Source organism: Barbatula barbatula (genome assembly GCF_947034865.1).
Source record: "Barbatula barbatula genome assembly, chromosome: 9".
Lineage (NCBI taxonomy): Eukaryota > Metazoa > Chordata > Actinopteri > Cypriniformes > Nemacheilidae > Barbatula > Barbatula barbatula.
The window spans coordinates 21,305,835-21,376,525 of NC_136772.1; the positions used below are offsets into that span (position 1 = coordinate 21,305,835).

Below are 70,691 nucleotides of genomic sequence, written 5' to 3' on the forward strand. Positions count from 1 at the left end.
AGCTGTTCTTCTGAAATCTTGTATTTCCAAATTTTGTTTCTTATTTATTTTTGTCATATATTATTGTATATGTTTTTCACCAGATATAGCAAATATCTAACCAATAAAACATATTTAAAAGTCTTTGTCCACTTTGACAACACAGTATTCATTTTAAAAGTAAAGTGTTAAAATAAAATTCTGTAAAACAGTAAATGTGGATACCCGAGGTTTCGTAAGGACAACAACAATAAGCAATAGCTGCATAAAACATGAAAAAGAAAACAGCAACAGGGCGACGTGTTATTTTGTCCAGAAGCTTGTGATCTCGGTATAAGTGCAAAATTTGCAAACATTCAGTCAAAGCATTAACAAATACAGCGCAGGTAAAGGAAATGGAAACCACAATCTCATTGAAGAGTACAAAAGTGCACGAGTAACGTGTATTTAACAGTGTGACTTGAAAGGTCTGATGCATGTCTTTAGATTTTGAGAATAGCATGTGCCGAGATGGCTTGGTCATACATGAGGAATACTGCACCTTTTATGACCCTTTTCATAGTTTTAATTCTGCATGTGTGCATTTATGCACAAGGTGAGTTTTCTTTATATTTTTAAGCGTGTGTGATCTCAAAGAATAGACTGTTGATTCTGTGATTTTTAGTAACAAATTCTATACTGTAAAATCAAAACTTGATTACTTAAACTCAAAAAATCTTTATAATTTGGGGTATAATCTTAAGAATATATCATTTAATAATTATATTACTGTGAGTGTGTTAAAATGCATTAGAATAATCATATTAAGTGCAAAAGGTAAATTACTTAACTAAAAATTATTATATAAAAAATATATAATTAAATATTTATATTAAAACTAAGGTGCAAATTTTTGGTTTGCAATGAAATTTTAGTGGGTCTGTGTAGTACTGATAAAATACTGCTTTAGATATTTTTATATTTTTTGTCGAATTTGATGGATAACTGAGTGAAAAGAGGAGGGGCTAATTAACCATAACAAGAATTGATAATGATATTAACAAATAAAACAAGTGAAACAATTAATGGAGCAGACAATTAATTTAATCTTGACTAATTATTATAATTCGATTTTCCGATATGCTGATTAATATATATCACCAAAAAACATGTTAAAACTACTGTTTAAGTTTCTTTGTATTGTTGGACTTTTTCTGAATATAATTTTCACAGTTTTAACTGTTTACTGCTATTTTCATCTAAATATGGTATAATGTTATGTTTTAGGTCAAGGCCAGTATGGACAATGTCCAGTGGTTAAAGTTGTCCGAGGGACTGTGCATAAAGTCTGTTTGAACAAACCTCTGAAGATCTCCTGCAGTCTGAAGTATTGTGATGATCAGACAATCTCTATTATATGGACTCAATCTGATGACTTTGGCAAATGGATTCCAGTAAATAACAGCGATCAAATTTCATCATCACAGAAGCATTTTGATTTACAGAACTTAACTTCATATTTAACTTTTTCAAATATATCAAAGCATCACGAAGGCTCCTACAGATGTGAATTCAAGCTTCCACACATAAAATCCGCCAGCCATCAAATAAATGTCTCTGTCACAGGTATTTGCACCTTTTTTTAGGTGAAAATTAGGAATAATTTTTAGCAGATTAAGAAAAAATGTATCCAACAATTTTATCTAATCAACTATAGTGATGAATGTGAAGATTAAATACTTTAGAAATATATAATATTAACAGTTTACAAACTATTTTGAACTCTCACAGATGACTGGAGAGGAACCGACATATCTTATATTGAAAGTAAGCAGATTCAAAATAACTACTGATTTGTCAAATACATTTTTACTTTTATATTGATGAAGGCCATGTCGTAATGAAATAAATGGAAATCAAACTTTGATGCTTGTCATCTCAGAATTGAATTTAATAATAATATCATGGTTTTCACAGATTGGGTCACATATTACAATATTTGTCATTCGAAGAGAATGTTTCCTTAATTTCCGACAATTTCATTTTCTTTGCTTATAGTGCCACAAGCCGGCGTTTCGTGTCCTTATTTAATGATCTTTGTAGGTGTAGTGATTCTGCTTCTCATTGGATTGCTTATGGCTATCCTGTGTGGATTGAAATGTAAGTAGTTTCTTCTTTTTCTATTACGCTGAGAAACATTTTCAAATTTGAATATCATAATCGGTGATACACAAGAAACAATGACATTTTGTGACAATTGTCATTGAACCATTTACACATGAATTAAAAAAAAAGACAACAATCATCAAATGTATTATATTTTTGTTTATCCTTCACATAAGTCTATCAAATGACTTCCGAAGATCGTATTGCTTTACAAAGTTTTGGCAAACCCTGGTCACAATTCACTTTTATAGAAAAAAGACCTGCTAATTCTTAGTGTTCCACGGAGAAAATCATATAGGATATAACAAATAGACTTATGTAGTTTACTTACATTTTAAAAGATATTTAGCTTCATACTAATTCTACAAAATAAAACACTGTATAATCGTACCTGTTGTTAGTCTTTGTGTGTCGGGTGAAGACCTTTAATGTTAAGGAAGAATGGCTTGATTTGAGACTTGAATGAAGTGTTTTGATTTTAGTACATCTTGAATGTGAAATGAACTGCTGCAGTGCAAAGTTGAAAGTTGTTCAGGAGAACTGTGTGAGGAGTTAAAAAATGACTACTGAGACTACATCTGTACAAAACTGTTGCATGATCCCTACTAAGACTTATTAATGGTTATAATTAGGTTTAGGAAAAAGAGAAGCCAAGAAAGCACAGGTACAGTTAATAAATTCTTTATTTTTAATATTAAAAATTAATTTTACTTTTCTTATACTAATTACACTACCAATTGCCTCATTGTGTTCACAGTATAGAGCCAAAGTCAAGTTGATGAAACCTGTTCCAGATGTTCTGAAACGTAAAGAATATGTCTGTGTGCAGTACTCATCTGTCCAAGTTTAAAATGTGATTCAACGCCGATTGTTTTGTTAAGCTTAACACTTTTTATTAGTTGTTGTTTGTTCCTTTTTATTCAAACTTTTAACAGTTTGTCGTCATTTGCGATCATGGTTATTCCTTTGATTTGCACAGGTGTTTGGTTTCCCTTCATTTGCTTTTGTATTTAGTTGCTCTAGCCTTTATCTGTCCGGTATTGCTTGTGTTATTCACGCTGTTTTGCATTTCCAGTGCTTTCTTAAATATAGTTTTAAAATAAAACCGTTTTGGTTTTAATCTTTGTGGAATTCGTCCTCAGACCCTGAGCGTAACGGTTTTAATTCAACTTATACAACAGTTCTTTCTGGTTCTTGAATTTGCCATTAACTGAACTAGTTGGTGGCCTTATAAACAGAGAGAGGGAGAACTTGCTTGTGTAAACAAGCCCATGTTTACATAAAAACAATAGAAACTGCAGCACAAGGGAAATAACGCATTCTTGGTGAGTGTCCTTACAATCTTTCTTTCATTCCCACACACGTTACGCATGCCTCGCAATTTCTCACTAATAACTTCACTGAAGCCGTACAGCGCAGTTTTAAAAGACGGGACTTTTGAAATTAGTAACAGAAGTTTGTTTAACTGTTATGCTTAGCTGGAATTCGTGTCATAAGAAAGTAGTTCACCCCTAAACCTCATCACCACTGGCGCAAAAGACAGCAGTTTTATAACGCCGAATGAGATCATGTGAATTAGTCATCTCAAAAAATAATTTTGAATTGCTTGTTGTCTTGCTGTCTAAGTGTCTTCAGCCGTCAGTGGTTTTAATGTTATGGTTGATCAGTGAATAAGGAAAACACCAGTAGATGGAGCCTAAATCACTTTAGCCTGTCAAGCAGCATAATCCAGTTTGCAATGCAATTATTGAATAGGCCTACTCTAGAAAATGAGCTATACAGAATTAAGTGACTCGCTTCATTCACAATACCCCATTACTACATCCTTTTTTTCTCAACTTTGATCTTTTAATATAGCTCTGGTTCCCTATCAAAAGCTACTCTTGATGCTGCGTTTCAAACGCTATGGGAGAACATTCTTTGTTCGACCGGTTGTGAAGCACTTGTGTCAAACGCACCACGAATTGGCTTTAAATAAGGTCTAATTACCCTGCACCTGCGGGTTATAAATACACTTCAGGTTTTGTGTGTGCATGTGGGTCTTTTGTTGTAAGAAGGAAAATAGAGAGAAAGTCTCTTAGTAAGTCGATTTAGATATATATAAAGTGACTAAGCACTATCGTTACTTGGCCCTAAATATATATATATAAGTAGAAAAAGTATAAGATCTATAAGAGATGTGTGCCTCCATGTGGAAGGCTTCTTTCCAATCTGGATAAGCATGAGTTTTGCTTTGAGTGTTTGGGGTGGAGCCCCTTTAGGTCTCACTCTCGGTCCGTGTTGTCGTCGCAAGATGCTAAAGACAGATGCTTCCCTCATGGGTTGGGGTGCGGTCTTAGATGGCCGTCCAGTCCAAGGGATCTGGAGAGGTCATCTTCTTGAATGGCACATCAATTACCTCGTAATGATGGCTGCATTTCGGGCCCTGAAATACTTCCTCCGGCAGTTAGAAGTCTACCATGTCCTAGTGCGGGTAGACAACACTTCAGAAGTCTCGTACATAAATCACCAGGGCGTCACCAGGGCGTCCTGGAGTCTATATCCCAGAGTCACGTCTGAGGCCTCCTCTCGGCTTGTGCACACAGGCTAAGACGCACAACTTAAAAAGTTATGTTTCAGTATAAAATATGTTTATTTTAAAATAAGAGATTTTAGTCTTGCAATATTTGACTTACAGTGTAGATAAACTAATAACATTTAAATGACTGAATTAATTAGGATCATGATTTAATCCCAATCCAGAATGATTGTTTCTTATGAAAAACAGAAAACAAACAACTGGAACATTCCGTCCAAAGTTTATTTTTTGTACACATTAGATGACACTTTCAATCGACACTGTAAAATACAAACAGGGCAATGCACAGATGCATGAAGCCATCTCTAGAAGCCATTTTCACCACTCATGGTCCATACCACCATACAATTGTAAGAGTAATATGAATACAAAACTGTTTTATATCGTAGTTTACACTGACAGAAGCGGGATTGGAAATAAATGTATTCTTGTTCAGAATTGTGAAGAACTACATAATTGTACTTTGTGATCATTATGTACAATGGATTCCTTCTGCAACCTTCATATTAGTTACGCCTTTTATAACGTGACATGTTTTCATAAGTGTCACTGGACATCTTTGGCTGGAAAAGCAAAGATCACGAGGACACTTTGTTTAGGTGGAACGTTTTTTAGTGCATCCTGCAGCATGTCAATCTGTGGACAAATGAGGCAGCACAGATTAAAAATACATTACACTGCCAGGTTTGAAAAATAAAAGCAGTGCTCGAATTGAAGGCAATGGGGGGATCCGGGACCCCCCATATGGCATTAGGGACCTATAATAAGTAAAAAATAGACTCAGGGGGTCTGTGAAATATTTTTATTAGAGTAAAAATTATAATGACAATTGTGATTAAAGTAATGCAATGGATATGGTCAATTTCGTGAATTAATTATTGCAATAATTTATGTTAAGTTTTTTTATGGGCTAATTGTCATGTCTCTTTACCCTTTAAAAGCCCCGCCGATAATCAATTCAGAATTTGTGATAAAACTAGTTTTTCATGCTGTTAAGACTAACGGCCACATACACGCTGCAAAATTTCAGGAATTACATCGGCACATAAATGCGGGATTCAAAATTATTGACATATTGATAGCCATAGTTGGTTCCTGAATAAAGCTGACTTATGGACTGAAATGGTTGAACAGTCTGCAGACTGACAGACTCTATAACAGTCTTGCCACCACCTACTGGACATAACTACAAAAACTGCACCGAAATCGTTGAAAAATCCCCACAACACAGACGAACAGCCGGTCTTTTCACAATTGATATTACAAACATTATTATCACAAAGTGTCAATCATCCAGTTGTTTTTAGGGAAAATAGTAAATACTAAATTGTTAAATAATGCTAGAATTATTGGACGCACACTAGTGTTCAAAGGTCATTTCTGTTGCATTAATTTTTATTAATTTCAACCAAAATACAATAATAGAAACCTGTTCTTTTATGAAAGCCTGTTTTTAATAAAAAGTAGTTATGCATATTATGAACAAATATATTGCATATTATGTATAAATTTTGTATTGCAAAAAAATGGAATTGACTCAATTCGAGCAAAATATAAACCTTTAAAAATAGCTTACTGAAAATCTTTGGATATGTTACAAAGAAATCTAAGAATAGAAACATTAGGGATGAAAGATAGACATTGATTTCTATTATATTAAATAGAGAAAGTTTATCTGTAAGGTTCAGGAAAGCACAGGTAATTCTAGTGAAGCTGAAACAGGTCGCAGGAAGAAGCTCTTAGCTCTTCCTGTTCTGAAGAAAACACTTACATTCAGCTGCACGCTTGTTCTCTTCCGCCTCTTCTTGGTAAGTCCTGTTCTTCATGTTCTGGTTAGAAATATACAACACATGCAGAGATATCATGAGAATCTACTCATTTAAATGTTAAAAATAGTATTATTTAACAGTTTGACGTTTTGTAGGACTTGAAGAAATACAATGTTAAAGTAAAGTGTTTAAACGATTCAAATGATATTTGTTAAAAAAACTTGACAAAATGTATTTCTTTGTTATATATATAACCTTCAATTTATGTATTATTTTCACCACCAGTGGGCACGGAACAGTTACAAAGACTACCCTTGATGAACGAGGGAGCGTGTAATGGTGTGTCTGCTTAACCGTTACTGTGACGTACAAATCATGTTAAAGGATGACAAAATGAAATTCGATTATCTTACAATGTACGTCATGACACCATTAAAAGGTGACTCAACACTGGTTTAAATTAAAATAGCAAATTTCTTCATATTCAAACATTGTTGGAAATAAACATTTGGAATAATGTATTTACACAAGTAACCAAAATGTGCTAGTGTCTTTTGGACATTTTAATGCAAACATTTAGCCTTTATTTGTATAACGGTTTCACAACAGATTGTTTCCAGTTTTATTTGGAACACCCACCATCCTTACGTAGGACACACTTCCACAAACAGAAACAGAGGCAAAGAACCAGGAGAAAAGCAACAGTCGTCACGGAGATCAGGATAGCGAGTGCTGTGCCAACTGGAAAGACACAAGAGGACAAACAAACAAATAACTGCATCATAAAGCAGCAGTATGACACTCACAGTTGCTGCTGCTCTCTTGAAGCTGGACTTATACTGAAGGACATGATGAATGACTGGCCCAGAAAACCTGACATACCATCTCAGTTCATGTCAATTGTGGTTACATTAATGCAACATGAACATTTGTGTTGATTAATACAGCCTGAAAACCATATTGCTCATTGTTAGTTCATAGTTCATGTATTTACTGATGTTAACAAATACAACCTCACTGTAAAGTGTAACCCTTTATTCAACTTGTATTCATATTATAAATAGCAGGGATTTTCAAAATCCAGCTCAATTCTCTTAAGAAAGTTTCAGATGTCTCCCAATTCAAGACACCTGATGCAACTCATCGGCTCATGTGCTAAATTGGAAGACCTCCAACACATTCTAGATTGGGCGGGGCAGGGCGGGGCTGAGGGCGATTTGAACCAAATTGCACAAAACTTTTAAAAGTCAGTGCAAATACTGAAGTCCTTTGGAAGAACAGAAGATATCACAGCCAGAAACAACACAAAGTGTGGCTAATTTTCTCATGCGTTGTTCTCTTAGTTTTGTCTTATATCAAGGATGTCTTAACAAAATAGCACATCATTCCCAGTTTTTTTAGTCCAAAAATCACAAGATCAAGGCACGTTTTTTTATAAAAATGGCTCAAGCCAATTTGTTCCAGTCAGTGTATGCCATTCATTAGTGTGCAAGTAAATATTTTAGACTCACTCTTAGTGTTCATAGAAACAGCAATGGCAGTCTCCAGTCCTTTGTGGTGAACAAGACATTTGACTGAGACATCCTTCAAGAGTCCAGCCTGTACTATCAATGTACTGATGACCAGTGTCGTCCCGTCACTCTGCTGGATAACGGTGGACACAGGTGGACCAATGGTCCTATTATTACCCTCTACATTCCACACTATTTCAGCCTGTGGCCGAGCAACAGCGGTACAGTTTGCCTCGATCACTCCTGGAGATGTTGTCTTGTAGCTTACTTGAGGTTTGGGCAGTACTGTAAAGATACGCAATTCATAAACTGATGTTAAACTGTTGGCTGCTATTTGTTATTCATGCAGTTTGTACAGGAATGTGTGCTGTAATACAGTACAAGAGGAAATGTATCATCCCAATTCAAAAGCAAATATTGACTACTGAAGACAACCATTTGTGTTGACTTGGAAAAACAAGAGCTGTCTTTGTAAATCAACAGATCTGCATGTCATCGCTAGGTTGTTACAGCCCACATAGCTGTGCCTTTAGCTCAGGGCTACAGAGATGCCTATTCAAACCACAGGGCTTAATCACTTTTCATCCGGACAGCAAATAAGCCATATGCATGCTTGCAAAAGCATGACCCTTTCAGAACAAAACAGAATTGGTATGAATAAAAGATGAATGAATATGATTAAAGGAATAGTTCACCCAAAATAGGAAATTATTTTATTATGTACCCATTATGTTGCTTCAAAATTGTATTGTGTTGTATTTCTTTGAAATACAAAATAATCTATTTGAAATACTGCCATATAGAAATGGTTCATTACCCCTCTCCAAAAATTACAGATACAGTGAAAAACTTTGAATAAGAAACAAACGGTCATTTTCACTAATAATTGTGTCATTTATGGCTTGTGTGCTGTACCAAATGGGATTTTGACCTTTCTGTAGCTTGACCTCCCACAGACAGAATGATTGTTCCATGGCAATAGCTACGTAACAAATAGTAAAATATTCTTACATACGAGAAATTCGACATATTTTTCCCCTTAACCGCTTGTCGATGGTTTTGTCAAACACAAGAAGTTTGAACAAAGGCAAAAGTACAGCACAAAAAGAAAGCAATGAATATCCATCTGAGAGAGAAATAGAGGAGCACTGTGTTTGTGGAACAGTGTCACAGTCATGCACTTTACCAATCTGAATGAATCATAGATCCCACAGTCACAATTAGTTTCATTTACACTGATCTCTCTCTCTCTCTCTCTCTCTCTCTCTCTCTCTCTCTCTCTCTCTCTCTCTCTCTCTCTCTCTCTCATCTCTCTCTCTCTCTCTCTCTCTCTCTCTCTCCTCTCTCTCTCTCTCTCTCTCTATCTCTCTCTCTCTCTCTCTCCTCTCTCTCTCTCTCTCTCTCTCTCTCTCTCTCTCTCTCTCTCTCTCTCTCTCTGTTGTCGTCATTTTCTTGTGTTTAGCCTTGTTTTGCCCTCTGTGCTGTACTACAGTCCTACCAGTTGCATACACTTGATTTGTGTTTCTTAATCTTAATAGTAATGAAATAACAGCTGTTTAAAGTCCCTGTGAACCGGCAGTTGCAATCCTTATTACATCTGATCACATGGCGCAAGACAAAGCGCAAATGTTTTTGCTAGTTTCAGGCCAATGCAGATCTAATTTTCCCATCTTGCCTTGTGTTGTTGAAAAAGCAAATACACGTGTGCTCATTTGGAGCCTGTGGGCGTGTTGGTCTAAGAAAGAGGTGTGCTCAGGCGCATTGTTGACGCATTGTTTGAGAACTGAAAATAGCAATATTTCTTTAGTTATTTAAGGAGCATGTTAGGAATATGCGCCTATAGCTGGGTGCACTACGCTCATACATTCTGCTTATTACACACAGAGGAACGCGCAGAAGCACACCATAATGCCAAATATTTATAAAAATGAATTACAATGCAAAAGATTATTATTGTGGGCATAAAGATAGAAATCCGGCTTGTCCTGTAGATGGTCTGCTTGCATGCTTTAACCTCTCGAACGAGTAGATGCGTTTCCTTTCTGGAGAAATGTCTGCTCTTACGAATTCCGTCGTGTAAATAGCAAATCCGCCATGCCGCGGGTGCAACTGGCTCTTAATGGGAATGGAAGATATGATTGGTTTATTGCACATTATGCCCAAAAAACACCCATTACTCATTAAGAGAATCGGGACAAGAAAAAGTGGATTCGGACATGGCCTGAGTGCACCTGCGCCGGTTGCTTTAAACCAAACGTATGGATCATGAAAATTGGGACTTTAAACTTGAATATCTGTATCTTGTTGAAAATGCCACTTGAAGAGTACAACTTCTATGATGCCGGTACTGAAAACTATACTTCTTAACAAATAGGATACACTCTAACTAAATTCTGCCAGATCCAGAAATGTAAATGTAACCTGTATCATGCATATACTGTATGAGAGCTTTCCTTATTCTCAACTGTGAATTAGGATATCTTACCATATATAGTGAGACAACCAGTAGCGGTCTTGATGCCTTCTGGGTACGTGTGGAACTCGCAGATATAGCAGCCCTCGTCTTCAGTTCTGACCGGCCATAGTGTAAGATGTGTGTCAGACAGGGACGGGCTCAGACTTGCACGGTCCACATACTCCCCCTCAATCACAGGGTCACTCTGCTTTGCGAAAAACGCAACATCGCGGGATTCTACCTTATTCACTATCTTCTTCCACAACACCTGCTTGATTTTATCTGGCAGGCTGTACCGACAACCCAGGATTGCTTCTTTACCAGCCACAAGAGTCATATTACCGTCTGAGATCACTGTTGCTGCAGGGATAAAAAGAAAGACTTTAAATAAAATGGTTGGTGCAAAAGTGTTTCATGAGTTCTGACTTCTTTACGGTGTTAAACGTGCTGTCATGTCATGCTTAACATGGTCAACTAGTCAAAAAACGAGTCGGACGTATAACGTAGTATTTCTATATACTTGTAACACTCCCCAAGTGTTCGTACAGGTTTTCGGAAAGTTTTTTTCTTTTTGGGTAATGAATGTTATGTAAACGGTGGAAATAACACTGGATTTGGAGATAGTTTGAAACCGATAGATGGAGCGACGATCCCAGCGCTAAAAGACTCTGGACATGAACCGCACACGGTAAGTGAAACTGTTTTCTTGGCAATGTGTGCGCACGTGCTTTAGTTCCGCCTCCCCCCATACGCGTCACATGTCTTCGGAAATGATCGTACAGCTGTATCTGTCTTTTATAAAGTGATAAAACTAAAGACTCTGCGGATGTTTGAAGGGTGCGATACAGTTCTGTAAGTACTCAAGATTAACATGAGATATTCAGAAACTGTCTTAGTTAGGGCCGCTTTAAATCAAAAATAACATAACTGGTTGACGCTTTATTTCGTTGTACTATATGTAAAATGTATATAATCCGTACTGGATGTAATATTAAACTATGTTTATGTTATGTTAAATCAAATGTGTAGTTCTGGCTGCTGATTGGCTAATACAACATTCAATCAAAAATGCATGATAAATAATAATGAATTAATAATTTTGTTATTGGTTGCAGGTCGGCGACTGTATCGTATAATAGAAGAATGAGAATGAATTCATTTAATAAACCAACAGTCTAGGTATTATGATCGTTTTTCAGGGGTCCCCTTCGGTCAGTCCATGATAGCCTTCCCGGGGTCCCTCAAGTGTCCCCTTACAGTGTCCCTGTTTATATCTCTCTATATCTACTAAATCCATCTCACAGTTCTCACTCTCTCTCACACAACACGAGTCACCTGTAACAGTAAGGCAGGTCTGTCCCTCCCGTGAGCCCTTGGAATAAATCTCAAAGATGCAGGTGTAACAGCCCTCATCTCTGTAACTGACTCTCTTGATGGTGATAGCGCTGGCATCGCGGGGAGAGGCAGCGAGCTCCACGTGCTGTTGACCGTTCACACTCTCCTGCTCACCGGGCTGGTACGTGATTAAGGTCTGGTTCTTTACGTCCAGCCAGCGGATCTGATGAACTGATTCCCCTCTAGCCTTGACCAGCGTACAGCTCAGAGTGAAGGGTTTGTCAGCTTGAGCCTCCAGACGTGCTGGAGCTGAGACCCTGCCTAAGACACATCAATACTAAACTCAGCCGAAATCCACAGCTTACAACAATAAATCACAGCAATGGTGTGTACCTTGCAGTCTGGACACCATTACCAAAGACAGACACATCTGTAGACATCTTGGCAAGGAGACCACAAACATCTTCACCTAGAGGAGAGGAAATGTAATTGAATTAATCATTATATTAACTATAACACCATGATGTACGATAAAGGGAGATAAGGATTGCTAGGAGGGTCCGATGTGAGAGACTTGTTATCTGACACAGAAGTTCAAGAATGACTTGTAATAGCATTAGCTATAGTATAGCATACACTGTAAGATGTGTTCAAATTATAAAAGAGTTGTTGTACCCTTTAAAGTGAGCGGACATTTAACAGTCCAGGACAGTCTTGATGATGATTTCTGTCAATCAGGGTTGTTTCCAACATCTTATTAAAGGGCTGCCATCTGGGTCCACATATCACTAACAAAAAGAATACTATGTGTACATATGGAAAAATAAAAGTATATTGACTAAACGTTCAACATTTTAAAATCAAATAACACATTGAAATAAAACCAAGAGCTTCGTTTAGTTATTACCAAACTTTACCTGATCATTTATAAACACTCAAACGAAAATTACAGCCAAATAATGCATTTAATAAGTAAAGAATTAATTAGGCTTAAGTTAAATATTTAAAGTTTTACCAACTATCATTATATATATCACAATACCTCTGGGGTGTAGCTCTCCTCTGGTCACAGCACAACACTCTCTTCTTAGCGAAGAATCAACTGAATGGTAAATGGTCCTTTCTCCGCCTACCACTGAACACTGGATATTCTGGCATTGACCACAGAGTGACACTGTTTCTGATCCTTATCAGCTGTCTGTTCATTCAAGACTGTTCATGGACTTATGAACGGACGACATATCGCTAGATAACTCACACACGCGCACGCACCCACACACGGCATTGTTGCTGAAAAAATGGGAATAAATATGACTTCTATTTATCTCGATTCATTCCCAATCTAGCCTGATATCTAGTGGTTAAATTGGGACAATTTTACTGAGATCTGTTAAACATTAAATGTGTGAAGGCTGTGATGTTCTTCTCAATACAGATGAGACTCTATTTTCACATTCTATTTTCAACCCAGCCGGAAGGTTCAATTAACCAAGAAAATGTTCATATTTGACCAAACAATGGGTTTAAACAACCCAGCATTTTGGATTTAAACAACCCAGCACAGGTTAAATTACAATCCAATGGTCATCTCTTTTTGACCCAACACTTGTTGGGTTGAAAATAACCCAGCATTTGTTTAGGTTGCAGTAATTCCAGTTAAACCCAACGAGGACCCAATGAGGTCAACGATCAAAGTGCTTAGGACAGCATTTACGGCTGTACAGAAGATCTCATTTGAGGTCCATGGTAAATGAAGAATACAAAAAGTCAACCTGTATTTAGAATGAGGTCAGTCAACCAATATACCACAGAGTCACTAATTTCAGCAGGGTGACATAGATCTGTAAAATGTACAGATTATTGATGTTCGTATGTTTGTGCTTGTGAGTGTGTTAGGTAGTTGGGTTTGCAACTGTTTCAGTGAGTGGAAACTTGCATGAAAGGAAACTTTAGAACGATGCATTTTCTCCGGTCGGTGAATTAGACATGCCACTGTTTCCAAATGTCACCCTGCAAAGACATGCACACACACAGGTGCTGGGAGGCCGCTATTACATGAAACATTAACATGGTCAATACAGGTCATGTTTATGAAGTTGAATTAATGTATTATAGAATTCTGGGATGCAACACATTGTGGTTCCATTCAGAGCTGCACAGAAATGACCAAATTCACCAGACTTTCTTTTTTGATAAAATCTGAATTCAATAAATAAAGAGAACTACAACAAAGAAAACCATTGACCCATTTTCACCACATGTTCATAAACAAGACTTTCCCCATCAAATAAAATGACATTTGTCATGCAAATTCATTGAGCTGTAATGTGGGAACTTTTTACACGGTCCCTTTCCAAATGGTGCCTTTATTCAATACCTAATTATGAAAATTTGCTTTAACATATATACATTTGGGAGGCGTTTTGCATTCAGTCTATGCATTTTATCAGTATGTGTGGTCCCATGATCTTTGCAATTCCTGGGGCCCGAAAGAGCTCACGTGACACCCCTCTGTATCTCTCTCCACTAGCATCTCTCTCCACAAGTCGCTTTGGATAAAAGTAATGTAATGCACTGTCAATTCAAAGCTCTTAGAGCTCGCCAATGGGATGCAGATGAAATCATAAAGTGCTTTAAGATTTCAGCTTCTCTGGCATCTCCTGCTGTCGGTTGAAGGGCTAAATTAGTAAACATCCTGTGTCCACAACCTTTCATTTCCTCATTTTGCAGACAACATCTTTATTTATGTAGATGGCTTCCTCTGCGAAACACATCAAATGTAAACATTGATGTTAAAAATAGGCAATCTAAAATTATCATGGTTAAAATGAGAAGTACAGTGGTATAGAAAAAAGACAACAGAAAGCAGTACAATCGCACTCACTTGAAGTGTAACAACACTTTTTTCGACACCAGAAGATGACAATAATGGCTACAATAAGGATAACTGAGACCGCTGAGCACACGAGTATTGCGGTGAATGATATTTCACGATCATGGGGATCTATGAGAAAGAATGCAAAATATAAATGAGCTTTAATGAGTTGCATGATGTCAGTAAAGATGTTCTGGATAGCATATTACTATTAATACTTCTGGCTTCATGAGACGTTTCATAGCTTTGCAGTTAAAAGGAAAGTTCAACCCAAACTGAAAATTCACATGAGACATTTCACATGAGGTTTGGAAGTCAATGGAGGCTAGTGTCTTCGTTTGTGTTATGCAGAAGAAAAAGTCATTCAGGTTCGGAATGACATGGGGTGAGTAAATGATGAAAGAATTTTCAGTTTGGCTGAACTAGCCCTTCTTTACCTAAGGACACGTGCCGTGCATTGTTATAATGAAATGAAATGTAATGAAAATGTACCTGGTGGTTTAGAAGTTGAGTTTTGCACAGGACTGTGTTTTTCAGGATCTGGATCTGGACACATAATAGTTGCAAGTTACAAACAAATAAATGTAAGTATATTTTGAAGATATTACAATACAATGTTTAAAACATTATAGGACTGTATAGTGAAAGGTACCATGTAGCACTTGAAGATGAATGTTATGTGTTTGTGTTCTGTGATCCTGGAAAATGATAGTGCAAGAGTAGTTGCCAGAATCCTCGTCTTTCATATCTTCCATGGAAAGTGCGCCATTGTCCATAGTGTGCACGCCAGTTCTTCTACTATAGATTTTTGACTCTTGAACATTTAGAAAGATCTTGGCGAGCAGTATGGTTTTGTTGCTATAGTATTTCCATTCTATCTCATTAATGGAAGTCCCCTCTGGAATCTCTGGTAGAGGAAATGTAAAAGTGTATCCCCTTTTTATGTTAATGTTTTTACCTGTTACAAGAGAGAGAAACATGTTATTTATTAGTTGAGGTTTTCCTGTTGCTCACCTGGAAACTCCATCCTATATCAGCACATTATACGCACATTAAAGGGAAAGTTCACCCCAAATTCTGCCATCATTTATTATCCCGCTTGTCATTTCGAACCTGTGTGACTTTCATTCTTCTGCAGAACACAAAAGAAGATATTTTGAATAATGTTGGTAACCAAACAATGGTTGTACTCATTCGCTGCTTTTGTATGGACACAAAACCAGTGCAACTCAATGGGTATCGCAGCCAGCATTCTTCCAAATATCTTCCTCTGTGTTCTGCAGAAGAAAGAAAGAAAGGAATGGCAAGACGGTGAATGGTCATTTTTGGGTCAACCATCCCTTTAAGCTAAATAAGGAGACCTCTATGTTTTTTTCAGTACTTTATCACCATCATCCACATTAAACATAAAAAATCTAAAGCTATAGCTGAAATGACAGTGTTAAGTTCACTGTAAAATGCAGTTTAATCTATATTTAATGTTTGAACTTTTTACATCATCCCTTACCGGGTGGTCACTATTTGGTAAAAAGCTAACACTGCAACAGGGATTTACACTAGAAGGTCTGTCCTGGTCCATAACACAACTGCCCCAATATAACCTTGAAATTAATCTTGAATTGTTAAAACAAGTTTTGTTTCTCAAAGATTCTTCACAATTGCTCTCATAAACAACAAAAGAAAACCAGCAGTTGCCTTATGTCAGAGAGCGATAGCGTTTCAGACATTTCTGGAAAACACTGTACTAGTAGACATTATTATACATGTAATGACAGACTTTTTAGAATTAAATTATTTAGTAATTGTAACATGGTTCATTATATTGTTTAAGAAATATTTATATTCACATTACTTTTTTAATGTGCACATTGTTTTTAGTGTGAGAAATATAACGTGAGAACAACACAATGAATGACGTTAATTCAATAGACATGATTCTTGGTTTTAAAATAAAACAGGACAGAACTATAGACCACTTTAGAAACAAAGCACAGAAAAAAGCCAGCCAAATGTTTCTTTTCTTCATATTAAAAGCACTTCAAAGAATTGTTATATATTGACTGTTCAGTTGACTCTTTGTCGCAATACATTTTGATGTTATGCAAAATGAATAGGATTTAAATTTGAGCAGGTGGTGGAGCACATGAATAAGCTGCAAAGTATTCACATTTATATCTACATCAGCTTTGACCAAGAGAGTATTGTACATGCATAAGTTTAGTACATATACAGTAGTAAATATAGCGACGCTTTACAGTAAGTATCAACAAAAACTGGGTATAAACTAACAACGAATATAATTTTTACAACAGTTAGTAATGTAGGTTAACGTTCATATGCATCTATTGTTTTTTTCAATAGTTTTTCAATAGTTTATTAGTGATGCATAATGCATGTTCATTCGGCTTGTACAGTAAATAAATGTAAGTAGTCTATCTATGTATGTAAAATTTGACCTTAAAATGTATAAAAGGCATTCTTCAATTCTATTTCATGTTATTTTACTAATATTAACGCCTTCAACCAAACTGTAACAAATCTACAACACATGTACAGTTTCATAAAACAGATGAACAAAAATGAAATAATATTTGACTTTCAAAGTATCCAAAATGAGAAATCTCTATACGTCTCACCCAACGACAGCTCCAAGAAAGTGAAAAAGATGAAGCGCTGATATCTATTCATTCCTCCTGATTCCTCCTCCAAAAATAATAATATTTGTTCTCTTTGGACGATTATTAAAACAAAACTTTTTTAAAGCATTATCTGCCAGCAGATGCTACACACATGGGACCACACAGGGGGGTTTAACATGCATACACAGGTTGTGATAATCACACGGTATATGTATGTACAGATATGTATTGTCATACCGCCCCCTATATGTATAATGACGGCAATGCAAAAATGTAATTTATTTTACTACAGTTACCAATGGAGTCAATAGCAAATTATTATTTTGAGTTTGCCAATCCCAAACACTGTGTATAAACTCAAAAAAAGATGATAATTTCACATTGCATTATGCTTCAAACATTAGCCTATAAAACACTTCCCTCTCAACATAATTCAGGGTGGGAGGGTATTTCTTGTCTCATGTATGCTCGTATCGATGTGGGCTTGAAGGAAATGCACAACTTCCTGTGCTTAGCATGCAACTGCAAGAAACACGCGTTTCATCATTAGAACAGTATATCAAAAACATACAGGATTAAGCATTTGAGTGCTTCAACCACATAATGTGGTCTTTGGAACCACATAGACTGTTATCCCAATGCACACAGACTCTTTGAATCATAGTGCTGTTACTAACCTGTCAGTATGTGTGTGTGTGTGTGTGTGTGTGTGTGTGTGTGTGTGTGTGTGTGCGTGCGTGTGTGTGTGTGTGTGTGTGTGTGTGTGTGTGTGTGTGTGTGTGTGTGTATGTGAGTGTGAAATAAAAGGAAATAACAGGCAGCACATAAATCATTTTTAGTTTAGCATCTCCTGTGCAATATTTTCCTGGTAGGTCTTAGCAAACTAAAGTGTAACAAAACATTATGCATACAAATTGAACGTATATATGAATAGCTTAATAAGGAGGATATGGCAAATCGGCCCAAATAATAGAAAGGTTTTTTGTCATTCAATTTCAAATCACCCACAACTAGGACAGAAGGCGCAGTGCGAGATGTGTGCAAGCACGCTCATGAAAATTAGCATGTGTCTTGTCACAGGCAAATAATAACCACAGAATACAGGAAACACAAACGAAATACAAGCGCTCTGTTTGACTGCTTTACGCTGACTTCTTTCTGCATCTTTCTCCTCTTCTGTATCTGCCGAACTCCTGTATTTTATTGTGTGATTGACAAGTCTGTTTAGATCCATACGGTTTCAGTACTAAACTGTGGTTATAGATTCAGTATTTACACTACTGTTGACAAACAACTATGGGATGTTCTTTAAGCTGCAGTCGAGGGTCATCTACAGAGACTGGGTATGTACTGATGATACATAAAGTCAACAATAGTCTGTTTAATTTCTGTTTTACTGGGACCTCTACTGATTTCTTAAAATTCAAAGAATTTTGTGTTGTGAAAAGTGGTGAATGGCAGGTGCTTTACATTCTATAATTCTGTAATTCTGTAATCTTATCCTCAGCAACTCGAAACACGAGGAAGCTGGTAAGATAAATATCTTCTTCTATACTTACATGAACAATTGTAAAGCGACAGCTATTATACCCGATGTATTTAGATGTCTAGGATTCCTCTTTATTCATCCACACTTGCAAAGTGTATGTCACATATGATGTGCACTTCTGTTGCTGATTCTATGTTCATTTCTGTTCAGTAACTAGAATGTTGAAATAATACAAACTATGATTCACATTTTATAAATAGATCCTAAAATTGTCTATCATCATTGCTATTAATTTGTGGTAATCATTAATGTTTTTTTCGGTACCTAGCTGATAATGACGACCAGAGTGACACAAACAAAAAGGTAAGAATGCTGAACAGTCCTGACATAAAAGAAAAGATTGTTGTTATTGCTTTTGCCTTGATATTGTTTGTCAGTTGAGGTGAAGCAGTTTTTATCTCTATGTGAAAATAATGAAAGTAATACACAGGGCAGTGTGAACATAAAATGAATCTGTAGCTCCGTATGTAAAATTCCTTAATACCGGCAAGACATGTTGGCTTTCCATTAACATCATGGTACATGCAGTAGTACTTAATGCAGTGTCACTTTCATCACTGCTATTATTGATCTTCCGCCAGAACGAGCAACTCGACAGCAGTTGTCTTGCTTGTTTTGCATTTTGGGGCATCAAATCTATCTCTTGACTATGATATTCAAATGATGGCCTGCTTTTTCCTGTTTGTTTAAATGTCAACATGATAACATAAATAATGTGACAACCGGAAGAGCCTTGTTTAAACACAAGTTAAATATCTAAACGACTTTGGTTATCTACGGAGATTTGTATACTGTACTGCATGTGAATGATAGTGATAGTTTACATAACTTTACATAATGTCTTGGTTAGCGAAACCGTTTTTTCCCAGAAATGAAAATTCTGTCATCATTTACTCATGCTCATTCCAAACGTGTATGACTGACTTTCTTCTGCAGAACACAAAAGAAGATATTTTGAAGAATGTTGGTGACCAAACAATGATGGTATTCACATCCATTGTACGGATAAAAAAGAAATGCAATGGGCCATGGTTACCAACATTCTTCAAAATATCTTCTTTTGTGTTCTGCTGAAGAAAGAAAGTCAGACACGTTTGAAATAACAAGGGTGAGCAAATGATTTTCGTTTTTGGATGAAATATCCCTTTAGCTACAGCAACAAACATATTTAAAAAAAAGATCAAATGCATTCATCTACAATAATTTAACTAACACTTTCTTCATAGGAAAAATATATGCATCCATATACTGTATTCCGTTTAGTCATTTAGCAGACGTTTTTATCCAAAGCAACTTACAGATGAGGTAAACAATAAGCAACAAAAAGCATATGTGCAATCCAAAACTGATCCCATATAGCCTACCACAGTACACAGAGCGAAGTGTATTTTCAAACTGAGAGTCATTTTTGTGGTTTCACAGTATGGGGCAAAGACCAGTGTGATAGATATCAAAGGTTTCTGCATTTTTACTGCTGATAAATGTTTAATTCACATGCATCAGTCTTCTCTTTCACCACAGGGGTCGCTCATTGAAGATGTCCTTTACGCCTCCATTGACCACAACAATCTCAAACCAGAAAGGCAGCACAGAGAGGTTGCGGACAGTGATTGCGATTATGCCGTTGTAAGGATTCCTGAGATGACGACAAATACAGTCAAACACAAAAGCACTGAAGACTGTTCAGATGATTATGTGCTCATGGCCTGAAGACAGTGTATTCTACTGGATGGACAATCTGAGATACAGTACCCAAAGCAAACTTTAAAGGCCTGTTGACCTTTGTAAAAGAATGAATGACATTAAGCTGTTTTTTATTTATTTGTAGGTTTTTAACTTTTTTCAAAAGTTGTTTTTAAAGATGATTTATACCTGCAATATAAAGTGTGAATTCATTGTTAAACTTGTTAAAGACTTTTATATTTTGTAGCATCAAGGCACTTAACACAGAGATGTACATTTGTATCAATAATGTGTACAGTGATTAAAAAATTAATATTGTAAAGGTTTTCCCATATAGCCTGTCCCAGTCACATTTTTCGTAAAGGAATTTGATTGCATCAGATGTTAAAACCGATATCTTAAATCGCACAAAATACTATTAACTGTGCACGTCCCCCCATAAAGTACATTTATATAACATTGGTTTGTACAACATTTAAATGTAAATGTAGGCTGTATAAACTGACTGGACCCCAAATTCAGGGCAGGACAGACCAGGGGCTTGAGGTTCCTCAAGCAGGCATCTACATAAATGTTCTATGTAAAAGAAGACTGAGAGACAAAGCACCGAATAATTAAGTAAAACTTTGGTTGACAGAATTGTAAATGCTTTCTGAAAGTAATTCTTAGCACCATCTAGTTATCAGAAAACTATGACATAGCTGAAATGATTTTCCGATATTTTTTCCAATATAGTTTACCCAAGAATAGTTAAGTGAATATAAGAAAATACATACATAATGTTTTTAATATGCAAAGTTTATTACACTAATAGGCATTATATTTAAATTACTGACAAGCGTCACAAGCTTGCATGTCTGAACTTTTCTGTCTATTTCTGATTATTGAAGTGTAGCTGCCACAAATTGAAAATGACCATTACTCATGGCACATTTCTAATAATACACAGTTTATTTCATTGAAAGGTTTTTCAATACACAATGAGAATGTAGGCAATCTAGTTTTGCCAGGCGGATAGCTTTGTCTGGAAGTCATAGTAATAAATGCTAAGACGCTGATGTAATTTCCTGCCGCACTGCATGATGTGCAAGTCCCAAGCAGTCATTAATAAATTGTATATGTTAAATAAAAAAACCCAGATCTTAGCTCTTTATGTCTTTCAGAGCAAAGCCACTACATGTAAATGACTTGACAACAGCATGCTTGCGCTCTAATCATCTTTACTGTCAATGGCTGAAGACTAATCTTGACTAATCATTGTTTCCCTGTCAACAGTATATACAGATAACTATTTCCAGTCTACAAACTATTTATTAGCTGTGTTTGTTCATATTTCACATAGCTACTTTCCAAAATATATTCTGGGGGCTTGACATTTTGGTGAAGCAACTGCCCTCTCTTTGCCTGTTTCTCATCCAAATCGACAGAAGAACTGTCAGGATCTTGGCAAGGATCCGGGCGTTCCAGGATCATAATGTAATGAGTGGTTGTTTCAAACCACTCGATAAGATGCAGAACGTTGGTGCAGGCCGGATCTGAATAGATCATATATTGGATTGGTTGTAAAACCTATTTTTGAAAATATAAGTTAATTATAAGTCTATTCCGGAGACAAGAACAAACCTTACTGTCACAGTTTAGTTCTGGTAGATGCCTTCACACTGCGCTAAAACTGCACAAATATATTATATGATATTATAAGATTAAACCTTTTAATTTAATCATTAAGTTTGGAATATATGTAGACGAAATGATTTAGAATGATACATTTAACTAAAATTGCCAGTAGATGGTGACAAGTCACACATGATTCATTTATCGAACCGATTTGTTTAAAACGTCTGATTCCCTCGTGAACGAATGGTTCAGTGAATCATTGACTTCCTCTAATCTAGATCTAGTGAGGATCTTTTGGCAGAAATGCAATATAATATACATAACAATGTCTACAGAAGTGTATTATGTTTATTATCTAAGATTGGGGCATAGCACAGAATCTGTGAGGGGGCCCATTTAGATTAGATTAGATTCAACTTTATTGTCATTACACATATACAAGTACAGTGTAACGAAATGTAGTTTAGGTCTAACCAGAAGTGCAATTAGCAAGTGCAGGATATACAGTTAGAATAAATACAGAATACAATAAATAAATACATACTATTTATAAATACAGAATACAATAAATAAATACATACTTCAAGCTATATAGCAAATATATATAGATACATTTTTATTTTTATTTATAATACAGACTGAATCTCATTTCTGTATGAATTGTGATATACTTTAATATGAAAACTCTGGGCCTTTCTTGGAATTTCCGCCTGAATTTGGCATACCCAATTTTAAATGCACACCATATCCACATACAGCGGAGTAAATACCAAAATTTGGTGTCATATTCCAGTTTTGGTGTCAGTTTTTCGAGCACATGGCGGGTGTTTTGACAGCTCTCCATGTGCTCGGAGTCTGCGTGTATGTGCCCCCCCTAGGGTTGCCACCTTCAATACAGAAAAATAAGGGACGCCTGCCGCAGCGGGGGACACACCCCTCGGGGCCATGATGACCACAGTCCCGATGGCGTGCCAGTGGTGGTATATCATAAGTTAAAACATGTTTTCATGAAAATATTAAGATTAAATGGACATTATAATAAGACATCTGCTATTGAAATCAGTGTGGAGACAGGTGCACTCAGTCTCTCACTATCACAACTTAAGTGGTCATATTGAATACACAGCTATGACAATAATAAAGGAACTTGTGAGATGTGAACCACATTTTATTAACTTATTAAGTTAACAGATCCATAACTTTTTAATTATAAATTAAACAAATGCTTTGATACTGAAAAAAGTATATTGGAACAAAATATATATAGTGCAGAAGACTTGCAAAGGATCTTCCATGAACATAATAACATCAGTGGACCAGAAGTAGTAGTGTCCAGTTTTGGAGCATGTCAGGCCTACTTACTAATTCTACAGTATTGAATGATGCAATTATTTGAATTGGTTAAGCATAACAAATAGCCTAGTTGTTTATTTTATTCACATAGGTACTATATTTTGATTAAATATATCTCTCTTATATCTTATTAAAGTAATGCCTATGTGTCTGACTGTACAACTTAACTTTAATAAACAAATCATACCATAACATGATTAATGTACATTATTAACATTATTTCTTAATAGGCAGCATATGAAATAATCAATCCAAAAATGAAGTTGATAAAAAAACGACACTATCTGCCTCAGGAGATGGTGGAGGTATGAAGAAATGTGAGACGGTGCTCTGATTTCGGTGAGCTCGAGCATTTCATGAATGTTGCTCTCCCAGGGATGCTGTCGCACATCCGACAGGCCACCGTGAGCCACAGATTACACTCGCCGACACATTGTGCAATGGGCTTGATATTCATTGCCGCTGACACTTTGCAGCCAAGTATTGGATTCCTCCCACTCTCGTCTGTATTTTTGCATCCGCTTTCGTTTGAAACTTTCAGAGCCGGAGAGAAGGTCCTGGCTGCAGTACGGGGCGGTGCTAAACGTGGGGGAGGAGCTACATACGGAGCGCCGCCCTTAACGCATCCCATTGGTTATCAGGCGGGGTTATTTTTAAGTGCGGCATGTGTTGCTCTGCCCACAACTCTTCCCATTGGTTACAAGGTAATGACGTTGAAACCAGGAACTAAGGATAAAAACATTGTTCTTCGACTTAGTGCGGTGCAGTTCAAACCGATTGTTATATAAACTCTGTATAGTATGATTAAAAATGTAATACACTGAAAGTTAATTCAGGGGAAGCGTTTCATTAATTTGTAAGTTTGTAAGCAAGAGTCTTTCTACTACTTGTAGGTTGATTTTGATTCTGTATTTGACGTATCCTGCGAAAACTAACTTAACTTTTAATAAGTGTAGTGACTGTTTAGGGTGTATTGATAATTGTTAATATAACGTTCCCTTTCTGTCGGTCTCTCGACGTTGTGTCGACAGAATGGGGTTTGACTTGAGAACCTACCTTCTCTGACTGACTTGAACAGGCCAATGAAAATTGGCGAATGAAATTTGCATGCCGGACTCCGCCCCCGGATATCCGGGTATAAAAGGGAGCCGGCGTGCTGCATTCATTCACCTTTTGTTCTTCGGAGCCTTCGCATCTCATGCTGACGACTCTGCAGACAATCTCTACGTGTTGCTGGTCTTACGACGTGGTGCAGCGGACTGTCCCGATTCCTGTGACTTCCCCTGGGCGTCTCGGCAACTGCCAAAGCGTCTTTCTAAAGAGCGAGCCCTTTTCAGGGCTTAAGAAATTCTACAGCGCGGCATGTCCCGCTGTGCTCGTGGGTGCGGCGCACTCATTGAGGAAGGGGACGGACACGATGTCTGCCTCAGGTGTCTGGGACTCCACCACGCTGAGGCGGCATTTGTGGATACATCTTGCCCGCACTGCGGGCGGATGGTGATTCAGACATTGCGGTCACGGGTGGCTGCGTTCTTGCGAGAATCAGCCACCACCTCGAGTGCTTCCCGTTCTGCGGCAGCAGTGGCATCAGCCCTGCCGTCCGCTTCGGCGAGCACCGAGGGTGATTTGGGAATTACCGTGAGCCTCAATCCGTCAGCCACCGGCTCGCGGACCGTTCACGCCCCACCTCGCTTGTCTGACCGTCCCGGAAGAGGCGGTACGCCGCCTTGTTCCTCCGTCACGTACTCGGACACGGGGCGTGACGACGATGAGATGTCGCTCGCAGCATCGGAGGGCGACCTCCTGGCATCCGACCCCGACGAGTCCTTGGAGCTTCCTCCCCCGGGGGGTCGAGCTCAGGATGAAGCGGACGTCGAGATGTCAGCCATGCTTTCCCGGGCCGCCGCGAGTATTGGGCTGCAGTGCACCGCACCGCCTCTTCCCCAACGCTCGCGGTTGGACACATGGTATCTCGGGACCGGCCGTGACTCTAAGCCACGGTCGGCCCCGGTACCATTTTTCCCGGAGGTGCATGAGGAGCTCAGTCGGACTTGGAACGCCCCCTTTTCGGCGCGTGCACGTCAGACTGGCTCGGTCGCCCTGACTTCCCTCGATGACGGGGCAGCTAAGGGCTATGTCGACATCCCACAGGTGGAGCGTGCAGTCGCGGTGCACCTGTGCCCGCAGACAGCTGCCACCTGGAGGGATCGACCAAGGCTCCCTTCCAAGGCGTGTAAGTTTTCGGCATCGCTGGTGTCGAAGGCTTACAACGCTGCGGGTCAAGCTGCCTCGGCTCTTCACGCCATGGCCATCCTGCAGGTCCATCAGGCCAAGGCGTTGAAGGAGTTGCACGAGGGAAAGTCCGACCCAGGGCTAATGCAGGAGCTCCGCACTGCCACTGACCTCGCTCTCCGGGCGACGAAGGTGACGGCGCGAGCCCTGGGTCGTACGATGTCCACACTGGTGGTCCAGGAGAGACATCTTTGGCTCAACCTTGCGCAGATGCGGGACGCTGAGAAGGTTCGCTTTCTCGACGCTCCCATCGCGCAGGGTGGGCTGTTTGGTGATACGGTCGAGGACTTCTCTCAACAGTTCTCGACTGTAAAGAAGCAGACGGAGGCGATTAAACATATCCTGCCCCGCCGCGACCCGGCCGCCTATCGTCCGTCGAGGTCCCGCGCGGCGTCTGCTTCCCAGCAGCCCCGCCCCTCTCCGACTCAGACTCCGGCCCCAGCGCCCCCTGCACAGGCGGCCTCCCGGAGAAGGACGTCGAAGAGGAGAGCACCATCCCGTCACCAACCTCCGCGGAAGCAGAAGCGTTCCTGACGGGATGAACCCAGGGAGATCGAGTCCACCGGGCCCGACCCAGGCAACTACATCGCCGGAGGGTCGGATTGGGACGGTGCCTGCCCCGTCCCAGCAACACCAGCCGGGCCCTTTTCAGGGCCTGGTGCCCACATTCTCACGAAAAGAGCTGTCTCTCCCCCTGGGTCTTTCTCACAGCCGCTCTCACCCTCCGCAGGACGGTGCTCGGCTACCCCACGTTGTGTTTCGGCGAGACACACGGTTGGGTATAACTCTCAGTGGCCACCAGCACCCTCAGTCAGACGGTGCGGTATGCCACGATATCGCCCGACAGGCACCTCGGCAGAGCCGCTCTCCTCCCCGGGGTCCCCCCCGCGTCGAGGGAGCCGTACTGCCAGCCATCGAACCATCCCCCACGGGGGCAATGACTCAGATCGAACCTCTGGTCCCCCTGTCTCGGTACCTGGGAGCCTGGTTGGCTCTTCCCAGACCAGCACGGTGGCTAGAGAGAACGATCCGTCTCGGCTATGCGATTCAGTTCGCCAAGCACCCACCCAAGTTTCGGGGCATCCTCTTCACATCAGTGGGAGTAGATGCTCCCGTGCTTCGGGCCGAGGTCGCTACCCTTCTGGCGAAGGGGGCGGTCGAGCTCGTCCCTCTGGCCGAGATGTACTCCGGGTTTTACAGCCCGTATTTCATTGTCCCCAAGAAAAGTGGCGGGTTGCGCCCCATCTTGGACCTGCGTACCCTGAACAAGCACCTACACAAGCTGCCGTTCAGGATGCTAACGCAGAAGCGCATTCTGACGTCCGTCAGGCGTCAGGATTGGTTCATGGCGATCGACCTGAAGGACGCGTACTTCCATGTGTCCATCCTCCCTCGTCACCGGCCTTTCCTACGGTTCGCTTTCGAGGGACAGGCATATCAGTACCGCGTCCTCCCATTTGGTCTGTCCCTGTCTCCTCGAGTCTTTACGAAGGTCGTGGAGGCCGCCCTCACTCCCCTCAGGGAGCAGGGGGTGCGCATACTCAACTATCTCGACGACTGGCTCATCTTGGCGCACTCGCGAGATCTGTTGTGTGCACACAGGGACCTGGTGCTCCGGCACCTAGACCATTTGGGGTTACAGGTCAACCGAGAGAAGAGCAAGCTCTCCCCTGTGCAGAGCATCCTTTTCCTCGGTATGGAACTCGACTCTGTCTCCATGTTGGCACGTCTTTCTTCCGAGCGTGCCCAGTCGGTGCTGACCTGCCTGAGGAGCTTCAGGCAGCAGCCAGCGGTCCCCCTGAAACAATTTCAGAGGCTCCTGGGACACATGGCGTCCTCGGCGGGGGTGGTCCCCCTCGGGTTGATGCACATGAGACCGCTACAGCACTGGCTACAGAGCAGAGTTCCTTGGAGTGCGTGGCACTCCGGCAGCAGGCGCGTCCCGATCACGCCCTTCTGCCGGCGCACCCTAACCCCATGGTCTTCAATGACCTTTTTGCGGACAGGGGTCCCTCTTGGGCAGGTTTCGAGGCGCGTCGTGGTGACGACCGACGCCTCCCTGCAGGGTTGGGGTGCTGTGTGCAACGGGCACGCAGTGTCGGGTCTCTGGACGGGCCCCCGCCTGCGCTGGCATATCAATCGCCTAGAGTTGTTGGCGGTGCTGCTTGCACTGAGGAGGTTCCTTCCCCTCGTGCAGGACAAGCACGTGCTGGTCCGGTCGGACAGCACGACTGCTGTGGCGTATATCAACCGACAGGGTGGTATTCGTTCACGGCAGCTATCGCAACTCGCCCGACGCCTCCTCCTGTGGAGCCAGCAGGTGACGAAGTCCCTGTTAGCCACTCACATCCCGGGCGACCTGAACCAGACAGCCGATGCGCTCTCTCGTCAGTCGACGCCCCGTGGAGAGTGGCGGCTCCACCCCCGCGCAGTCCAGCTCATTTGGGTGCAGTTCGGGCAGGCACAGGTGGACCTGTTCGCCTCCCTGGACACCACCCATTGCCCGCTTTGGTACTCCCTGACCGAGGCCCCCCTCGGCACGGATGCTTTGGCGCACAGCTGGCCGCGGGACAAGCGGAAGTACGCCTTCCCCCCAGTGAGCCTCATTGCACACGTCCTGTGCAAGGTCAGGGAAGAGGAGCATCAAGTGCTACTAGTTGCGCCTTACTGGCCCAACCGGACTTGGTTCTCGGAGCTAATGCTCCTGACGACAACTCCCCCCTGGCCGATTCCCCTGACGAAGGACCTTCTTTCTCAGGGGAAGGGCGCGTTGTGGCATCCGAGACCAGACCTCTGGAACCTCCATGTCTGGCCCCTGGACGGGACGAGGAGATCCTGAGTGGTCTACCCCCAGCGGTGGTAGAGACCATTGTTCAGGCAAGGGCCCCGGCCACGAGGCGGTTATACGCTTTTAAGTGGCGCCTCTTCTCGTCCTGGTGTTCTTCTCGTGGAGAAGACCCACGGATATGCTCGATCGGGAGCGTGCTGTCCTTCCTGCAGTCGAGACTCGAGAACAATCTCTCCCCTTCCACGCTGAAAGTGTATGTAGCCGCAATTGCCGCTCATCACGAACCAGTTAGTGGAAAGTCTCTGGGACAGCACGACCTGGTCATTAGGTTCCTGAGGGGCGCGAGAAGGCTGAATCCAGCCCGTCCGCGCTCCGTTCCCTCTTGGGACCTCAATGTGGTCCTGGCGGGCCTCCAGAGGCCCCCCTTCGAGCCCCTCGGAGATGCCGCTCTTTCTCATCTCTCGATGAAGACGGCTCTCCTAGTGGCGCTCGCTTCCATCAAGAGGGTAGGGGACCTACAAGCATTTTCCGTGGCCACGGATTGCCTAGAGTTCTGGCCTGGTCAATCTCACGTTATCCTGAGACCCCGGCCTGGCTACGTGCCCAAAGTTCCCACCACTCCCTTCCGGGACCAGGTGGTGAACCTGCAGGCGCTCCCTTCTGGGGAGGAAGACCCAACCCCTTCCGTGTTGTGTCCAGTACGCGCGCTGCGCCTCTACTTGGACCGCACGCAGAGCTTCAGAAGCTCTGACCAGCTCTTTGTCTGTTTTGGAGGTCAGCACAAGGGGAGGGCTGTCTCCAAACAGAGGTTGGCGCACTGGATCGTGGACGCCATCACTATGGCTTACCGATCACAGGATCTCCCGTGCCCGCTTGCAGTGAGGGCACACTCCACCAGGGGTGTGGCCTCCTCGTGGGCACTGGCGCAGGGCGCCCCTCTGGCAGACATATGTAGAGCTGCGGGTTGGGCTACGCCCAGCACCTTCGCGAGGTTTTACAGCCTCCGCGTGGAACCGGTATTTGCCAGAGTCTTACGAGACACCGCCAGGTAAGTTCCGGCAGCCGGTGGGCGTACGCCTGCGATAGCACCCCTCCACAGGTGAGACGTGGTGCTATCCAGCCTCCCCTCTTCCCCCCACGTGGGCGAAGAGTAGGCATTCCATCCATCACTAAGCACTCCTCGGCGGCGGGCTCGGCGGAGCAGCCCTGCCTCCCTTGGCCTGTTTCTGAGCTCTAGCAGTGACTCAAACAAGGCCTAGTGCTCCACACGTAGTAACCCCCCCACAGGGCGGTTCCGTCTGATGTCTTCTCATGAATGGCTCTCAATCGATGGCCCATGACCTCTCCCAGGTGTACTTCACCTGCTCGCGACACCATCTCGTGTCTGCATGTCTCCCACGTGCTCTCCCCTATCCGGTGAGACCGTGTGTGAATCTCCACTAAACTCCTCCCTGCGGTAGGAAGTGGTCTCCGTAGCGCGTTCCCTCAGGGGGGAATCACGCTTCCCAGTGGCCCTTACGGTGCCGGGCGGCTTCTCGCTGTTAAGAGAACTAGGCCGCCGTCCGTGACGGCCGGAGGAAGGGGCTCCCATCTTGTAGGTAAGCTCTGGACCCTTTCCCTTCCACTGGAAGGTTGCAATTCATGCTAGCGCCCACGTTTTGACACGCCCAGGCCAGTCAACGTCGCTTCGCGAGGAATTGTGACGCGGCACAGCGCTGTGGCGTTTTCCGAGGAACCCCATTCTGTCGACACAACGTCGAGAGACCGACAGAAAGGGAACGTCTCGGTTACGTATGTAACCTCCGTTCCCTGATGGAGGGAACGAGACGTTGTGTCCTTCATGCCACAACGCTGGCCGCCCGCTGCAGCAGTCGGGGCAAGATCCTCAGGCTCCTCAGCACAAAAGGTGAATGAATGCAGCACGCCGGCTCCCTTTTATACCCGGATATCCGGGGGCGGAGTCCGGCATGCAAATTTCATTCGCCAATTTTCATTGGCCTGTTCAAGTCAGTCAGAGAAGGTAGGTTCTCAAGTCAAACCCCATTCTGTCGACACAACGTCTCGTTCCCTCCATCAGGGAACGGAGGTTACATACGTAACCGAGACGATGGGTTTACTACACATATTGTGGTTAAAATATGGTTACCGTAGTAAGTCTATGTTGAATGAAAAATTTGAAACAAACTGTAAACAAAGTATGTCATTGTCTATGTATTTATTTTACGTCCTTTACTTGTTTTTATTTAATTTTTAATTTATCATTTTTCCCCTACTTCTTTCTATTACCGTTATTTAGTCCAGGCATTCTCAAATGTTCTAAGAGAAAATTTTGTAGAAATATAAAGATAAAAGAAAAAATGACAGAAGTCTACTGAACATTATTACAGTTTCATATAAATATGTTAATTTAAATTTCTAAGTGAAGAAAGAAAATTTCTAAGAAAACAGTGATAAAACATTTAAATTGTTTCTCTTTAGGTTTATACGTCTATAATTTTAATAGCCAATTAGTGTGTTGCCTTTATACAATCATGCTTATTATTTATCTAACATAGCTTCAATGTTCCAAAGCACACAATTACTGAATTACATCATTCACTTTATTTCAATTACAACAAATTATTAAAATGTATATGAATATAAAAAACACAACATAAGCATATGTAACCAACATAAAATGACAACGATAAACAATTAACAAATTTACACACACGTAAATGTAATGTTTCTATACATTAAATTACTGGCAAGTAAAACAGCTGTCTGGGTCCTCTATGCTGCCATAAAAACCATGCAGGACACCACGTTTGCCATTGCCAACAAATCCACCGCAGGATTTGAATAAAATTCAGCACTTGCTGCATTCCTTTAACAATTTCTCACACTCCCCTGTGGTTGACACAGTTTTATGCATGTTATCAATGAGAAACAAGGAAAACCTGCAATGCCAAGGATCAGCAAACAGAAATAAGTGGGCTACAGAATGTCGATCAGAATTTTATCAGATTTGTTAACAAGTTCGTCGTTTCTTTTAAACAAAAACAAATTTTAACCATTAATAACATATATCTCCGACTGCTATGTATAAAAAACATTGACTCAACATCACAAGTTAATGATGTGGCATTTAGAGGGTTTTGCATCTGAACTATTTAATTGTTTGTCAATGACGATCAAGTTCATTATACATGGGGATTAAACCTTATGAAAAAAAACGCCCAAACAGACCGTTTACTCACCGTGATGCTAGATATAGCGGAAATGATACATACTGAAGAATCAACGTCATTACTTATGTTTAACCAATAAGGCAAGGTTAGGACGAGACGACACATTGACCCGCTCTTAATATTACCCCACCCATTGACCAATGACACGCGTAGGGAGCGGAGCACAACGTTGACCTCCGCCCCCATATTTAGCACCGCCCCGTACTGCAGCCTGCAGCCAGGTGTACTTGGGGAGGACGCGAGGGGTACCTGGACCCGCCTCTGCCATCGTCTCAAGTGGATTCTCTGTTGCCAAAAGAACCGACGAGGCGGCGTCCCGCCCTCCTCTGACTCTGATTGGCCGTGATTAACCACAAACCAACGATGGCAGCGAGTATTACCCAATCAGGGGCAGAATAGGACCTGTCTTCACACAATGCGGGTGCGGTTATTTGCATAGGATGCTGCATAATGTGGACCAATGTAAAATACGGGACAAATCGCGTCCCGTATTGATTTTATACGGGACGCGTCATTTAGCCTGGGACAATTCCGTATTTCACTGGACGGGTGGCAACCCTACCCACCCCCCTTGTTGTCCTCTCATCACCTCACACCAGACTCCACTCCTGCTGATCACGTCACATCAGTTTTCACTCACGCTTTCTCTTCTCTCTCTTCTTAAACTCCCCTTGTTCCGTATCAGTCCGCATTACTAACCCATCTGACTTCCAGTCTAGCAATTACAGTCTTGTCCTGTCCTGTTATCTTGTGGCTAATTGGTCTTGTTTGTCCAGGCTCCAGAGCTCTTTGCACCCTGCTTGGTGTTCCACTGTTCATGCAGATTGCTGCCCCGGCAACCTTGGCACCCTCGCCGGGTGCCGGCTCGAAGATGTTTTCCCTGGCTGATCCATCTCTTCCTACGTGGTTGTTCAAGTGGAGAATTCACCTCTACCCACGTGGCTGTTCGAGTGGAGTATTCTTCTCCCCCGGCGAGGTTGTTCAAGTGGAGTATTCGACCCCCCCCACACGAGGTTGTTCGAACGGAGTATTCATCTCTCCCTACGTGGGTGTTCAAGCGGATTATTTCTCTCTCCCTTCGGGGTTGTTCTACGGAGCTTTGCTTCTGCTCTCCCATTGTTATACGGAAACGTTACCACTGCTCTCTGTTCTGGGTTGTTCCAACGGACTATATCCAGTACTCAAGGACTGTCTCTAGTTATCCCCTGGCCACTCCATCTGTCTCCACTCCAAATTTTTTGACCCTGCATCTGACTCCTGCCCTTCTGTCGTACCAGCTAGAGGTCATTGATGAAGCATCTGCTCCTGTATCAAGGAGAAAAGTTTTAGGCGGCCCATTCACCATAAGAGTAAAATAAGGCAAATCCTCCCCTCTATTTGAAAACGTTAGAGATGATATCATTCTGTGGGCACCCCTATACTTGGTACAGGTGCCATTGTGTTTGCTATGTGGCACCAAGTTCCTGTTTCTCTTGTGTGGTTGGTTTGTGTCAGCCGAGTTCTGCTGGAGTGACTTCTGCTATCGCAACTGCCTGAACTCACATTTGAAATGTCCCCTCCTTCCGCAGTGAAAGCATATTACAGTATATCTAAGTTCCTCCGCTGACTATGATGCGGTGTCTGTGGTTTAGGAGGTGAGGTGCGACCAGGGTTACCTTTTGGTTGCTGCCCTGGAAACATAGCATTTTCAACTGTAACTGCAAGACCACCAGACGCATAAAGTTCCCTAATTCACTTTATAAAGGCGTCAATAGTCATTTAATGCAAATTTGACGATGTAATTCGGATTACTCGTGCATATTTAGCATTAATGAGCATCACACAGAGGCTTTATCTCAGACAGTTTCTGTTTATCTCATGTTAATCTTGAGTATTTACAGAAAATTATTGCACCCTTCAAATATCCTCAGATGTACTGCTGTACGATTATTTCCTAAACATGCGATGTGTTTGGGGGGAGGGGGGCAAAACTAAAGCATGTGCTTTCACATTGCCAATAAAACAGTTTCACTTACCGCGTGCTGTTCATGTCCAGAACATTTTAGCGCTGGGAGAGCCACTCCGTCTATCAGTTTAAAACGATCTCCGAATCCAGCATTATATCCACAGTTTATATTACATTCATCACCAAATGCAGCGAACAAACAACACAGCTGAACTTTGCGAACATTGTGCTCTCTCTCTCTCCTTGACACAAGTGAAAGTGACTTGTGCGCATGCTCCTTCTCCCACTGTCCATGGTTGATGCGTGGGCGTGCAGCATGCTTTTCAGGGAGAATTGTCCAATAAGGGACTAAGAAAAGTTATTAAGTAAAAACTTGGGGGGTGTATCGAGCACAGAGATTCTACGTCATACGTCTAACTCGTTGTTTGACAAGTTGACCATTTTAAGAGAAGACAGCATGATTAACACTGTAAAGAAGTCAGAATGCATGACACACCGTTACACCATCCCTTTAAAGCGCACATAGAATTCAGACGCCGACAGTATAAGCCCTGTATTTTGCTGAGTTCTTTGTCGGTTATAATTTGTGTTACGTGTGTTCATGTTCCTTTCCTGTGGATTTATTAAGAACACATTGGTTTATAATCAGTTGTCGTGTGTCTTGTGGATATTGTACATTCTGTAACAAGTACTGCATAAATGGTAGTATTAATGCCACTTCATGACTGTAACTGAGACTGCCAATTAATATCTCTTACAAAGTTCAATACTAAGTCGAGAATGTCAAGAAAAAAGGGCTCCCTCTTATCAATTTTGATTAAAAATAAATACACTGGCACATCTTTTTATTACTAGCATATTATTGATCTTCTGCCAGGCGGCTCCAGGCTCGTTGCGAAAAGGCTGACATGGATTTTGTTGAGAGGGTAGCTGCGGATTATGTGCTATGGAAGGCTGAAGAATGACATAGACTTAGGCGCCGTGTCTGGGTCCATCAGATTCTTCAGAGGCCGGTCCATCATTGTTGTTTCGGATTTCTGCCTCAGCTCGCTATGTCATAATCACGGCCCTACTAGATCAAGCTTAATTCACTCAAGTCGCACGAATCGCAAGTAGGTCTATTAACATGTAAATCACTCGAGGTTAATGCTTCATTCGCGTTTGGTGTGAACGCAACATTATAGTGTGTTATTCGCGCAAGTTGAAAAATCTGAACTCTGTCGAAAATTTGCGCCACGTTAACCAATCAGGAGCTTGCTCTAGTAGGGCCGTAAGCAAGCGGCAAAAGCCCCTCCCATGACGCGAATTCGCGTCTGAAATGAAGTGGATTTCACGCGCGAATGATGCGAGTAAACTCAAAATGTTCAAGCGTCCAACTACACGCGAATAGCGTGATTTTCCGCGTTTGGTGTGAACAGAGACGTTTTGTTTTTGTTGTTTTTACAATCAGCAATAAAATTTTCATAGTTAAAGTAGGCCTACTTTTCATAAAGAAAAAGTCTAGTTTTATAGGAGTCATGTCACCTACAGCCTACAGTTTTGTAGCATAATGTTCTTTTGTTAGATGCAAGACAAGCTATGTTTTTCAATAGGATTTATATGCAGAGCATATTGCAATATAAATGACATACTATAAAAAACAACTATTATAGATATTCACTTTCCGTAATGTTTTCCATTAGGCTATTTTGGCATTTCAATTCAATTCATTTCAACTTTATTTATATAGCGCTTTTCACAATTTGCATTGTTCCAAAGCAGCTTTACAGGGGAAAAATAAAAATCCCAAAAAAAGGGTAAAACACGCTACATGGTGTTTTATATAGTAAATTAAATTATTCTAGTAAATAATATCTAATGTCAGCATCTCCAGGTGCTTTATTTAGCATATGTTGCATTAAGTGAATGCTTGGCTGAAAAGATGCGTCTTTAGTCTAGATTTAAATTGGGCGAGTGTGTCTGATCCTCGAATAATATCAGGAAGGCTATTCCAGAGTTTAGGTGCTACGTATGAGAAAGTTCGACCCCCGGTGGATTTAGTTATTCTGGGTGTTATCAAAAGTCCTGCGTTTTGAGATCTTAGAGAGCGTGATGGGTTGTAGTGTGATAGAAGCTCTGATATGTAGGTAGGGGCTAAACCCTTTAAGGCTTTATAAGTGATTAAATGAACTTTAAAGTCAATACGATACTTAATGGGTAGCCAGTGAAGGGTTGATAACATTGGGGTTATGTGATGGTATTTTCTGGACCTGGTTAGAACTCTGGCAGCTGCGTTCTGAACTAACTGTAGTTTGTTTATTGATGATGCAGGACAACCACTAAGTAGCGCATTACAGTAGTCAAGTCTTGAGGTCATAAATGCATGAATAAGCTTCTCCGCATCAGCAACACATAGAATATTTCGTAACTTGGCAACATTTCGGGGGAGAAGGCTGTTTTTGTGACATTTGAGTATGTGATTTCGAAATGACAGTTTGCTGTCTAATATAACGCCTAGATCTTTTACAGTATTAGTTGGAGTAACAGTACATCCTTCAACTTGCAGTTTATAATCAGAAATATTCGGTTTGCGTGTCTTTGGTCCGATAAGTAATATTTCTGTTTTATTAGAATTTAAAAGAAATAAATTACAGGTCATCCAATGTTTTATATCTACAATGCACTCTGCCAATTTGGATAGCTGTGAGGAATCATCTGGTCTTGATGAGATCATCTGCATAGCAATGGAAGCTAATTCCATGTTTTTTAATCATGTTTCCGAGGGGCAGCATGTATATGGAGAACAGCAAGGGTCCCAGAACCGATCCCTGAGGTAATCCATAATTTACTTGCGTTAGATTTGATGATTCCCCATTTAAATGGACAAATTGATGTCTGTCTGACAAGTAAGATCTAAACCAATGTAGTGCCTGTCCCTCAATACAGGTATTATTGTGTAAGCGATCTAGAAGTATGTTATGGTCTACGGTATCGAACGCAGCACTAAGGTGAGGAGTGAGATGTTACCATTATCTGATGCTATAAGCAGGTCGTTTGTAATTTTAACGAGCGCAGTTTCAGTGCTATGATGCGGTCTAAAGCCTGACTGAAATTTTTCGTGTATGTCGTTATTTTGTAAGAAAGAGCACAACTGTGTGCACACTACTTTTTCTAGAATTTTAGACAGGTATGGGAGATTTGAAATCGGCCTATAGTTTCCTAGTTCATTTGGATCTAAGTTTGGTTTCTTGATTAGAGGCTTAATGACGGCCATCTTAAAGGGTCCTGGGACATGGCCTAGATTAATTGACGAGTTGATAATGTTATAAATGGGCTCAATTGCAACAGGTAGTAACTCTTTTAATAATTTAGTTGGTATGGGGTCTAATAAGCAAGTTGTTGGTTTAGATGTTGCAATAAGTTTAATTAAATCTTCCTGTTTTATAGGTGAAAAACGCCGTAGCCTTTGTTTTGGAGCGATGGTTGGTGCTTATTCATAGGACAGATTTGGAGGTTGAGTTTTTACTATTTTGTCACGAATGTTTTCGATTTTCTCTGTAAAAAATATCATGAATTCATTGCTACCGAGGTGCGGCGGAATAGCCAGGTCAGGTGGTCTCTGTTTATTTGTTAATTTAGCGACTGTGCTAAATAAAAACCTTGGACTGTTTTTGTTGGTTTCTATGAGGTTACGGAGGTGCTCAGCCTTTGCTGCTTTTAGTGCCTTTTTATAACAATTTGCACTCTCTTTCCACGCCATTTTAAAGACTTCTAATTGAGATTTTTTCCATTTGCGCTCTAGTTTGCGAGTTTCTCTTTTAAGGGCGCGAGTGGTGCTATTGTACCATGGTGCAATATTTTTCTCATTAATCTTTTTTGACTTCATAGGTGCAACAGCTTCTAATGCATTGGAGAAAATAGTGCCCAATTTGCTGGTCATGTCATCGAGCGATTCTTTATTTATTGGTATGGTTATTAAAGGAGTCAGATCTGGCAAGCTCTTTGCGAAACTATCTTTAGTAGCGGAGGTGATTGTTCTACCCTGTCGATAATGAGTTAAAGGGCTGATTCCTGCCGTGCGCAAAGTACCCGTTATAAGATAGTGATCGGTGACATCGTCGCTTTGAGGCATAATATCTATATTGGTTAGATCGGCTCTGTGAGATATAATCAGGTCTAGTGTATGATTAAATCGATGAGTGGGTCCTTTAATGTGTTGTATTACCCCAAAAGATTGTAGTAGTTCTGTAAACGCCACAGCTAATGCATCGATAGCGCTATCTACGTGGATATTAAAATCTCCGACAATTAGTATTTTATCAACGTTAACCAATAGGTCCGATAAGAAGTCTGCAAACTCTTTCAGAAAATCAGTATAGGGACCCGGGGGTCTATACACCGTAGCCAATGTAAAAGAAAGTGTTTTTTTACTTTTGGTAGGAATACTTATGTTCAACGCAAGCACTTCAAATTATTTAAATTTATGCTCTGTTCTCTTAGTTACAGTAAGAAAGTTTCTAAATATTGTAGCGACGCCGCCACCTCGACCAACCGGACGTGGCTCATGCATATAACAGTAACTTGGTGGGGTACACTCATTTAGGCCGAAATAATCATTTGGTTTAAGCCAGGTCTCGGTAAGACAGAGTATATCAAAACTGTTGTCCGTGATCATTTCATTTAAAATAACTGCCTTTGAATTTAGTGATCTAATATTAAGTAGGCCGAACTTTATAAATTGGTCTTGGTTGTTTATTACATTGTCTTCAGGTTTAATCACGATCAGATTTTTTCTCTGACTTTTACCAAAATATTTACTTTGTAGTATTATTCGGGGGACACATATAGTCTCTATATATTTGGAAACAGTAACATTTAAAGCAGTTGAGGAGCACAGCCTATGGATAAAGTTTTGACTTACCTGAGGGAGACTTACCTGTGGGAGACATAGTCAACAGGTGCGTAGCGCCTTCGAGATGTTGTCGGACATGACAGCCGCTCCGATGCTGCTGGGGTAGGGTGGCCATTTCCATAACACCATAAAGGAGGACACTTTGCGGCATTTAGTGAGGCAAGAATAACTGCATCTGGTGTACTCGCAAATACAATACAATATTGTCTATCATATCGATGGTATCATGATACAGTGATTCTGAAATAGCCTACTCTATTCATTACCAGACAATTTGATCTACGACATATCTTGATGTAGACCTTTGTGTAACAGAAGCAAAAAGGTGTTTGTTCACAGTATTTATTCAAGACACTCCTGTATGACTGGTGATGCTTGACTGCATGATAGACTTTACAAAGCTCTGCAGCGGAGATTTTGTCATCCTGAGGTTACCTCTCGAAAATAAGACCTAAGGGAAGACGTACCAGCAGCTCATCGGTTACCTTTATGTTTTTCAGTGCTGGCATGTCGGCTTTCCCTTTACTACTAACGTCCACTTCACAGCGACATAGTGTGCAAAATCCATGGAAATCATCTCTACTATTTACGTTTTTAACCAATGATCTATCAGATATTTATTTGACACCTCTTTCAGCCAATCATTTGTTTGACCGGAGATCTTACGGTGTCAGACGCTATGCTGCTGCGTCCCAATAAAGGTTTTACAGCACGTTTTTAAAGGCCGATTCAGCGCAACTCCGAAAAGGAGGACAAATGAGTGTCCGGCTTGAGGCTGCGCCGGACGCCGGACAGGGGGCTTAAAATCCGGACTTTTGGCCGGACGTATGGCCACCCTATGCTGGGGTGCAGGCCGTCGGGGCGGAAGAGCCTATATGTCGCTCCCAGAACAGATCAAAATTATTAACAAAGAGCAGCTTCTGTTCAATACACCATGACATCAACCATTGATTAAGCGAAAAAGTCTACTGAACTTTTCATTCCCTCGTCGGTAGGTAGGCAGCGGTCCTGATACGATGATCCTCGCTGCGGGCGATACGTTGCGTAGGCCCACCGTCTCGAGAGACGGATGCGTTGCGTACCGTCTCGGCATTTACTTTACATGTTCATTTGGTAACGAATAATTGTGTTACAAACAGATGTAGTAGACAATACATTATAAACAAATGTAATTGTAACATAAATAAATGGCAAATCATTAACACTGTAGGCCTACAGTTTACTTGTATGGTCCTATTTGAATAGCTTCATAGAAAAAAGGCTTCGTCTTTCCTGCATGTAAGATCATATAAAAATATTTAAAATACCAACCTCACTATTCTTAGCTTTGTATACTGTGCTAGGCTTTAATGGACTAGTTTTGATGCACTTATGTATTTTGTTGCCTATGTTGTTATAATTGCTTCCAATGTTTCCTCATCTGCAAGTCGCTTTGGATAAAAGCTTCTGCTAAATGACTAAATGTAAATGTAAATAATGTACCTAATGTAGCAACCGTCTATGAAAAATGCACGACACATACTCTATGTGACATACAAAGTAAAGTAAATTACTAACTCAACATAAGCTCAACAACAAAAAAATACACATATAGAAAAAGCAATCAATAAATAGCAACGCCAATTTACAACAGGGTATTTAAAATAAATCGAACTGTCCGCACAAATATAAACTAAATAATTGTTGACCACAATGACAGAAACGTTACACGACATAAATGCTGTCCGCCATGTTATGTAATCACTTTTAGCCCCTCCGATCGTGTGGCGCTGCTGGGCTGCAGCTGCTGTTATCTGTATTTATTCTAACGGTATATCCTGCACTTGCTAACTGCACTTCTGGTTAGACCTAAACTACATTTCGTTACACTGTACTTGTATATGTGTAATGACAATAAAGTTGAATCTAAAAATGTTATGTTGTGAGTTGTGGGAGTTCCATGCTATGAGTTTCTGCAGGGTTGCCAGCTCCGCGTTTTTTCCGCGGGCTGTTGTTTATTTCGAAGATTTGACTTTCATAAAAGGAAATTGATCTAAATGCATGCAAACTAATTTACTCTAACAAATGTATATTGTAACAATAATACAAATGTGGCGCTATATGATAAGAACTCGTCAGCACATTTTTGTTAGGGAGGGAGGGGAACTGGTTTTCGTCATGATCGTATCTAATAAATAAGTTTTGTCCATCAGCTCTAGACGTCTCAAAGTAAGATGATTTGATGTATGTAAATATAATCTGTCAGTCAAATGTTTCTACCATACAATGATATTCATTGGGCGGGGTTTGTTACATAATTCTGGCAACCTTGTTGGAGTTTTGCTGGCTACATTAACGGTTCTTATTTTAGGACTTTATTTCGTGTAATAGCCATTTTGGGGAACAGGATTCCCAGAAGACGCCATCGGGTAAGGTTACAGCTCAAGAGAAGTAAAGACGGTTGCGCACTTTTTCTTGTTGTTTAATTTTTTTCTGTGTGTGTGATGTATGATTTGACAATTTCACTGACAGTTCACGTTTGCGTTTTGTTACGTAGTGACCTAACATGAGATCGATTTGTTATAGTTCAACGTATTGTATCGGCTCATCTGCAAATGGGTCCCACCCATCGCTTTTTCTAAAACAAAGTTAGACTATAGTACAGATCAGCCTACCATTAGTACAGTTTATTGTGACAAAGACTTACACTTGTTCCTGCCAAACAGTATTAATGTCTTAAGAGTCCACGTGAATAGGACAACACTGTGATCGTTCAAACCTGAATTTGATTTGAAGAATATAGCGTAAATTACCTGAAATGTGGGCAACACAACTTTGAACTTTTTTTCATGTTTTAAGTAGTCTTTTTAATAAGTAAGGCATGAGTGAAGAGAACACACCCCACGAACCCAGGTAACGGAAACCGGTGTTTCCGCAAATCGTTGCTGTGACAGAATTTTCCTACAAAAAACATGTTGGTTAAACCCTGCAGGGTAACCACAGAACAACGAGACCACAGCATAAATATCTCTGTTAATATTTGACGTGTTTCTCTCTCCTTTATCTTAAATGTGTGTTTCAGTGATAACCTCTGTGTGTGTCTGTCTGCGCATTGGTGTGTAGTACGTGTGCATATTGTTTTGTATGCGGGTGTGTTTGAATCGGTCTGCCTGTGCTGTCTTCTGTGTTTTCAAATTGTTTTGTTTTTGCTTGTTTAACTTTATATGTTTTGCTTAGTCAATTTGTTTCATGTACAGCTGCTTTGTAACAATGAAAATTGTAAAAGGCGCTTTATGAATAAAGTTGAGTTGACTTTTTAATGTTCATCAAACGACAAAGGACTCACTGCTCCTGACTATGTAACTTTAAAGTGGTCGTATCTCAGACAGTCTCTGCATATCTCATTTTAATCTTGAGTACTTACAGAATGGTAATGTGATGCGAGTTGTTTGTAATATTGTTTTGGGTCCGTTTGTGCACTAAACACTTATGACTGTACATAACAACCATATAAAACGTTGGTGTTTTGTATGGTTGACATGTGGTTAGGTTTAGGGTGGGGTTCAAAATATTTGTGAAACCATAAATATTTCTGAAACAATTTCTGTTTTTATAAATGCAATTAATTAAATGCATCTCGTTCAACCTAAAGCAGCCGAATACCCCACTTGTCGAAAAACAACACCAGAGGGCACCCTGCGTTTTAAGCAGCGACGCCGAGGGGTACTGCCAGAACATCATTCGGGGTAAAAGATCAATCATGCAACTATTTTGCTTCCTTTTTTTCCTGCTTGTTATGTGCACGGCTTTGTAATTTACCCCTAAAATGACTTCTGGTGAAGTTTAAAGTGTTTAAAGTGTATTTATTCTGGGGGAGAAAATGCTCACATGTAAACACACTTTTTTTGCAGAGAAAAATACCTGCATAGAGAAAAAGACACGCTGACCAAGAAAGAAATTTTATTAAAAACATGTATTAGTAATAAATTGACAAATTTGTTACACATGCCTTTAATGGAACTTAAAACTCAACACAGTAAGTTATTTAAATTTTAATTTACTTCATGTCCTTTGTGTTTGTTATAATCTGTTTTATTGACCAAAGGTCAGTAATTTTTATTAAGTTTCATTCTTCATATTCATTTTTCACCTTAACCTTCTAACATTTAAACTAATTTTTAAGACCAATAAGGTTGTATTTGTTAACATTAGTAGCAATGAACAATGCAGTATATATTTTTAGCATCCATAAATCTTTGTGAATGTTCAGTTGATATTAGTTAACTACATGGTGCATTAAGGAATGTTTACAGACAAAATAACGCGTGTTAAAAATGCGTCAGTAAATGTAGAAATTAACAAAAATATTAAAAGCTGTAAGTATAGCTCATTGAGCGCTAGTCCACCATCGCTCCAAACCGTTCTCGTTTCTTAACCATTCCACTCCGTGCCCATCCGGCCCACCCAGTACAGAAATGTTTTATTTTCTGCTGCACGGCTGAAAAAGAAACTCTTTAGACGAAACGCATCACCTGATGCCTTGATAATGCAATAGATGGAGCTATGACGTGAAAAACAGTTTACAAGCTAACTTTATTTCCTTGTTCAATAATATGCTATTTTGGCAACAGCTAGAAACTGGTATCTAGGCAACCGTGCCAAAAATTCCGGGCAGAAAATGGTTTGTAATCATGTCGTGCCGTGCCATGCCATGCCATGCTATTCCATGCTGATCCATGCCGAGTCAAGCTCACGTGAAAACATAATCGTAACAGTTTTAGAATGTGCTAAGGTATGGCGAGATGGTGGAAAAGTGCTCATTAGCCCCTTTCACACATACAATCTTTACTGGTAAATTGGCAGCAAATTGCAGTTAACAGATCATGTGTGAACAGGACCTGTCCAGTAAATCAGTATTTCCAATTTACCAGTAATATAAGTTGTATCATTAACGGCAAATTACCAGTATGCGCCACTGTGTGAATGAAGAATGAGAATTACCAGTAAGAGAACGTATCACGCAAGACGCACTGACTGCTTTGAGCCAATCATAACACGCAGACGACTCGCACCCTCCATGCTGAATTGAAGTCTCTGCATTTGTCCTCATACAGCGGCGCATCACAGTGTCGTTGGTTTGAGAGCAAGTGTATGATCCAAACATAAACAACACATCCATCCATCCATCCATTTTCTTCCGCTTATCCGGGACCGGGTCGCGGGGGCAGCAGTCTAAGCAGAGATGCCCAGACATCCCTCACCCTAGACACTTCCTCCAGCTCTTCCGGGGGGACACCGAGGCGTTCCCAGGCCAGCCGGGAGACATAGTCCCACCAGCGTGTCCTAGGTCTTCCCCGGGGTCTCCTCCCGGTCGGACGGGCCCGGAACACCTTCCGAGGAAGGCGTCCAGTAGGCATCCGTAACAGATGCCCAAGCCACCTCAGCTGACCCCTCTCGATGTGGAGGAGCAGCGGCTCTACTCCGAGCTCCTCGCGGGTGACCGAGCTTCTCACCCTATCTCTAAGGGATCGCCCAGCCACCCTGCGGAGGAAGCTCATTTCAGCCGCCTGTATCCGGGATCTTGTCCTTTCGGTCATGACCCAAAGCTCATGACCATAGGTGAGAGTAGGAACGTAGATTGACCGGTAAATTGAGAGCTTCGCCTTGCGGCTCAGCTCTTTCTTCACCACGACGGACCGGTACATCGACCGCATTACTGCAGAAGCTGCACCGATCCGTCTGTCAATCTCCCGTTCCCTCCTCCCCTCACTCGTGAACAAGACCCCGAGATACTTAAACTCCTCCACTTGAGGAAGGAACTCTCCACCAACCTGAAGTGGGCAAGCCACCCTTTTCCGACTGAGGACCATGGCCTCGGATTTGGAGGTACTGATTTTCATTCCAGCCGCTTCACACTCTGCTGTAAACCGTCCCAGTGCATGCTGAAGGTCCTGGTTTGAAGGGGCCAACACGACGACATCATCCGCAAATAGCAGAGACGAGATCGTGTGGTCCCCAAACCTGACACCCTCCGGCCCCTGGCTGCGCCTAGAAATTCTGTCCATAAAAATTACGAACAGAACCGGTGACAAAGGGCAGCCCTGCCGGAGTCCGACATGCACTGGGAACAGGTCCGACTTACTGCCGGCAATGCGAACCAAGCTCCTGCTTCGGTCGTACAGGGACCTGACAGCCCTTAGCAAAGGACCACAGACCCCATACTCCCGAAGCACCCTCCACAGGATGCCGCGAGGGACACAGTCGAATGCTTTCTCCAAATCCACAAAACACATGTGGATTGGTTGAGCAAACTCCCATGCACCCTCCAGCACCCTGTAAAGGGTGTAGAGCTGGTCCAGCGTTCCACGGCCTGGACGAAAACCACACTGTTCCTCCTGAATCCGAGGTTCTACTATCGGCCGTATTCTCCTCTCCAGTACCCTGGCATAGACTTTCCCGGGAAGGCTGAGAAGTGTGATCCCCCTGTAGTTGGAACACACCCTCCGGTCCCCCTTCTTAAAAAGAGGGACCACCACCCCGGTCTGCCATCCCAGAGGCACTGTCCCCGACCGCCACGCGATGCTGCAGAGGCGTGTCAGCCAAGACAGCCCCACAACATCCAGAGACTTGAGGTACTCAGGGCGAATCTCATCCACCCCCGGTGCCCTGCCACTGAGGAGTTTCTTGACTACCTCAGTGACTTCGGCTTGGGTGATGGACGAGTCCACCTCTGAGCCCTCAGCCTCTGCTTCCTCAATGGAGGACGTGACGGTGGGATTGAGGAGATCCTCGAAGTACTCCTTCCACCGACCGACGACATCCCCAGTTGAGGTCAACAGCCTCCCACCTCCACGGTAAACAGCGTTGGTAGGGCACTGTTTCCCTCTCCTGAGGCGCCGGACGGTTTGCCAGAATCTCTTCGAGGCCAGTCGATAGTCCTTCTCCATGGCCTCACCAAACTCCTCCCAGGCCCGAGTTTTTGCCTCCACAACCACCCGGGCAGCAGTCCGCTTGGCCTGCCGGTACCTGTCAGCTGCCTCAGGAGTCCCACAAGCCAACCAGGCCCGATAAGACTCCTTCTTCAGCTTGACGGTTTCCCTTACTTCCGGTGTCCACCACCGGGTTCGGGGATTCCCGCCTCGACAGGCACCGGAGACCTTACGGCCACAGCTCCGAGTGGCCGCTTCGACAATGGAGGCGGAGAACATGGTCCACTCGGACTCAATGTCTCCAGCCTCCCTCGGGATCTGGTTGAAGCTCTGCCGGAGGTGGGAGTTAAAGATCTCTCTGACAGGAGACTCGGCCAGGCGTTCCCAGCAGACCCTTACAGTACGTTTGGGTCTGCCGAGTCTGTCCAGCTTCCTCTCCTGCCATCGGATCCAACTCACCACCAAGTGGTGATCAGTTGACAGCTCCGCCCCTCTCTTAACCCGAGTGTCCAAAACATATGGTCGCAGGTCAGATGAAACGACCACAAAGTCGATCATCGACCTGCGGCCTAGGGTGTCCTGGTGCCACGTGCACTGATGGACACCCTTATGCTTGAACATGGTGTTCGTTATAGACAAACTGTGACTAGCACAGAAGTCCAATAACTGAACACCGCTCGGGTTCAGATCAGGGGGGCCGTTCCTCCCAATCACGCCCCTCCAGGTGTCACTGTCGTTGCCGACATGGGCGTTGAAGTCCCCCAGTAGGACGACGGAGTCCCCAGTCGGAGCACTTTCCAGCACCCCTCCCAGAGACTCCAAGAAGGTCGGGTACTCTGCACTGCCGTTCGGCCCGTAGGCACAAACAACAGTGAGAGACCTAACCCCGACCCGTAGGCGCAGGGAAACGACCCTTTCGTTCACCGGGGTAAACTCCAACACATGGCGGGAGAGCTGGGGGGCTATAAGCAGACCCACACCAGCCCGCCGCCTCTCACCATGGGCAACTCCAGAGTGATGAAGTGTCCATCCTCTCTCGAGGAGTGTGGTTCCAGAGCCCAAGCCATGCGTAGAGGTGATCCCGACTATCTCTAGTCGGAACCTCTCAACCTCCCGCACCATCTCAGGCTCCTTCCCCGCCAGCGAGGTGACATTCCACGTCCCTAGAGCTAGCTTCCGTGTCCAGGGATCGGGCTGTCGAGGCACTCTCCTCCGACTGCCGCCCGATCCACAATGCACCGACCCCCTATGGTCCCTCCCGCACGTGGTGAGCCCACGGGAAGGCGGCCCCACGTCGCTCCTTCGGGCTGAGCCCGGCCGGACCCCGTGGGGAAAGGCCCGGCCACCAGGCGCTCGCATACGAGCACCGACCCCGGGCCTGGCTCCAGGGTGGTGCCCCGGTTGCGCCATACCGGGCGACGTCACGGTCCTTGTTTTTGTAAACATCATATGGGGTTTTTGAACCACTCTTAGTCTGACCCGTCGCCTAGGACCTGTTTGCCTTGGGAAACCCTACCAGGGGCATATAGCCCCCGACAACATAGCTCCTAGGGTCACTCGGGTACTCAAACCCCTCCACCACGTTAAGGTGGCGGTTCAAGGAAGGGATCAACAACACATTCGGCTACAAAATGACATATTTTTCAAATATAATCCCAATTGTAGCATAAGGAAATTTACGCTTAATGACATCATATTACTGGTATTTTGGGACTGATGTATGTAGGCTGTTTTACCGGTAATATTACAGATTGCTTGTGTGAACTTCACATTTGTCTATTTACCATAAATTTACCAGAATTACCTTACCAGTTAATCACCAGCATAACATGTTAGTTTGTGTTAACAAATACAACTTTATTAAAGTGCTAACAGTTTTCCTCTACATTCTAGTTTTATCCATATCTTAAGTTAGTACTTGGTTCTGCTTTTTGTTAATAATTACTAGCGGTGACGTTTCACAGCACCATTAAGTGGTCATGTCACCAGGGCAATGAGCCAAGTTCCTTACCAGAGCCCGAACCCGTGTTCACAAAATAATGGTTTAAACCAACGAAACTGATTTATCCTATTTCAGTGACCAATAATTCATTTCACAGTTCACAGGAAAAGACTGTGGTTAAAGACTGGGATATTCCTTGGAATTCTTTGTTATCTGGTGAGTCATTCCATCATATCTAGTTGTAACTTTTTTACATTGTTTTTTTGAAGATTTTTATAATAAGTTTGATATGTACAGTACTTGTTTGGAGTAAGATTTTACAGTTTGGAAAACAAAAAAAAACGTTTTGTAGAGAGACTGACTGAGGTTTGATCTTGAGAACCTATCATCTCCCAGATCATTTCAAAACGCCAATGGGCTTGGCGAATGGCACGCGCACGCCAGTCTCCACCCTGTACATACGGTTATAAAAGGAAGATGGCGGCGGTCATTCACTTACCCTTTGTACTGAGGGATCTCGGAGATGATAGGTTCTCAAGATCAAACCCCAGGCAGTCTCTCTACACAACGTCGAGAGACTGACTGAAGGGGAACTTACATTACAAGTGTACTGTGATACTGTGTGTTAAAATTTTAGGTAAACTGTGCCTTTACATTCTAGTAGGTCAGACTTGGACTTGTCATACAATGGTTTTGTAACACCTAAGCGAAGATTAATTAGGCCTATATAGATGTATTTTTCTTTCTTGAAAAGTATTTAATTCTAAAGGTCCCATGCTTTCATGACACTAAAATTATGATGTGTTTGCAGATATATTTGTCTTATATGAAAAGTGAATGGAAGAACAAACCTCCATACAACCTTTTATCCCAGCCCTTTGCAAAACTTCACACCACAAATGCCAGCACATCCCCTGCTGAAAATGTCGTAAAAAACAGTTCAGTAGAGTCTGATTCAACAAAAAGCTCATTTAACCCCAAATCAGGAATCAATTCAGAATGTGATTTTAAATCACAACAGGCTCAACCAGAGGGATTAATCACTAATGTGTCCACGAGTACAAGTCCAGCACACTCAACGTTCATCATTCAAAACCTGAAGGAAAGCTATCAAATGGGAGAGGAGCTTTGTGTTACTATCCATGCAAGAGATTTTAACAACAATTCCAAACGTTGTGGAAAGGACTTCTTTCAAGCCAAGCTGTTCTCATCCAAAAATCCCCAAAAGGTCAATGCGTCAAAGTGTGTCTGTGTTTTACACTCTTAAAAAAATGTGCTTCAAAAGGTTCTTTGATGCCATAGAAGAAAAAAGTTAAAAGGAGATGGTTCTTTAAAGAAGGTTATTCTATGGCATTACTGTGAAGAACCTTTTAAGCACCTTTATTTTTAAGAGTCTAAGTACCCATCTTTATGACATCTACCCGGGAAAGTTGTTTAAGAATTGGGAATGTTTTTTTTCTCACAGGCTAGTGTGTTTGGGGAGGTGATGGACTTGTCAAACGGCTCCTACTCTGTGTGTTTTCTTCTGCCGTGGGTGGGACAGGCACAGGTGGCCGTCCGTCTGATCCATTCCAGTGAAGCTGTGAAGGTCCTCGAGCAGCACAGAGAAAAAAATTCGGACAGGGTTTACTTTCTCGGATATTTTGAAGGACCAGGACCAGATGGGGCCAGGTTGCGAGAAACAGTGAAGTGTAATGTGAAGTGGGACGAGAATGGACTGGAGAGGATGGGATCTGGAAATTGTTGCTGTGAATACAAAGATTCTCGTGCGGGTGAGGAGTGGCGATGTCAGAGACCCAAAATCTTGCCATGCAGTGCTCGCGTTTATCACTCTATGGGCGGCTATATTGATCGCCTAACTGAAAAAGAAGCGATCTTATTGTGAGTTTCAAGGATTTTTTTGGTTAATATTTAAAGAAATGTCCCATTAACAACAAAACCTGTTGTGATGTCGCAAGAGTTGAACCATGGCAGCAGAGAAGGTGTTTTTTTAAGAATTTTCGTCGCCTGATGAAGTCAGTATAAATATGTGTTGAATACTGCAAAATATATCTCTTCTAATATCTTCAATTGTTGCGTATACCAAGCAACACTGAACACATTTAAACGACTTTACTTGGACCCATTTTGTGAGCTGTCTCTTTAATACCGCGTGGGTAACGGTATATACAGTACATGTTGCTGTTGATTGTGCTGACAATCTTGACATACCCCCGAAACAAGAGAAAATGCATCTCAAACCCTGTTGCATAATGTTGCGAACCGTTTCCAGGAAACGTGTCGTTGCGCACCGGTTTGAGCTTGAACATGCCTCAGGTTTCTGCTTCTTCAACTAGAATGTATAATGATATGCTGTTCTCTACTCCCCAATGTTATTGGAAAACAAACAAAAACTAAAAATGCTGGAGTGCACCAACCCGAGGCAGCTATTGGCAGCACCATGTTAGATTATAACTCATGTATTTAGTCATAAACTCGTTTTTAGTTATGATCCAGTTATGTTAAGGCAGAATGACATACATACATTTCCTTTTTTTCAGGACAAAAGCAAACCAAAATATTAACCCAGGTGAGAAAAGCATCATCAACATTGCTGCTTCCAAAAGAAATGTCACTGGTATGTAATGGATATTCGGAAGAGCATCCCAAGAGAGCGTTCCTTATTTCATACATTTAGATGTTACCTTCACCATTTCACATCACCTTGCAGATGAAAGAAGGAAATGCCGTCCAGGTTTGCTTACACCAGTTCCATCTGGCTTTTACCTTGATGACGTGTGGACGTCCTTTGTGTGTAGCACCCGTCATTTTACTCCCCAAACAACAACACAGTGCCTGAAAGACAAACAAATCTATATGATGGGAGACTCTACCACGAGACAGTGGTTTGATTTTTTGTCGAAAACTGTACCAAGTGAGATTAACTTGTATCTGTTTTTTTATAACAGGTCAAATTAAAACACGAGATCATCATTGTAGTTTTATCTCACCCCAGTGTTGAAGCAGATGAACCTCCATGTACCATATCAGACAGGGCCTCTTCAAGCAGTGGATGTGGAGAACAACATTTTCTTACACTGGAGGGCTCACGGTGTTCCTCTGCGCTGTATGAAAACAGAAGTCGCCAATCTGCACTACATCAGTAATGAGATTGAGGATCTGGCTGGAGGGCCTCACACAGTTATTGCCTTTAATCTGGGGGTCCATTTCACCACATTGCCTCTGGCTATCTTTAGACACAGAGTGTTGAGGATCCGCAAAGCTGTCATGGATCTGTTACAGCGGGCACCAGAAACTACTGTTATAATCAAGACTGTTAATACTGGATATAAGGTAGTGTGTTTAAAGGGGCAGTTCACCCAAAAATGAACATTCTGCCATAATACATTTGTTTAGTGGAACACAAAAAATGATATTTGGAAAAAAGTTAGCGACTGACAGTGAGGGAAGTACAATGGTAGTCAATGGTGGTCTAGAAATGTCAGTTTCTCTTTTTGTTCAACAGAACAAATACATTTACCATGGTTTGGAAAAACTAAAGGGTGTGTAAATGATGATGGAATTTCCATTTTTTAAATACAAGGGCGGCCATTCTGACATTGCTTTTTCATGCATTTCTTTCTGTTTTTGTAATAGGATGTGTTTGCCAGTGACTGGTATTGTTTGCAGTTGGACAGACTTCTACGACAGGCTTTTCAGGATGTTGGTGTTTATATTTTGGATGTATGGCAAATGACATCCTGTCACTACAACAAGGAAAACATTCATCCAGGTCCCGTTATCATAAAAAATGAGATTGACATTTTTCTTTCTTTTGTTTGCCCGGACTAAACAGAAGCGTTCAGAAAGTGAACCCGAAACAGAATTTTAATGCCCAGAATATATATACTAACAGTATGTGTTAGACGAATAGAAGGTAGATTACAATTTCTGTTAAAAGCACAAAATGTAAGATGTATGTAAGCTAGTTGGCCCAAAAAAAAAACAGATTGTGTTGTTTTAAACACAACTGTTTTAGAATGTTTGAAAAAATCATATGTTTACTATTTTATCAGGTAAAAATATTGGTTCTGTTTTTGACTACACTGCAGTCACTCTGGGGCTTTCCTCAGTAAGTTTAGGAGTTGTATGTAATGTAAAGCATCTGTTGTATGACATTTTTACTAAGACTTCCTGTCACTCCCATCATCTTGGGATTGCCCTTGTGCTCCACAAGAGGCGCTGTTAACTTCCTCAGTGAGGCCGTTCGAGTGGTTTCTGGTTTCCTTGTTTACTTTTTCTGAGTTTCCTCTTTTTAAGCTTTTGCTTGTTATTCAGATTACACATTTGTCTGAGTTTTGCCTTTACATGCTATTGACCTCTTGCCTGTTTATTGGATTACTTACTCCTAAAAGCTATTCAAAGCTGATCTTAAATTCACTCTCTAAACACAGCTTATGGGCATTTTCCAGCTTTATGGACACGGCGTTTGACGTTATGGATGTGACATAAAATGTTCAGCGAATCTATTTGTTACGAATATATTGAACCATCTGTTTATGTTTTACTTAACCCTTGTTGATAGAGTCTAAACATCAGGATCTGTCTGTCTATGAACACATTTTCTATTGTCAAAAAGGGAAACGAACAGGCGTTATGGATGTGACACAGAACAGTTTTTGGGAGACGACAAACTTTGTAGGACTTCGGTTAAATAAAATGCACGAACCTGAAGCAATAATACCCAACAAATGAAGAAGGGATGCCTCTTCGTAGAACATCAAATTGTTACTGTTTTATTAAAATTTCCATGTGTCCATTTATGAGGAATATGTACCGTTATGGATGTGACCATCCTAAAAATGCTACTTACCCGACAAGGAAAATCATGCACTTAAAATAAAACAAATGCTTTAAAATCTCGAAGAGAGACCTCACATGGATATTTAAACCACCAAATGTTGATATCTCTGCTGTTAGCATGGTAAAAACTGTTCATTTCTTAATGGTAAGGTTTACATTTTCACAGAATTGCCCTTATGCATCACACATACAACATTTGTAAGGCATCTTTAGTAATGAAATTCAAGGTTCTGCCAAAGTTGGACATCCCTTTTGGTCACTGCTGTAAATGTGTGTCACACGCAGTGTATTAAGCTGGTAACTTATCCCTATGTGTACAGAAGGGAAACATTGTAGAGCTATTTTCCGTGTTTGTTGTTTGTTTTAGAAAGTGACTGCCTTGTGTTAAGGGTATTTAAAATGTGGAGTCATGTGGCCGCATTATCCATTATCAAGTTACGGACAGCATCTGTGAGAAATCACTTCACCAACACAATGTTTTTGTTCTAGTTCAGGGAGGATGTGGGTTCTACTTTGAGGCACTTTAACAACGAATATGACTAATACTAACTTATTGTAAGATCATTTATAAAAACGTTTACACTCTTAATGGGAGCGTTTCATTCAGCCTGCTGTCCTATTTATGAAACTGAGCTGAAAGATCGTATTTCACGGTGAGTAAAATTGCTAATAAAGGTTTTGTTTTGTAGAAAGTGGAGTTTTTAAGAATAAGATTAGCAATGTTCCATCACAAAATCCGACGATATCAAATTAAAATAATCAATAGAAGAGTTTGGTTCCAAAATAAGATAACTCAATTTTTAATAATGTTCAAAAGTCATGTTTTTTATCATGTTATCGTGTTTGTATTGTGTAAGTTAGCTGTATTTTTTTAGCTATTGGGGCTTAAATCAAAAGCAACCAACTGCCGTATGATTGATAATAATTGGAATGCACGGTAAAAAAACCATTTGAAAAGGCGTTATCTCATTTTTGGAAGCAAACTCTTCAATTGTTTCTAGATATTTTGATAGTATTTGGTGGAAACAAATAGTTACCTAAATTCTTTGGATGAAGTGTTGCCTCCACTCGGACCAGTATGTCCAGTGGCAGTGAGACAGCAGTGGATCATGAGCAGCAGGACAGCAGATCTAGATCAGAGACAGAAGTCTGGAGCGCTCACCAAATCAGCTCCACCACTGACAGAGAATCAGACTCTGAATTACAGGCATTCATCATGAGAAGAAACAAAGTGGACAAAGATACTGAGGTGAGAATCAATTTCTCAAACACAATTTTTAGATTCAGTTCAGGCAGGTGAAGATATGTTGCACAGTGTCAACTAATGTTATTGTAATTGGTAAGTAAAGGTTATGTCATTATGAGAGGTATTTATGTAATGTATGGATTTTAGGAGTTTGATGTTGTTTGTATGTGTGTGTAATGAAGGTCAGTGACAGCTGGCTCGGGTATTATGGGTAGAGGGGCTCTACCGATGTTACAGAGCCATAGTTACCGATTCTTACTGGCTTTTCCTAATGCATTTATTCAATCACCTTTTATTCTTGCGTGGTTCTGCCAGGCCGATTTCAGCAAGCTGATCCCACACAAAACTCTCACGCATTTTGGAATGTTGTGTGCTTTACCAAACCTGTTTGACTTTGCGATTGACTTTTCCTTGATCTCAGAAAGAGTTTGGCCATGATTAAATAAATAGTCTGTAATTTAGGTCAATTTGATTTTCCAATTTACAAAATTCAATTCAGTGCACTCAAATGTACCAAAACAAGCGATGAACTTGTTTTCTGTGAAAACCTTTCATTTTGAATTGGAGTGAGGACACTGACCTGACCCAAAGCAAAACCACACATGTTTGCCACTATTTACACCACATAGTTCACCCTAAAACTCCAATTTTCTGTTTAATAATAATACATTTTAAAGCGCACTTTATATTTACAGAAATCTCAAAGTGCTACAAAATAGAGGATTCAATCAATTAAAAGCTAAAAACAATTTGAATGCACTCAATGACTGTGGTGCCCTCAGATGGTCAGGGAGTCCATTCCAGTTTGGGAGCAGCTGAACAAAAGGCAGATCGCCCATAGTATGAAGCTTATAGTGGGTTTGAAAAGATATGCTGAGGCAGAGCAGAGGTTACGTATTGACCTGTGTGGAGTGAGAAGTTTAGGCTTAATATTAGCCATACTGTGTAGCCTCTGCATAGTTTCGCGTAGCAGCCCTTCGTTCAACTTTGGCCTCTTTTTTTGGTAAAGGCCCGCCTAAGAGACAATATGACTGACAGGTGAAGCTACCAATCCAGTATCGTTTTGTACCGCATCATGTTAAGAGGCGTGGAAATATCCCCACAATAACAGACCGATGTGCAACTTGTAAGTCATAAATTCACGATCTTCTCCTGCAGTTAACTTCCGGTCTGTGTTTGTTTATCGGTCTGGCTAGTGTTTAATAATATTTATATTAAATTAAACGTATGTTAATAACGCACCGGCCTCGAATCCCGCCTACCTCACTACAGAGGCGTTTTAGTATGGAAGGCCATTTAGGCAGAAATGTCTTTAGACGTAACGTGTACAGACGCTATAACGCGTGTACGCGTTATTGCGCCTAAAGACGTAATTTCGCGTACAGACGTTTTGGTTTAGCCAATGGTAAGCCCCAAAACGGAAGGATTTGCATAAAGTTGATTAAACATATTGCCGTGACGTCATCGTTCACGTAGCCACGTGTCATTCATGAATAATGCATTTAAACGTGACGTGCCCTTATGCGTGGCATTGCATATGGTCCTAGTTCCGGATACGTTCCGGATGCGTCAGCAATACGTAATTTTAGGACAAGGAAAAAGAGAGCATTTCAAAATACAAGCGGTAGAAGTAGACAAGGAAAAGCAATGTATTTGCCAAATTTTCTTAGATTCAACTTTATTGTCATTACACATATACAAGTACAGTGTAACGAAATGTAGTTTAGGTCTAACCAGAAGTGCAATTAGCAAGTGCAGGATATACAGTTTGAATAAATACAGAATACAATATTGAGAAAATATTATACAGTGGGCATGGATAATGAAAATATTTTACAGTAGGTATGTTCTATGAAAATATGACAGTAGGTATGTACTATGAACAATATATACAGATGACTATATACTATGAACATTAACACTATGAACATTAATGTACAGGTGGATATGAGCAGATAATAATTTAGACTAAACAATAGTGCGAGTGATTTAAGTGTGCATAGATTATTGACAATAGCTGTTAAAGTTGCAGTGCAATAGGTGAGTTAATGCAGTTGTTGAAGTAACAGTGCAGTGGATGAGTTAATGCGGTTATTAATGATACGGTGCAGTATAAGAGTTAATAGTAGGTTGCAGTCCAGAAGATGAGTTAATGCAGTTAATAGGTTGCAGTCCAGAAGATGAGTTAATGCAGTTAATTAGGTTACAGTGCAGTAGATTAGTTAATGCAGTTATTGAAGTTACAGTGCAATAGATGAGTAGATGCAGTTAATGGAATTACAGTGCAGTAGATTAGTTAGTGCAGTTATGAAAGTGGTCCATTAGTGCAAATGAGCATATTTCAGATGTGCAAGTGAGCAGTATAGAGTGCAAATGATGCTGTGCGTGTGTAAACAGTCCAGTAGAGCAGATAACATGAAGTGCTGGTGTGTACAGTTCAGTCATGCATGCAGCCCTGTAGTGCAATGTAAACGATGTTATAGCAGCATTGAAGTTAAAGGCAAGAGAGGTAGTGGAATCAGTGGGGTGCAGAGTTCAATAATGAAACAGCTCTGGGAAAAAAGCTGTTTCTTAGTCTGCTGGTTCTTGTCCGGAGGCACCGGAAGCGCCTACCGGAAGGCAGGAGAGTAAACAGTCTATGAGCGGGGTGAGGGGAGTCCTTGAGAATGCTGCGAGCTCGACGCAGACAGTGTTTCTTCTGGATGTCCTCAATGGCAGAAAGTGTAGTCCCTGTGATGTGCTGGGCTGTTTTCACCACCCGCTGCAGTGCCTTGAGCTCACCAACAGAACAGTTCCTGTACCGGACTGTGACACAGTTGGTCAGGATGCTCTCTAACGGGCAAGCGATAGAAGTTCACCAGGATAGTTGAAGACAGTTGGTTCTTCTTCAGTGTCCTCAGAAAGAAGAGACGCTGGTGAGCCTTCTTGACCAGGCATGAGGTGTTGGTGGTCCAGGACAGGTCCTCTGAAATATCCCCAGAGTCCCCAGGAACTTAAAACTGGAAACACGTTCAACAGCCATCCCATTAATGTGGACCCGTGTGTGCCTCCTTTCGCCTTCCTGAAGACCACGATGATCTACTTTGTCTTGGAGGTGTTAAGGAGCAGGTTGTTGTCTGAGCACCATGTGGCTAGGTGCCGGACCTCCTCCCTGTATGCAGTCTCATCGTTGTTGCTGATGAGACCAATCACCGTTGTATCGTCTGCAAACTTGATGAAGGAGTTAGATCCGTTCACAGGCCTGCAGTCGAGTGTGAAAAGGGAGTAGAGAAAGTGGCTCAGTACGCAGTTTTGCAGTGTGAATAATATGTTTTGTTGAAATATATGTTTTGAAATGCAAACTAAATGCAGCATATGATATTGGTTACCAGTACACAAAACAGAGTTTTTTCCACAAAATACTATGTTTAGTAATTATAAATTTAATTATTTATATAATAATATTAAACTGTATTTTCGCCATGCTTTTAAGCAAAATAAAAAGAGTCAAAAGGAAAGTGTAGCTAAAATGAAATATGGTAAGGGCTACATTTCTTGATGTAACTTTTAGTTTGACAGCGGAAGTTGTGGGTTTACGCGTCTATACGCAATAACGCAGATTATGAAACCATGTATCTGCTGGCCCGGATTGCCGTGTAGGGGAACGATAAAGCAACTTTACACAACTTTTCTTTCAGTTGCTGTTATTAGCAGAATCATTGATTTTGTTCAGAATGTATGTTAGATGAAAGTACCTGTGTGAAATATGTATTTATGTGTAGGAATGGGAGAAACTGAATTATGACATCCATACTCTGAGGTGTGCTCAGAGAAAGGTTTGTACACGATGGAAGAAACTTCTACTTCAGCTGGGTAAGGAACTTATTCATATATTCCTATTTGGGCATCTTGATGATTAATTTATCAACACATGCATACATGGTTTTGCTCAGAGCCAGCAGAACATAATAGCATACCTATGGAACATGACCTCATCTTTAGAATAAGATTTTCTTATGATGGGCTTGTGTGTTTGTGTTTCTGAAAAATAATGTACATGTTTATAGTAAATGTATATTGATATTCTAGGTTACCAAAGGGAGGTTGACTCGTTGCTGACAGTGAACAGACAGACCCTTCTGAGTGACTTGGAGAATTTGGAGGAGTCCAGAAACCTTTTGGACATAGTGCTGGAGGCGACAGGCCTCTTCCCCCGTGGAGTGGGCACCCATGAAAGATACCTGTTTGTCATGGTACACTTCTGCATAATGAATAATAGACATGCCTTTATTTAGCCTTTATTTGTCCGTGGACTTTTTCTGATTAAAAAGCCATTTTACAAGATTAAAGGTTTTCCACATCAATAAACTAAAACAGAGTCCTTGTCCCTTAAACTTTTCAATTATACAACTTATAACGATGAATTAAACATTGTTCTGAATCATTTCCTAGGATCGTCTGGTGTCTTTGGACAGCGCTGAGGACTTTGTGAATTTGGCCAAAGCGAAATATCCAAGAGTTCATTCTTAGAATAGAAAGCAGCTTTTGAGTTCATGTACAAAGTAACTTTGTAGGTCTTAAATACTTTGTCTTTTAACCTACATGCAGATATTATTGACTATAATTTTTTGCTGTTTATTATTCATTCAGATCAATTCACTTTTAGTGAGAAAAACTGGCCAACTGTTCAAAACCTCTTGTTTCATGTTATCATGAATTAAGATTGTTCTCTAGCAAGAGACCATTTTAACACAAGTTTTCTTCCATTAGTTTATTGACAATAGTGTACGATATTTAACATTTCAATGTATTTTTACCTGTACGGTTTACTTTTTACACTTTAACTATCTTAGTTTTTGTCTCGTTTGTAATTTTAAAATAAAGTCAGATTTACAATTCTATTCTGGATGCAGCTGTATTTAGCTTCATTTGTTTGTATGTTTATATTGTGGTATAACTGTAATAGGCTAATGCACGATCGCTTTCGTGTTTGTCTCGTGCTTTCCAAATGGGATGTATCGCCCTCTGAAGGGCACCTCGGTGTGAAAACCATCGTGGCCACCAAATGGAAGGGTCATGCGTGCCAAACCGAAGTGATCATAACTGGCCACCTCAAAGGGCCCTTCGATAAGGAGGTATTCCGAAGGGTGCAACTGATGGCCACTTCGGGCACCCATGATTCTTTGCGTGGCGACGGCGCCTCCTTATGGGCGCGGGATGGCGGTGCAGATGAAACTGTTGTTTGGTCCCTTCAACCCTTGAAGCTCTCACTCCGGAGGGAAACCCCTTTGAAACGGATGAGCTTTTGAAATGGAATGCAGGGTCAAGTCCGCCCAGTTACATCCGGTGCACGTTGCGTCCATAAGGAAGAATGACCTCAACGACGTGAGTAAATGTATCCAATCATACAATGCTTTACGCTTTACGTTTCAAACTACATTCACAATAAACTACCAAGTAAACTTTTGCACTTCTTTACAGAGGCACCGAACAATGAGCTGTGGGGCTGTTGGTTTGCTGAAATAGTTTGTTGTAAACATATCCTTATTGCTCTATAGCAAACTACCCCATTGCTGTGAGAACGGTGCACTCACCCTCCACACATATATAACATTAGATTTACTCCAAATGTGTGCAGAATTTACAGCATGTACTTTAAATACCCACCAGCAGGGGTCACCCTAACCCATGCGTTAAAAATACAGTTCTGGCAGCTCACTAAGCACACACAATCTGCAGAGAAGTGCGTTTCATAACTTTGTGTGATGGTGGGCATGATGCACTGCGTTTCTGTTTAGTGTCTTTCTATCAGAAGTGAGTGTAATCATAGATTCAGCTGTGCACATTGACCTATATATTGTTCTATCCTGGGCCAACTCTGAGGGGCCAGAAACAGATGTGGAACAGAAAGATATGTGCAAAAGGGAAGGGGGTGGGCTTTATTATAAATCTTCTTTAAGCGTGGCTCTCTTGTATTGTTAAAGGCCAGCAGCAACACCTTGTTCTTATTATGTGTGTTGTGTGTGCGCATGTGTGTGTGTGTGTTACAGTGCTGGCTTTGTTGTCACGTCCCTCTAGCCATAGCTGGAAATGTTCATCCATGACCAACGAAAAGACAAGGTCCAACTGTCTAAAGCTTACATCATCTCAGGGTCTGTCTTTGAAAGATGATCTTCTACATTCAGTTCCTCACAGACAGAAGAAAAATGGGAGCATTTTATCCCTGAGTATGTGATTGTATTTCATAATGACTATAATTACTGTATGGACTCCAACTTCACATCAGCTCTACAACTGGGTCAGGGCACTACATTAGTTTTAGAGCACCTGTCTTTTTCAGATTTATTCTTTTCTTCTACTTACTGCCAATAGTCTCCTGCTGTGTGTGTTAACATTGCTGCTGATGTATAATTTGGTTGAACTAGAACAAAAAGTACAGCATACAGCTTCATATCTGAATGAATACATACAGTGTAAAAAAGTTATATAAGTCTTTCTTTAGGTCATAATCGAACAGGGCATTGAAGGTAGGCCTACAGCTAGGTGTGGTGAGTTCTGGCTTTTAGCACATTTTTATGACGTTAATACGAAGATATTGCTTTAAGGTTTCCACAATCTCTAATATTGCAAACTGAACTCAGTGAGCATATATTAAGCTTTATAAAAACACATTTTTTTGGGGTTCTTTTGGTAAATAACAGCAATAGACCTGACTGGAGTTATGCTGAATTACTAAATTATTAAGGTAAGAAAATGATTTCAACAGGTTTCATTTTAGATCACTTGAAGTGAACTGCTTTCGTGTTATTCTTACTGGAATAATGCCATTCTTTGATGGTTTCTATTGTTTTTTTCAGCAGGGGTAGAAACCCAAATGAAACCATCGCAGAGTTTCTAATGGTTTCCATTAAAATACCATTAACTATTAGCTTTTTCCATTCAAATCATTACAAAATTCCTTTTTGTAGTGTGTTTTGGGGATTAATCCAATAGGATCCCTGCTGAAAAAACAACCCTGCTGAAAAAATAAAACAATAGAAACCCAAATGAAACCATCGCAGAGTTTCTAATGGTTTCCATTAAAATACCACTATGAACCATTAGCTTTTCTATTAAAACCATTACAAAATTATTTTTCGAAGTGTGTTTTGGGCATTAAATTCCAATAGTATTTAACATCCCACCAATAGAATCCATCACATACCAGTAGAACATTCCAATTCACGAGTTCGCCCTTGCCGATAAACAGCTCCTTGTTGGGATAGATGGTAAAGCATGGGAATGAAGGTTATGCGTATTTGCCGTGTTGCTCGCCGGATCTATCCGAACCCGGAGCACTCTACCCTGCTCAGAGCAAGTGCTCCGGGCTCGGAACCGGCTCGAGCCCAGAACACACCCCCCCCCGACGGTCCTGCGGGACTTAGAGAAAATGAGAGGCGCTGGGGTGGAGGAGGGATGCTTATCTGGCAAGATGCATCAGGTAAGATTGTTTGTCTTTTCCTTTTTGTAGTGTGTTTTGGGCAATATTCCAATAGGATTTAACATCCCACCAATATAATCCATCACATACCCATAGAACCATTACAGCTACCCCTGCTGAAAAAAACAACAGAAACCATTAAATAAGTTATAACGGTTTTAATGGTTTTAAAGGAATTTTAAACCATTACAACTTCTACAATGGTTTCTGGTTTTTTTCAATACTTCAGTAAAAAAGTTAGACCTTACAGACAGCCGCAGTGACTACCAGTCTAACTTGCTCCAAAGCATCTTGCATATTCCAGCATCCATCCATGTGTCAACTCACTGACTAATTGTAATGAAAGTACATACAGGAAACCAAAATGTTCCATTACCATAAGTGTGTCACAGCTGTGAATTCCTGTTGAAAAAAAAGAAACCCAATAGAAACATCACAGAAGTTCTAATGGTTTCCATCATAATACCCTCTCAAGCAAATAGCTTTTTCCATTACATTGTAACATCCCACCAATATAATCCATCATATACCAGTAAACACCATTACATTTTCCATTAAAGCCAATACAAATCCCTTTAAAACCAGTAAAACTATTACAACTTATTTAATGGTTTCTATTGTTCTCTCGGCAGAAATACTGTGCACCAAAACCACCCAATAGAAATTCCAAGGTTTCCATTAATATACCATTATGAACCATTTTTTTTCATTAAAACCATCACAAAATGTCCTTTTGTTGCATGTTTTGGGTATTATTCCATTGAATTTAACGATGTTCTATTGGTTTCCATATGCCAGATCCCAACCACTAAATTGTTACCATTGACACCATTACAGTTTCCATTAAAACTCTACAATTCCCATTATAGCCATTACATTTATTTCAATTTTCTATTGTGTTTTGAGTAGGGTTGTATTGTTTTTATGAACAGGGCAGGGACTGATAATAATCATGCTCTTACCTGTAACTCATCGGAGGCAGGTTGCATCACAAGTGTTCAAACTAGTCTTTTTCTTTACAACTGTTTAAAAGTGGCCTATATGTAAAATAAATGTGTCTTCTATAAAAACGTTTTACAGATTATGAGAGAAAAGAAAGATGGTTTTCTCATCATTAAGTCACTTAGCAGAGATTGCAGTCAGTTCTGTCTGCCTGCTTTGCCGTCCTATGAGGTAAAACAGACCTGGAGCCAGATATCCCTTCCTTTTCCACAGTGTTATGTGTGTGAGAGATCAGCTAGAGTTCCATATTTTGGCAACTAGCTACGTTAACTTTATATGCAATGAGAAAGAGAAAAACGTAATAAACTAGAAAGAAAAAACATGACAAAATATTTACAATTTGAATCAATAATTAATATAAAATTGGTCCGTAATAGAGAGAGTAAATCAGACAGCACTGCTAGCCATAAAGCTTTTTAAAGCAAGACCTCACCAGAACTTTACTACTAGACTTTCAGATTGGTAAGTTAATAAATGAAACGTACATTTGCTAAAATAGATATAGTTTTTTTGCATTCCAAGTAATATCAATCAAACTGCAGCTGGGTTTTTTGAATAAGTAATACTAACTTAAAGAAATAAAGCTAACTAACACAATAAAGCACAGTGAGGCAGAATTTTTATTTGTAATCAAATTGAACATTTTGTGTTGTTTTTAATACCTAACCGGCAAACGTATTGTTACTGCTGAAATTTTAATGGGTCTATGGGCCAACAATTGAACTGGTCTACTGAAATAAAGGTTTAAATATAAACTTTGCTCAACAACTGTGGTCCTTTTTAAGAAATATATAACTTGTTCTGGAATTTAGACATCATCAGTACACTGAGACAGCTCTAGCCACAGTAATGAATGACTGTTGTATGCTTTGGATGTCTGTTGCAGATTTCAACACCATTGACACTGACCACAAACACTCTTTCAAGAATATTCAAAAATCTAGCTGATACTAGTGCACAGACACTCCTGATTTGAAGTTAACTTATCGTTATCGTTTAAGCTAGTATAAACAAAGAACAAAGAAGTTACATGAGTAAGTCCTACAAAGCCATCGTGGGGGGACAACCAGGAACATTGTCTCGGGCGTTATGACCAGAGGGGCACACTAAACACATCTTTACACTACTGGTAATAATGGGGCTGGGGTCCACCCTGAGGCTCTATGACATTTGGTTGCTTCCCTGCCCTCAAGGCACTGTTTTAGGGCCACTGTTGTTTTCCTTAATATATCTACCAGTGATTTTATCAAAAACACTAAATTACCTGTTGAAGAAAGGGAAGCTTTTTCTATTACTTTAAAAGTTCATTTTAAAATCACAGTCACAGCACTGTGCGAAGTGCAGATGGAGGCCAGCTAGTGATTTTCTCCATAGGAATTCTCTATCACAAACTCAAAATGCTTACGTTTTGCCTTGATGTTTAAATCGATAGCGAGTATATAATGAGAAATTGAGATAAAAGTGGCTTGTAAACCAGAATCTGCGGTAGAGAGGTGCCGAGCCGGGTAACTTCTTTAAAACGCTTAATCGAGGTTTAACGTACCTCAACAACTCAAATTTCTGTCAAACCTTGTAATAAAAACTAGCTGCTGTTAAAATAACGACTACTAAATGGGTAAAGTGTAATGCTGTAGCTCAGTGGTAAGAGCATGGTGCTAGCAACGGCAAGGTCATGAGTTCAAGCCCAGGGGATTGCACAAACTTAGAAATAAATTGTTTAGTATAATGCAATGTTAGTCGCTTTGGACAGCGTCTGCCAATTGCGTGAACGTAAATGTGATATAAATGTAAAACGTAATTTCTATTATGCCTTTTTTGCAATAAACACTAGCTCTTGTTAAAAGTTCTTCATATGAGTTAATTATGAAGAAAACACATAACGTGGCTCAAGGCAGCGACAAACCGAGAACATAAAACCTTTCTGCTATCATGTTTATGTATGATATCAGTTATAAACAAATGTATTTAACTTGGTTTTCTGTGGCCATTGTTTGGGTATGTTAAGCTGTTTCCTTATAATAGACTTCTATTTTTATTAGAGTTGTCATTTTATCCCTTTCATAAGGACTATTTCTTTTATCAGAAGCTAGTGTTTATTACAAGTAAGGGTTAACAGAAATTTGGGCTTCCCTTGTCTTTGTTTAGGGCGTTTAACATAGGTCTTTTGAGTTTTCGACATGGAGAAAATCACTTGGTGCCCTCCATCAGCACTTTGCAAGTAATGAATACCGTGTGATTTCAAACAACCTATTAAACAGGGGCAGTCACACAAATACATAGTGTATACCAGATGACTTCTGCCTATTTAAAAAGTAGGAATATTATTTGGTTGTCCAACAGCATCATTTTATGTTCTCATTTGTTTGGTATTTTTAAACATATTACAATGTAACTTCCAGACAACATGAAGTAATAAAACTCAAGGATGGAGCTTTGGACAATCCTAATTATTTGAATGTGTTCAAGCAATTCACTATATAACACTATGCCCTCCCTGGAAGAATTTAGAAGATTCTGCCATATATGAAAACCCCAGGCTGCCATATATTTTCTCTTTTTCTGTTTCAATTTCTAGGAAAGTGAGGATTTTCTATGCAGGAGCAGGGAACTGTTTTTTGAAGTTGAATTGGTCTTGAGGGAGAATAAGTATTTAATATATGATCCTTGCTTCTACTCTGAATGCATGCTGTTTCTTTACACTCTGTGGCTTAGAGCCAGCTGTGATTGGATATCTGCCTCATATGTGCTGTAGTGATACAAGTGGATGTCAGTCTTTGCGAAAGCGAAGCACAATTTATTTACTGTCTCTTTCTTGAGAGGCCCTGGCAAGGTTGCTCGTCTATTTCTTCTCTTCTTTTTCTCCTCAGTGTGTCTTCATAAAACAACAGCAGATTTAGGAGTTATTGTTTTTATGTCACAGTATAGGAAAGGAACTTGTAGCCCCGAGCATGTCAGATCACATTTGTGGATTTATTACCTCAGAGAGCAAAAGGTTAGAGGTCATTGTAGGCAAGCAAAAAAGCTGCTCATCACATGTGTAAATCTTTCCAAACACTGCTTATTTTAGCCCGTCTTGCTGTTTTTAATGAACTCTTAATGGAATTGTACTGTGAAATCTTTCAAATACACTGTGTCTGAATTGATAAGGTGTAAATACTCAAAAGCACTATAAAAATACAGAAATACAATTTTGGGATTGTTTCAAACAAAAAGGAAAAATCCTGTCCGAAGATGTTCTGGATTTCGCTACATAGCAAAGTTGAAATTTGGTGAACTCTGACCTGAGAATTTGCGTGACGTCAATGCGTGAGACCAATAGAAGATCAAAACGTCACAGCATGACCTCTCGGTACATAAATGTATTAAATGAAGGAATCGCTCCTGCCCATATTCGTAACCACAGTCTGAACAAATTTCGCATTCCTCAGAGTCAAGTCTGACGGCGGCAATACCTGGCGCCGTTCCTTCACGGCTCTCATCCCGTCCTGTTTGCCATATTTCCCAATCGCCCCTCGCAGGTCGGGGGGACTGAGGGTGAAGGAAGGAGGGTGAACCTGCGAACATAAAACAGACTTTTAATCAAATAAACAAACAATAAAACGAACGTAAAATACAACACATACCCAATACATAAAGTCCAGGCCTGGTCCTCTCTGGTCCTTCCCTGTTGTCACTCCTCTCTTATGCTTCCGGAGCTCCTCCGTGAGAGATGCGAGACTCGCAGCTGACTCTCGTTATCACTCATGGTTCTCGTCCCGCCCCACTCGCCACAACGCCTTACCAAGACCTAAACTTCAATTGCAGTCATTTGCATATCTTTAATAGTTAAATCCATTGGCGTCACAAATACCATTAGTTAATGGTATTTTGTTTGGGGCTATAAATCATGTTAAATCTGCAATCTGTTTTGCTGTTTCCTTCCCAAGCAACACAAAGGTCAGGTCACAGAGATAGGAAAATAAGTCTTAAATCAATTCAGTTGACTCATGGGCTCTTTTCTTATCTTCAACTCTGCTTTAACTCACCACAAGACACCCCACAACCTAAAGTGACCCCTTCAGCCAAGTCTGCACGCTCACTCTACCCTCGCAAGAAACGTTAGACTTATTTGGGTCAGTTGTTATAGCCTAGGAACGAAACCAATTATCTTCTGTTCTCGTGAGACCGGACTATATTGAATCCGAATCTGCACGTAAGCCGACTGGCATTGACTCAGTGTTTCTGATGCTATTCACTGATTTAAACAGTTTGGTTTAAACTGCTTTGAGGGGTGACATGGTCTCTTTGGAGCGAAGCAGAACTCCAGATGTGCTTGGAGGGTAAAATGCGCAGTTATGTCACAAGAGCACAGGGAGAGAGAGGTGAGCGTAGAGATTTGTTTAAAAGAGAGGCCCTACGAATGGCGATAAACATTCAGAAGAGAAAGCTTTACTGCTGTAGAAAATGAGGTGTTTGTAGAATCTAAAAAAAGGCAATGGTTTGCGTGGCATTCTTGTTATCAATTCATTTAATATATGTGGTCTCTTAACTTACAAATGTCAGGGTGCCATGACTTACACTCTTCACCAGGCCATATAAGAACCATTTTTGGCCGAATGCTTCAATAAAGAAGCCTTAAGAAGAACATGCTTTTTGTAACATGAAGACATAACACATGAACAATCATGAGAGATAGAACACAATACTCACCAAAATGTAACACGATAGGTTAAAATGAACTGTTACCTTTTACAGACATATACTTTTTATGCCATCACATGTCAATATGTTACTTAAAGAGACAATATTGTAGATAAAACTGGCCATGTAAAAAAATATTTTTTTCCATTTAAAAAATATATGAAATGTATGAATAAAATGTAAAATGAAACAGTTTACAGTAAAATTCCAGTTTAAAGGGATTGTTCGCTTTCAACATACATTTTCATGATAATTTCCCTAACCCTTGTTGTCATCCAAGATGTTTATGTATCTCATCTTCTCCACCAAGTTCAAAATCGTCCGACATCATTTTACCTTTTAACTCCCTTTTTTGTAAACGGCGTTTAACTTCGTATTTGCAGGTTCAACTTGTAACCTCTGACTTGGTATTTCCGCCTACGTCAAGAGTGACCTTTTCAACGTATTTACGTATTACATGAAGTCTTAAATGCGCTTTGCAGAACAGGGCAGGTTGAGCATTTATAAAGCATATACATAAAAAAAAAATGAAAATTACCTGCTATGCTTTGTAGAAAAGCTGCAGATGCTTAACATATTTGCAACTGCGATTCAGCGAGACACTGTATGTGCTTAAGAAATGTATCAGATTCCCATTACCACATGCATGCATGGTTCTTCCCTGATTTATACCAAAAAAATTGCAACGTGTCCATCTGTGTTTTGTTAATCTGACCGTGTCTGTTACCCTGCAGGACTCATTTGATTGTGTCTGCGTTCCCATGGAAAACTGGCTCACACCAAAACTGACTCCCTGACCTTGAAATACAGGCATGCATTACAACAACATCATGCATATTCAGGCCGCTGCGCAACAGGGAGAAAGAAGAGCTTTCACTAAACATTTTACCTTATTACCTGCTATCGTAGAAATTAACACACATTAGAAAACACACCTGCATTTAATTTTTGTTACGTTTTCTTTTGCAATGAAAATCCATTTCATATTGGCCCCCAAAACTTAGTTACAAAGGTACACCAACGAATACATATGAATGTCATTGCATTAAGTGGATAATATTTTAAACAACAGGATCAGGTTAGTTACCACGGTATTTTCGTCACATACTATATGTTACTTAAATTTGACAACCATAAAGTGGCCAAATATGCACCAGCATTTTTTATGTTTGTTTAAATGTTTGTACATTTTTAGATTAGATTTAAATCATTTTTAAGCAATTATCACAATATTAAACATGCTAAGTTGTCAGAGTAGCTTACTGCGGTGGATGTGAGGTTCTTATTGAGCAGGAATCTCCCATTTTATGACATGATTTATTGATGCACTTTAAAGTCGGTAGAACTTCCTGCAATGTTCCAACAGAACATTTATAACTATTATACGATATCTTTTTCGACAAAAGTAAAAACGTAACGACATCTTAGTCCTGTATCATCCATCGTAGTGTTTCGAAAGGGGGGGTGAAGTGAGCCAATAGTTGCAATTTGCAACCTCACCACTAGATCAGAAAAGTTTATACACTGGACCTTTAAACAAAAATCTTTAAAGGGATAGTTCACCCAAAAAGGAAAATTCTGGAATCATTTACTCAATTTCAAGTTGTTCCAAACCTGTTTAAAATGCCCTTTTTCTGCTGAACACAAAGAAAGATATTAGTCTGGGACATCATTCACTACCATAGTAGAGGAAAATTCTGAATGTTTTTGAGATATTTTGAAGAATTTAGGAAAGCAAACTGTTCTGGGTCACCTTTGACTACCATTTCATCTTTCCAACTATGGTAGCCAATGATGTCCCATGTAACAAAACATTGGTAACATTCTTCCAAATAACTTTCTTTGTTTTCTACAGAACAAAGTCATTTATACAGGTTTGGAACAACTTGAGAGTGAGTAAATGATTGCAGAAATGAATTTTCTGGGTCAACTATCCCTTTAAGATAAATTTACTGACACCGGAGATGCTTCAGGACCATTGTCTACAATCCTTCAAAGTGGTCAATAAGAAAATGAAATGTCTAATATTTGCATGGCATTGAATGGCATTATCTATAAAGGTTATTGTGAGGTTTTGCTTTGATTTTTCTAAAAGCAGCTCACTTTACTTTGTAACTAGCAAATTACGGAGATACAGAGAGTAATTCTGGGTTCTGTACTGGAAATGATAATGAATGCTTCGGTCTGGTTAGGGTTTCTGTCAAAGCAAGACATATCTTTCAGCAAGGCCAAATCTCTGTTGTTGAGGTCTTTCACCTGGGGCCATATGCTGGGGAAGATAAAATCACAGATTGAGACGGCTGTTTCATGACTGTTACCTGTTGACTTTTATCTTACAGACTGCTCTGTATAGCCTTGAGCTATCAGACATTGACTCACACACTTACGTAACTACCTGAGGCAATAAAATACGCAAGCGTGAGCAGGAACCTCCGTCAGTTACAGAAATATCCCTGTAACAAAGAATGTTATTGCTCGCAGGCTGGTTTGTCAATTCTCCGAAGACAAAGTGGAGTTCTGGAGGTCAATGATCTACAGAATAAATTAAATTAAGATGAACAAGACATTTGTTGAAATACTGGTCTTTGTAGTTTGACTGTGACATTTAAGATAAAAATCTTTGTAAAAGAGACACATAATATTACTACAGTAGAATGTTTAAAAAAAGGTTTCAGTAAAAGTCTTCATTTATTCTCAAAATCATCAACGTTGGAAGGAAATGACTGACAAGTGTCAAGAAGGTTCCAGATTAATACCAGAAGATCTAAGTCAAAGTCTCAGTTTGTTCTCAATTTGTGGTCTTGGCGAACAACTGAGGTTTCTTCTGGGATTATTCGTTTTTTTCCCTCTACACATCCCATGATCATAACCAGCACTGTTTCTCCTCAAACTGTTGTACTCATCTAAACTGTAATTTTATCCATTACTTAATCATCCACATATTATCCCACAAACCCTGACCACCGGCTGGCTGAAATTGTCCTTGACTCAGGTCAAAATGACATCAGAGGGAAAACGTCTAACCGTGCCTGACCATTCATGTAGCCATGGATATAGCCGAACCCTTTGCTGACAATCTTCAGTCCTGAGATGCTTAGAAAGTCTTTAGAGATGTATGTTTAACATTCAACCACATTTTAAGAAGTCAAAATCCACAGTTAACCAAAGTTTGATCTATAAATACCCATAAAAATGAGAGAAACATGTTGGGCCAAGATTCCCCATCATGCAGCTGTATGTGGGTGTGTCTGTGTGTACCCACATACCAACAAATATGTACCCAAAAGTGAGCAAAACCTAACAAATCTGAGCAAAACCTCCCTTTGGGGACGGCCTTATTTGTAAAAACAAAACAAAAATTTGAAATTTGAAATGTATTTTTATGTTATGTTTAGAGTGTGGGTTAGGGATAGATTATAGTGTTTATAACTAGCTGTGTATAAAACAATGGAAGTCTGAAAAGAGCCCCATTTGGAGAGGTTTCACAACCCTGTATTGCAAGCATGTTGCTTGTAATTGAACAGATTTCTGAGTCAGGAATACAGTACGTAAAGTATTAAGAAATAGCTCATATGATTGAAAATATATCAACAGCAATGTGAGACCAGGGAATCAAATAAGCTACATTTACTCTGAATCTGACCATTCCTCACACAGAAGTATTACCCAGCCCTAACCGTCTGTCTTGTGACTTTTTTTTTGTACATTCAGCAATGAATTTCCCAAAGTCTGCAAAATATCCACGACAAAAGTCAGTAATCCATTTACTGGGAGTTTTCGTCCCAACACACACACACACACACACAGCTGCTAAGGCAAGTTTCTCCTTATCTCCGCTGCCATGCTTTTCTCTCTCACTGTACTTACATGTTCATACTTTATTTAACCCTTTACGGACCTTCGTTTCCTCCTGCCCCTCTAATTCTCACTTTCCCTGTAATTCCCTCCCTCCTTTCATCCACCTCTCTCACTCCTTAA

General features: G+C 40.8%; 6 protein-coding genes across 9 annotated transcripts; 4 read left to right on the top strand and 2 right to left on the bottom strand.

Moving 5' to 3' along the window:
- The first annotated feature begins 441 nt into the window (after positions 1-441).
- On the top strand, positions 442-3,133 carry LOC306898595 (uncharacterized protein). The gene is made up of 6 exons (XM_079464212.1): positions 442-574; positions 1,246-1,584; positions 1,750-1,785; positions 2,017-2,118; positions 2,757-2,788; positions 2,882-3,133. Exons 1-6 carry the CDS (start codon positions 490-492, stop codon positions 2,972-2,974), a joined length of 687 nt encoding a protein of 228 aa, XP_079320338.1. The 5' UTR covers positions 442-489; the 3' UTR covers positions 2,975-3,133.
- A 1,773-nt stretch (positions 3,134-4,906) lies between these two features.
- On the bottom strand, positions 4,907-12,916 carry LOC306898557 (OX-2 membrane glycoprotein). Of its 3 annotated transcripts, none has more exons than XM_079464132.1 (9): positions 12,815-12,916; positions 12,448-12,560; positions 12,166-12,241; positions 11,773-12,093; positions 10,468-10,797; positions 7,983-8,267; positions 7,111-7,212; positions 6,474-6,531; positions 4,907-5,338 (listed from the first exon to the last, which is right to left on the bottom strand). In XM_079464132.1, exons 3-8 carry the CDS (start codon positions 12,233-12,235, stop codon positions 6,476-6,478), a joined length of 1,164 nt encoding a protein of 387 aa, XP_079320258.1. In that variant the 5' UTR covers positions 12,236-12,241; positions 12,448-12,560; positions 12,815-12,916; the 3' UTR covers positions 4,907-5,338; positions 6,474-6,475. The 3 variants fall into 3 exon arrangements, with proteins under 3 accessions (XP_079320258.1, XP_079320260.1, XP_079320259.1); XM_079464134.1 differs by having other exon boundaries at positions 12,448-12,575; positions 12,815-12,883; XM_079464133.1 differs by lacking the exon at positions 4,907-5,338 and having other exon boundaries at positions 6,349-6,531.
- Positions 12,917-13,846: 930 nt separating this feature from the next.
- On the bottom strand, positions 13,847-17,503 carry LOC306898429 (uncharacterized protein). The gene is made up of 5 exons (XM_079463893.1): positions 17,284-17,503; positions 15,300-15,605; positions 15,140-15,193; positions 14,657-14,776; positions 13,847-14,533 (listed from the first exon to the last, which is right to left on the bottom strand). The coding sequence occupies exons 1-5, from the start codon at positions 17,333-17,335 to the stop codon at positions 14,484-14,486; spliced, it is 582 nt and encodes a 193-aa protein (XP_079320019.1). The 5' UTR covers positions 17,336-17,503; the 3' UTR covers positions 13,847-14,483.
- An 829-nt stretch (positions 17,504-18,332) lies between these two features.
- LOC306898973 (uncharacterized protein) lies at positions 18,333-20,852 on the top strand. Of its 2 annotated transcripts, none has more exons than XM_079464901.1 (4): positions 18,333-18,629; positions 18,794-18,816; positions 19,104-19,138; positions 20,357-20,852. In XM_079464901.1, the coding sequence occupies exons 1-4, from the start codon at positions 18,583-18,585 to the stop codon at positions 20,543-20,545; spliced, it is 294 nt and encodes a 97-aa protein (XP_079321027.1). In that variant the 5' UTR covers positions 18,333-18,582; the 3' UTR covers positions 20,546-20,852. The 2 variants fall into 2 exon arrangements, with proteins under 2 accessions (XP_079321027.1, XP_079321026.1); XM_079464900.1 differs by having other exon boundaries at positions 18,380-18,629; positions 20,339-20,852.
- A 19,975-nt stretch (positions 20,853-40,827) lies between these two features.
- LOC306898913 (NXPE family member 3-like) lies at positions 40,828-52,908 on the top strand. Its single transcript, XM_079464816.1, has 11 exons — positions 40,828-40,842; positions 40,985-41,042; positions 42,266-42,359; positions 42,525-42,649; positions 47,642-47,700; positions 48,296-48,712; positions 48,950-49,365; positions 50,025-50,101; positions 50,195-50,398; positions 50,480-50,817; positions 51,121-52,908. The coding sequence occupies exons 4-11, from the start codon at positions 42,619-42,621 to the stop codon at positions 51,313-51,315; spliced, it is 1,737 nt and encodes a 578-aa protein (XP_079320942.1). The 5' UTR covers positions 40,828-40,842; positions 40,985-41,042; positions 42,266-42,359; positions 42,525-42,618; the 3' UTR covers positions 51,316-52,908.
- On the top strand, positions 52,798-58,451 carry LOC306898914 (melanoregulin). Its single transcript, XM_079464817.1, has 5 exons — positions 52,798-52,979; positions 53,383-53,575; positions 57,334-57,424; positions 57,641-57,804; positions 58,004-58,451. The coding sequence occupies exons 1-5, from the start codon at positions 52,915-52,917 to the stop codon at positions 58,079-58,081; spliced, it is 591 nt and encodes a 196-aa protein (XP_079320943.1). The 5' UTR covers positions 52,798-52,914; the 3' UTR covers positions 58,082-58,451.
- Positions 58,452-70,691: the final 12,240 nt, after the last annotated feature.

Coding starts and splice junctions, on each gene's coding strand:
- LOC306898595 (XM_079464212.1), top strand. CDS start 490: ATGGCTTGGTCATACATGAGGAATACTGCACCTTTTATGACCCTTTTC. Junction 1,585..1,749: donor AATAAATGTCTCTGTCACAG/GTATTTGCACCT, acceptor GAACTCTCACAG/ATGACTGGAGAGGAACCGAC. Junction 2,119..2,756: donor TATCCTGTGTGGATTGAAAT/GTAAGTAGTTTC, acceptor GGTTATAATTAG/GTTTAGGAAAAAGAGAAGCC.
- LOC306898557 (XM_079464132.1), bottom strand. CDS start 12,235: ATGTTTGTGGTCTCCTTGCCAAGATGTCTACAGATGTGTCTGTCTTTG. Junction 8,268..10,467: donor TGGTTGTCTCACTATATATG/GTAAGATATCCT, acceptor GTATCTTTACAG/TACTGCCCAAACCTCAAGTA. Junction 7,213..7,982: donor TGTTTCTATGAACACTAAGA/GTGAGTCTAAAA, acceptor GTGTCTTTCCAG/TTGGCACAGCACTCGCTATC.
- LOC306898429 (XM_079463893.1), bottom strand. CDS start 17,335: ATGAATAGATATCAGCGCTTCATCTTTTTCACTTTCTTGGAGCTGTCG. Junction 14,777..15,139: donor CTCAACTTCTAAACCACCAG/GTACATTTTCAT, acceptor TCTTTCTCATAG/ATCCCCATGATCGTGAAATA. Junction 14,534..14,656: donor AAAGTGTTGTTACACTTCAA/GTGAGTGCGATT, acceptor TGTGTTTCGCAG/AGGAAGCCATCTACATAAAT.
- LOC306898973 (XM_079464900.1), top strand. CDS start 18,583: ATGGGATGTTCTTTAAGCTGCAGTCGAGGGTCATCTACAGAGACTGG. Junction 18,630..18,793: donor GGGTCATCTACAGAGACTGG/GTATGTACTGAT, acceptor TCTTATCCTCAG/CAACTCGAAACACGAGGAAG. Junction 18,817..19,103: donor CTCGAAACACGAGGAAGCTG/GTAAGATAAATA, acceptor TTCGGTACCTAG/CTGATAATGACGACCAGAGT.
- LOC306898913 (XM_079464816.1), top strand. CDS start 42,619: ATGCCTTTAATGGAACTTAAAACTCAACACA. Junction 42,650..47,641: donor GGAACTTAAAACTCAACACA/GTAAGTTATTTA, acceptor TTCATTTCACAG/TTCACAGGAAAAGACTGTGG. Junction 48,713..48,949: donor CATCCAAAAATCCCCAAAAG/GTCAATGCGTCA, acceptor TTTTTCTCACAG/GCTAGTGTGTTTGGGGAGGT.
- LOC306898914 (XM_079464817.1), top strand. CDS start 52,915: ATGGGAGCGTTTCATTCAGCCTGCTGTCCTATTTATGAAACTGAGCTG. Junction 53,576..57,333: donor AAGTGGACAAAGATACTGAG/GTGAGAATCAAT, acceptor ATTTATGTGTAG/GAATGGGAGAAACTGAATTA. Junction 57,425..57,640: donor GAAACTTCTACTTCAGCTGG/GTAAGGAACTTA, acceptor TTGATATTCTAG/GTTACCAAAGGGAGGTTGAC.